At 38.3% G+C, this 72,089-nt stretch overlaps 4 protein-coding genes across 4 annotated transcripts; 2 read left to right on the top strand and 2 right to left on the bottom strand.

The window, feature by feature from the left end:
- Positions 1-22,668: 22,668 nt before the first annotated feature.
- On the top strand, positions 22,669-34,616 carry LOC307269020 (fibrinogen alpha chain-like; the record flags this gene model as incomplete). The annotated part of the gene is made up of 13 exons (XM_080051843.1): positions 22,669-22,725; positions 23,561-23,671; positions 24,529-24,712; positions 26,919-27,064; positions 27,717-27,815; positions 28,346-28,507; positions 28,840-29,452; positions 30,033-30,730; positions 32,559-32,562; positions 32,668-32,792; positions 33,242-33,425; positions 33,616-33,761; positions 34,272-34,616. The coding sequence occupies 13 exons, from the start codon at positions 22,669-22,671 to the stop codon at positions 34,614-34,616; spliced, it is 2,874 nt and encodes a 957-aa protein (XP_079907969.1).
- A 2,299-nt stretch (positions 34,617-36,915) lies between these two features.
- Positions 36,916-43,678, bottom strand: fgb (fibrinogen beta chain; the record flags this gene model as incomplete). The annotated part of the gene is made up of 13 exons (XM_080051842.1): positions 36,916-37,150; positions 37,944-38,134; positions 38,525-38,619; positions 38,973-39,095; positions 39,390-39,509; positions 39,691-39,805; positions 40,244-40,350; positions 40,894-41,008; positions 41,399-41,467; positions 41,805-41,907; positions 42,463-42,554; positions 42,666-42,698; positions 43,601-43,678. 13 exons carry the CDS (start codon positions 43,676-43,678, stop codon positions 36,916-36,918), a joined length of 1,476 nt encoding a protein of 491 aa, XP_079907968.1.
- An 8,696-nt stretch (positions 43,679-52,374) lies between these two features.
- LOC307269018 (toll-like receptor 2 type-2) lies at positions 52,375-59,266 on the bottom strand (the record flags this gene model as incomplete). The annotated part of the gene is made up of 11 exons (XM_080051841.1): positions 52,375-52,780; positions 53,069-53,577; positions 53,950-54,090; positions 54,663-54,842; positions 55,435-55,599; positions 56,072-56,222; positions 56,717-56,839; positions 57,319-57,525; positions 57,841-57,990; positions 58,374-58,530; positions 59,026-59,266. 11 exons carry the CDS (start codon positions 59,264-59,266, stop codon positions 52,375-52,377), a joined length of 2,430 nt encoding a protein of 809 aa, XP_079907967.1.
- A 2,319-nt stretch (positions 59,267-61,585) lies between these two features.
- LOC307269016 (toll-like receptor 2 type-2) lies at positions 61,586-71,859 on the top strand (the record flags this gene model as incomplete). Its single annotated transcript, XM_080051839.1, has 11 exons — positions 61,586-61,826; positions 62,328-62,484; positions 62,889-63,038; positions 66,088-66,294; positions 66,652-66,774; positions 66,869-67,019; positions 68,405-68,569; positions 70,106-70,285; positions 70,403-70,543; positions 70,684-71,192; positions 71,454-71,859. 11 exons carry the CDS (start codon positions 61,586-61,588, stop codon positions 71,857-71,859), a joined length of 2,430 nt encoding a protein of 809 aa, XP_079907965.1.
- Positions 71,860-72,089: the final 230 nt, after the last annotated feature.

The raw sequence follows: 72,089 nt of genomic DNA, 5'->3' as shown, positions 1-72,089 counted from the left end.
ATTTCTTGAATTAGTTGTTTACTATTCAAGACCAGGTTAACAGAGGCCTTAACTCTTTTATTGTTAATCGTTTGCTTATGTTATCTGTCTGTGTCCTGTGGTCTCTCATAGACCTATGACAGAGGCATATCATATGTAAAACTGTTCCTATTTATATTATTATTTAATGATTGTTTAACTTGTTTAATTTGAAAAATAAATACAAGATCACTGCAGGATCTCAATGCCTTTTTTCTTTATATCTGTCCTCACACCACCTTTGCTGTGATACCATTTTACTGATCGGAGCAAATTGGGTCCATCAGGCAAATGAAGAGAGAATTTCCATACAGAACGACCAACCAGACCAGAGCTAAAGGAGTGATCGCAACATGCAAATGACCCACAGTCCTGGACATTTTCCACCACAGAAACACAAAACTCGACAATTAAAAACACACAGTACACAGAATGCAAATAGTAGTCACATAGATGAATGAAAACAACCATTACGAGAAATAATAATACTAGTTATAAACTTTATTCGTAGAGTAATTTTCACACAATAAATGCTGCTCAAAATTCTTTACAAGATCTAAATATATATAGGCAAGGCAAGGCAAGTTTATTTATATAGCACAATTCAGACACATGGCCACTCAAAGTGCTTTACAGGGGTAAAATACATAATACACATTAGAAAAGTGAATGAATAGAAATAAAACATTTATAGTCATACAATATACACATGCACTGAGTCCTTTACAATATAGATATAATTATATAATAAGGAAATAAGATGGAAAGTAAACACTTGATTTTGGAATTTTTTGCTTCATTGGACAGTTTGGAGAAAGAGATATTAAATGGGGCAGAGAGGTGAATGACATGCAGAGAATGACCCGGGCTGGATTCTAAACCTGGTCTCCTGTGAAGAGGACTGAGACTCTATGTGGGGAGGGGCTCTAACCCCTATACAAACTGCTTTACCACTTTACCCACTTCTATAACAGCAACATGTTAGCTTCCCTTCCCTGTGTAGATACAGCAGGGGCAACACCAAACTGCAGGGCAAATTAAACCATAATACAGAAGCATTTAACACACAGCTGACCATGTCGTACCACCCTGCAGACCAAAACAGAGTTACGACAGAAATGACCCCAACCATGTAAAACCACAGCACCAACATTATGGACATAATGGTGCGGAAGGCCCTCTGCTTTGATTGGTCAACTCGCTCCTTGACCCGCCCCCCTTCCCCTTCCCCTGGCCCTGGACGAATCAGAACCCAGAGAACACAAAGGCTGCAACAAGACACAATAATCAAAGACACGGTGAAAAAGAAAAAAAATAGGATATTCATTGAATTAAAATCGATCAGGTAGGACATGCCACTCCATCCAAAACTCACAAGCCAAACACATCCAACACAGACGTTTCTAACCCTGACACCATGCACCGATCTCAGGCCCATGTAGGTGACTGGGTGGACCACAGCCAGGTAGCGCTCCACACATGTCAGCACGTGAAAGAGGATCTCTCCACAATAAGTGACGCCAAAAAAGATGCCCGCAACTTTCCTCAGAAATTGGGGGTCAGTGAGGTAGCTGCAAAGATGGATTGCGGACCCCAAGACCCAGATTAGCTCCATAGCCACGCTGTTGTAGGTGAAGATGTCGGTATGGCTGGTTGTACTAAAGGAGCGCTGCTGCTTCCATCGCTGGTGACCCAGGTAGAGGATGAGGACAGACAGAGGGAGGAGGAGGAAGGCTTTGGTGAAGTAGAAGGTGCTCATGATTCCCATAGTTATAACTACCTCAGAGCAATCAGAGGGCACTGAAGAGTTGTTGACTGACATAACTGCTGTCTGTGGATGGAGGCCTGAGGAACATAAGACAAATTAGAGTTTGTCAACATACACAAAGTACGTCGAACATCTCCCCTCTCAAGTTCCCACACTCCAGAGGGGGTCCTCACACAGGGTCAACCATAGTAGGGGAGAACGGGGTTATATGTCACACGGGTTGGTTGTCTCAATTGTTATATCTCGGAACCAGGAGGCGCTGTGTGAAATTTTGGTATGGAAATATCCAGAATTGGGATCAGAGGTCACCCACATAGTCTTCCTTGGAGTTAGACTGCTGCATTTGAGGTGAGAGGACTGTTTGTGTTTTTCATGTCAAATTGAAAATATTTAGCACTTGCAACACTTGTTACCCTAAAAAAGTGTGAAGGGTAAGCTATAGTTTAGATTATTGTTAGCAAGCTAATTAGTTGTCACATGGTTTTTGGCCTTGATGCTAGCAAGAAATTCAAGTTGGGGTTGCTCGTCACATTTTTTGGGGGGGTTGGTTGTCACATGTTATCCAAAGGCTGCAGCTAGAAAAGGAAACCAATAACGAAATAAATTGTCAAGCTGTATCCTCACTGACACCCCAGAGAAGGAAATAATAGAGAAGGAAAAGGCAGCTAGCGTGCAAAAGAAAAAAGGGCAACAAAATCAAAACAACCCAGTGCATCCCAAACTAGACCAGCTGCCAAGGCTACTGCACCCCAGTGCACTCCACCTCAGCTGGAGAAGAAGAAACAGTAAGTTATGTAGGCCTATTTGTCAACTTGACAATGCAATTAAACTTTCAAATTTAGTTCTGCTGTTCTTCTTTTTTAGATTATTCCCATTAAGATAACATTGTGACAAACAACCCCATAGTGTGTGACAACTGACCGCTCGATGGGGTTGGTTGTCACAATGTGTAAGGGTGTATTTGATGATTAATTTCTTCTTTATTACAATAACTTAGAAAAAGTCCATAAAAATAATTATTACTTTATAACTTTGTATGAAGAGTGTTAAGTGCCTACTGTAATTAACAATACAGATTCATGTGAACAGTTGTAGGTTCAATTATTCTCGACACAAAATAAAAATAAAAAAGTGTGACATGGTTCAAGGTAGAGAAGGGGCCCACAGACTAGTTATTTATGGGGCCCAGACTTGGCTGAGATACCAATAACTATTTCCATCAATGGAAAACTACAAGAATGTAAACAAAAATATGGCTTCTGAAGTAATAGAAAAAGTTATCAAATCACATGCACCTTGGGTTATAGTTAAGGTTGTGTAGCTTGTTGAATGAGAGAAGGACAGGTGCACTGTGGAGTTTTTGCATATTGCAAATCAAACAACAGACTGTGTGACTCTGAACCATTAATCACACACGGCAAATTTGCTTAATGGCATTTTCCCTCCACATGAGCAGGATTGGTTCAAAACTGACACCAATGGTTCGAATTTGTTTGCTCAAGGGCAACAGAGCCCCTAAACACCATATTTCACCCCATTCATTGTATATGACAATCCTAAAAGTATGATTAAAATATAAGAGGCTGTTGCAAACACAGGGATGTAGGGGAATGTATCTGATAGTCATTCTACTTTGAATTTTTCTTTTGTATCAAAGTGAGACCAGGTTTACAGAGGCCTACACTTTTTTATTGTTTATTTTTTGCTTGGAAATCTGTTTCCTGTGGTTTCTTATAAACCTATGACAGAGGCGTATCATATGTAAAACTGTTCCTATTTATATTATTATTTAATGATTGTTTAACTTGTTTAATTTGAAAAATAAATACAAGATCACTGCAGGATCTCAATGCCTTTTTTCTTTATTCCTGTCCTCACACCACCATTTTACTGATCGGAGCAAATTGGGCCGATCAGGCAAATGAAGAGAGCATTTCCATGCAGAACGACCAACCAGACCAGAGCTAAAGGAGTGATCGCAACATGCAAATGACCCACAGTCCTGGACATTTTCCTCCCACACTAACACGAAACTCAACAATTAAAAACACACAGTACACAGAATGCAAATAGTAGTCACATAGATGAATGAAAACAACCATTACGAGACATAATAATACTAGTTAGAAACTTTATTCGTAGAGTAATTTTCACACAATACATGCTGCTCAAAGTGCTTTACAAGATCTAAATATATAGTTATACAATATATACATGCACAGAGTCATTTAAATTAAAGATAGAATTATATAATAAGGAAATAAGATAAACAACGCTTGATTTTGAAATGAGATGTTCTTTTAAATATAATTTCTTGGCATTTTCTGCTTCATTGGACAGTTTGGAGAAAGAGATATTAAATGGGGCAGAGAGGTGAATGACATGCAGAGAATGACCCGGGCTGGATTCTAAACCTGGTCTCCTGTGAAGAGGACTGAGACTCTATGGGGGGAGGGCCTCTAACCCCTACACCAAGTACTTTACCACTTTACCCACTTCTATAACAGCAACATGATAGCTTCCCTTCCCTGTGTAGATACAGCAGGGGCAACACCAAACTGCAGGGCAAATTAAACCATACTACAGAAGCATGTACCACACAGCTGGCCATGTCGTACTGCCCTGAAGACCAAAAAAGAGTTGTAGCAGAAAGGATCCCAACCATGTAAAACCACAGCACCAACATTATGGCCATAATGGTGCGGAAGGCCCTCTGCTTTGATTGGTCAACTCGCTCCTTGACCCGCCCCCCTTCCCCTTCCCCTGGCCCTGGACGAATCAGAACCCAGAGAACACAAAGGCTGCAACAAGACACGATAATCAAAGAGACGGTGAAAAAGAAAAAAAATAGGATATTCTGTGAATTAAAATCGATCAGGTAGGACATGCCACTCCATCCAAAACTCACAAGCCAAACACATCCAACACTGACGTTTCTAACCCTGACACCATGCACCGATCTCAGGCCCATGTAGGCGACTGGGTGGACCACAGCCAGGTAGCGCTCCACACATGTCAGCACGTGAAAGAAGATCTCTCCACCATAAGTGACGTCAAAAACGATGCCCGCAACTTTCCTCAGAAATTGGGGGTCAGTGAGGTAGCTGCAAAGATGGATTGCGGACCCCAAGACCCAGATTAGCTCCATAGCCACGCTGTTGTAGGTGAAGATGTCGGTATGGCTGGTTGTACTAAAGGAGCGCTGCTGCTTCCATCGCTGGTGACCCAGGTAGAGGATGAGGACAGACAGAGGGAGGAGGAGGAAGGCTTTGGTGAAGTAGAAGGTGCTCATGATTCCCATAACTAACTCGGGGCAAAAAGAGGGAACTGAAGAGTTGTTGACTGACATATCTGCTGTCTGTGGATGGAGGCCTGAGGAAAGAAAGAGAAATGTATATAAGTTAAGATAAGTTTATTTTTTTTTGTCTTGCACAAGGATACAATGGTAGTGAATGTGGTCACCGTAAATGTAATAGCAGCCACCACTAGTTTTACTACTAACACCCTCCTGTCCGGTGCCGGGGATCCAACCAGAGACCTCATGGTTACTGGTCATCCCCTCTTTCCTCTAGGCCATCCTACCTCCCATATACTCTAGAAATATCTATTCTCTAAAAATGCGTACTCAAGCACTAGACTAGGCATATTACCAACAGCCTCGTGCAAAAGCATTTTTAGATACTTAAATCACTTAAGAATATGCTTTACAAGTGTAATATTATTAGTTATTACATTATTATGTCTTAGTTTGATTGCCAGACTACTGAACAGTAGGGTGAACAATTACTATGAATGCATAAATCAGTTAATGTTAGACTTAAGAGTCTACATAAATGCTACCGATATAGTCTTGCTTTAAAGCAGGAGTCAGTGATTCTTGACAATGCTTGTTGTCAATTTTTTTCTTTTGTTGTAAAAATCTGTTTATATTTCCAGTACAGACAGGTAGCGGATTGTGAGGAGATTTTCACAGATTAGGACAAAAAAGCATCACCCAGAATCGCTGACTCAGACTTTGAAGAGTTGAGGTACAAGTATCAAGGCAAAAAACAAACAATGCTAACTTGCAGCAGGGTACAACATTTGCTACCATTTTCACATTTGCCAATTAGCATAAAAACAAAATAATCGTAAGGCTGTTGGTGATGTTGACAGATGTTTGGTTACAAACAACAATATTGGACAAATTGAAATTGTGACACTACATTATGATGTAATCAATTAATGGTTCATCAAAACGATTACAAATTATGGCAGCCTTTCCTTGACTATATAGAAGCACTGAAGTCATTTTCATGACACCTCATTGACTTTTAATTTTTTTTTGCTTATTTATCTATAGTTTAAACAATGTCCTTAGACACGTTAAGTAGATTACACCATGCAAGTTGTATATTTGATTTTGTCTTTCGTTTGTGTTCACTTTTTCAGTTGTGTTTGTGTTCTTAAAAAAACATACAAAAATGTTGTATTTAAAAAATATTACAAATTATCCCGAGGGCTGATAGAATTTCTAGGGATTTCAATTAGTTTTAGACATTTCACTTAAAAAAAAATTCTTACTACAGGAAAGTCTGGAGGATTTGTCATTTTGGGATCAAAAATGTGTGTTCCAAATTTCATGGCAATCCGTCAACAACAGTTTTCTAGAGATATTAATTGGTAGGGTTTAGTGTAAAACATGAACCAAAAAGTAATCACGGTAAGTTAAGTTACCCACCTTATTGTAAGTAATCTTTCTTCTCCTGCAAGTTCCCCGACGGCTGTCCTCAGGCTTCTGATCCAAATATACAGTATAATAAACGCTTATGCTTCTGTGGGTTATTTCAATAATGTCCATTAGTGACAGATGGACGCAGGTGGTGTTTTGCATGTTATGAAACAGGCGTACGATGAGTCTCGACTATGAACCACAAAAGGCAAATTTTCTTTTCACATTATTCCACTGGGTGTGATCTAGTATTTGTTTGGGAGGACACTTCCACATGACATGAAGTTTAAAATAGGTCAGCATCTCTATTAAATTAATCTGTATCATAAATAGAACAGGATAATAGTGTAACAATCAGGATACAAAATGTATATATTTATAAATGATAGGTTATCAAAAACCAAGAGGTAACAAATTATTGTGTACTGGGCTAATGTAGGTTCGACTCTTGGAGCTGGTGGATAATTAATGACACAGAATGTTGGTGACCGGTTTTGTATTTCGAAGTTCACTTAAACAATTAACAAGAAACCACTTGAACTTAAATCAAGGAAAATTCCACAAAATAAAGAAAATAGGCCTTCAATTCATATATTTCTTTGGCTGTTCACAGTTTGTCTTAAGGGCTTCTTTTACCCTCCATACGATTAAATAAACATTCCAAGTTCTATTCATATATCAATCAAAATAAACCTAAATCAATGCACCCAACACATATCATGTACTGCAGTTATTTGATGTGTTTTGTGTGCAGAATGTTCAAAGATTTCAAATGTTTGCTTTGGTAGGGGGAAATCCTACCATACCAGACAGCCAGGCTTGAGGCCTTTTGAGGGAATTGTTTCCAGTCTCTTCAAGTTTCTCCTTTAGCTCGCCATCATCTCTGCTCCGGCAATAGGGCCTCACCTGTTTAGGCAAACAGGTAAGAGAATCACAAGTCTGCTCAACTTGGGAGCAGCATTTTGATCAAGTTTGCCATTGTGGAGGTCTCACCATTGTTCAGTATAGAAAGATTCTTCCTCAGCAGCAGCACATCAGCTCCTCAGGGGCTTGCAGTAGTGATGGCAGTCTGACACTGAAGCTTCGATAGTTGCTTCAAACCCTGATCTACAATTCGCAAGAAGCACTGCTTCGAAGCTTGCTTCAGTACGAAAAAAATCACTTGACATATGACGTCCGAAGCAGCAACTGCTTCGTTGCCTGAATCACTTGAATGGTCCGCGGCTCGGAGGAGAAGCTTTGAGCTATAAAAGAAACCGGCTCAATCCATAAGCCGTTGAAAAACTAAGGCAGCCTACCTCAATACAAATCTTTGAGTGTTCCCCATCCCACATAATTACCCTTGCAGAGTTAGGCTACTCAAGCACACCCAACCAACCTTGCCCAAAGCCAGCTGGTCACCGCGGCACAGCCTGATTATTCAATGAAAAAATAATCACACAATCGGCGCTACAACCGTTTTCGGGAGTTGTGACGACTATGTAATAAAACTGTTTGTAATGTCAATTAGATTAGGCTAGGGGATAACACACCAACTATGGTGTTGAGGTCCGGGGTTCGAATCCCGGTTCGAGGCAAATGTCAATATATTGTAGGTTTTTATAAAATGCTGTTTCAATTGTATCCTAGCCTAAATCAGTTAGCCTATTTGGACATAGGCTAGGCCAATCCTTTTAAGAACAATTTAGACATCTGTATTTTGATCAATCTTTATTTGTGAATAGATATTGAGTATTTGGGTTTGTGGGGTGTGTGTGTGCGTCTAATGATTTTCAAAGAAGGGATACTTTTAATCCACTGCAGCCTCGCACTTCGCCAGCAGAGGTCACTGGCACTGAAGCTTCGAGTAATGAACCCATTTTCGAAACAATTGGTTCAACTGGTAGCCTGGAAATCCAGACCCTGATATCTTGAACGATAGAGGGTCTGGCCACGATCAATAGTAATTTCCAACTCAAGGGGCGGCTCCTACTCGTGCATTTCAAATGCCACTGCACGCAGTTGGATAGCGCTACAACCAATCAGAGCGATGCACAAGGTGACGTAAGCCCCGTTCGTTTAGCGAACGGATGTTAAACTGTTAAATTAAACGTTTGCCGTTGTCGGTCAGCAAAACAGAACATTCCACTTACTTGCTAATGAAAGATTTGAGTGCCGTCTTCCAAATCGTTAAGGGTCGAGGCCAAAGCAGTCTCAAACTCACACAACATATCCGCAGCCATCTTTGATGTTTACTATCACGGCTTCGACGTTGCATGCACGTCACTGTCGTCATCCGGTTACGTCCTCCCCAGAGTACCATATAAAGGGCTCTGGCGCGCCCATATTAGATAGAACCAATTGAAACGTGAGCCCAGATTGCTGGTCTTCTTGATAAAGCTTCAACGGAGCGTGTCCAGACCAACAGGTGCCGCAAATTTAATTTGCCAGCGCCTAGTGGCAGGTCTGGGAATGCCAGGCTACTCAACTGGTTCAATGCTTCATAAAAGCTTCATTTGCCCATCACTAGCTTGCAGTCTCTGTAAAGTTAAGTTTGGCTTTGTGTCCAGGGTTGAAGACAGAAGTTTATCTTTCAAAAGTTTTCCTTGACTGGTTTTTGAATGACTGTGTCCTGCTGCCTTTTGCCTGAATCCTTGATTAGGTGATTAGGTTCACCTTGGGAAAGTGGGTAGATGTCTGTTGGCTGCTGATTGCATCCAATTGGCTCAGGGGATTTGATTGACAGATGCTGTCATCCAATTTCAGCAGTGTTACAAAAGCTATAATGTCATGTGGTATTATATCTATGACAATTACCTATCAAAGCCTAAAATCATCAAACACATAGGCCTTATTCAAGCACATTTAACCATAGTTAAGTTATTGTAGGCAACAATATGTTAATGGAGGAGGGTTGATATATGCGTTTTTTTAGGCGTATTGCTGCATTTTTGCGACATTTCAGTTTTTGATCGGAATAAAATGTCACAAAAAAAGTTTTTGGGTCAGTTTTGGGGCACATTTCTTTGGAATATTTCCGCTTTGTTCTTGCCGCTGTTCATGAGGGAGAAGAAACCATAATTTCTTTTTTTTATGTCCATTTGGGGCCTTTTTTTGGGACTCTTTTGTAAAAACTTTGGGGCGATTTGTGGGGACACATGTTCTTGAAGTTATTACCTCTCTAGTGTTGGTCCAGTGTAACCTCTGTCCCCTCTAGTCTACTGTAATTAACAATACAGATTTCATGTGAACAGTTGTCAGAAAAGATTCAATTATTCTTGAGACAAAAAAACAAAGTGTGACATGGATCAAGGTAGAAAAGGGGCCCACAGACTAGTTAAAGAGGACCTATTATACTACTTTTCTGGTCTTAATTTCTTGTTTTACACTGCTATAGAGCAACCTGACACGAATCACATCACAAAAAACTATGTAGATTTTCGGGAAGCTCTTTCTCTTATTTTGGCGATCCAGCACGTCCTGTCAACACTTGAGTGTGTGTGCTTCGGGCATCTCCGCTCCCTCCGGCTGTGCTTCGGCAATCTTTGCTCCCCTCCCCCCCTCCTGCAAACCCCACTCCGTTGTGATTGGTTACCTTCCTTCCGGAACACTTTCAGTGGCGGGAAGCGTGAGCATGGACCTATAAGGGCGCGAGGCAGACGCGAACAGGGAAGTGACAGCATTACCATACATGGAAACATCCGCGTGGTGACTTCACAAAGTTACATGCGACGTCACAAAGTTACGGAAGGGTAGACCGCTTTGAACACGTGACTTCTCGACTGGCTAGAATAGTGTTTAGTGCTCTGCACAGACACCCCAGACGGTCAGCAGGGAATACGTCGAAATGCATGTAAGTCATTATTTGATAATTTAGTATGGTTAAGCATGACTATGAATCATCATAACAACATTTATAGGTCATAAAAGTCAAAAAGCATCATAGGTCCTCTTTAAGAAAGGGGCCCAGACTTGGCTGAGATCCCAATGACCATTTTCCATCAATGGAAAAACTACAAGAATGTAAACAAAAATATGGCTTCTGAAGTAATAGAAAAAGTTATCAAATCACATCCACCTTGGGTTATAGTTAAGGTTGTGTAGCTTGTTGAATGAGAGAAGGACAGGTGGACTGTGGAGTCTTTGCATATTGCAAATCAAACAACAGACTCTGTGTGACTCTGAACCATTAATCACACACGGCACATTTGCTTAATGGCATTTTCCCTCCACATGAGCAGGATGGGTTCAATACTGACACCACTGGTTTGAATTTGTTTGCTCAAAGGCAGTGCAGCAGAGCAGGCAACAGAGTCCCCAAACACCATATTTCCCCCCATTCACTGTATATGACAATCCTAAAAAAATATTCTTAAAATACAAGAGGCTGTTGCAAACACACCAAGGATGTAAGGAAATTATCTAATGATAATTTTTTTTCAAATGTTTTTTTTGTATCATAGTGAAAAAGTCATTGTCGTCTCATGGTTAAGGTGCAATTTGCTTGAAAATCAATAGAATTCAAATGTACTCGTGGTTTGTAACGACACGCTTAGCAACTGTCAAAGGGCTGTGATTTAGGAGCTCCATGATGCAGCGTCTGTCAGGCAAATTATTTGATTTGTTTAGCAACATGCAAAAAAAACCTCATCATCCTACTGCTGTCTGTCTGTCACTGACTGACACATGAGCAACACTCACTCAACGATCAAACTCAAACAGCCCAACAGTCAGGGACTTTCGTGGCAAAGGAAAAAGAAGAAAAGCTGAAAGGTGGGTGACCTTTACAAACCTTATCATTCTAAAATAATATTTTATCATCCTTATGCTTATTGGATACTTTTAGAATTGAATTAAGAGCAACTAACCAGTGTCTTTTTTTGCCAAAGTTTGGGACCAAACCAAAAAACAAAAGCCAGAGATTTAACCAAACATTTTTAGGTTACCAAAAATATCAAATTAATAAAAATGTCTTTCATTGTCCAAAAGTACCTTTTCAGGGAGCAAATAATGGGTTCACAACTTTGAGCTTTTCTGCAGCAATGGAATAAACGAAGCCTTGAAAGTTGATGCAAACAATTTATCCAGGTGTCCCAACTTTAGTTGATGACTTTCAAACCCTCTGTCTGTATAAAAGCAGTGTTGGATCAGACTCACCATCTGAATATACAGGTGAAAGTCGAAAAATTAGAATATCATACAAAAGTTCATTTATTTCAGTAATTCAACTTAAAAGGTGAAAATAATATATTATATAGAATATTTACATGCAAAGTGAGATATCTCAAGCCTGTATTTGTTATAATTTTGATTATTAAGGCTTACAGCTTATGAAAACCCCAAATTCTAAATCTCAGAAAATGTTAATATTACATGATAAAGAAGGGATTTTAAATACAGAAATGTCGGCCCTCTATAAAGCAAAATCATTCTTATGTTACTCAGTGTTACGTCCGGGCCCCCAGGCTCGTTGGCCGGCCAGTAAACATGCAAATAAACCAGATGAAACCAAACAATCAAAGTAGTAACGTGATTTATTAAAATAATCCCACATCACAACTCAACACAGGAGGCTGCAAACAAAAAGGAAAACGGGAGGAAGCCTGGGGCAGCACAGTTGGTCTGCAATATTGCCCAGGTCTTCCTCCAGTTAAACTATAACCCCGGCCCCTCTAAACTACGATTAAACAAACAGAACACAACCTAGCAGCCCCTCATAAGTAAGCCAACCAAACTAAGGCGAAAACCGGCAGCCGCAGCAGGTCAGCCGCACACCGTCCTCCAGTCAGGCAGGGAGAGAGAGTGAAGGAGGCAAGAGGAGGGAGGAAGAGAAAGGTGGGAGCGCGTAACACTCAGTACTTGGTTTGGGCCCCTTTTGAATGAATTTTTGCCTCAATTCCAATTAATTTTCCATGATATTCTAATAATACGAGTACCACCTGTATTAGATATTATTGTAAGTTTAGATAGATGTATTAGATATCTTATTTTAATTTCATGAAAAAAAACCCTCTGTCCCTCTGTTTCTACCACAGCCCACCCCCATCGGAGCAGATATGTCCAACAACTCCTCCGTGTATCAGAATCTCTTTTACTGCTCTGACTTCCAAGCCACTAAGGTCTTACATGCTTTTGTCATCTGCAAATGTCTCCTAATGCTCCCGGTCTGCGTCTTCGTCTTGTACCTGGGCTATCAACAATGGCGTCGGCAGCAAAGCTCCAGCAGAACAACCAACCATTCGGACGTCATAACCTTCCACCAAATGGCCATGGAGATCATCTCTATCACTGCGAGCTTTGTTTACCTTTGCGGCATCCTCGCCAATCTCCCAATGATGATGCAAGTAGCCTACTCTGTTATTAGAGCGCCTTTGATTGGAGAAATTCTTTTTCACCTCTTGACCTGTGTTGAACGCTACCTGGCTGTGGTTCACCCCATCACTTACCTGGGGCTGAAACAGTCGGGTGGGGTCAAGATCAGAAATATAAGCATTGTCTGTGTTTGGCTGCTGTGCTTTGGGTGGATTTGGGTAGAAGATTTCTATGCCCCTCAATTTCCTTTCATCCCATTTTTCAGCATGTTGGTCGCTTCATTACTTGTCATCTCCTACTGCAGCCTTTCCGTTATCTGCGCTCTGATTCGTCCAGGGCCCGGAAAAGTGGGCAGGGCCAAGGAGCAGGTAGACCAATCAAAGCAGAGGGCCTTTCAAACCGTCGTGGCCATACTAGCAGTGCTGTGGTTGTGGTTTTTGGTTCTCATTTTGTGTGCTGCTCTGGATTTGTCACAGTTGCTAAGTGAACGCGACGGGTGTGTGGCGTTGATGTCAGCCCTCTGGTTCAGTCTGCCCAGCAGTTTTGTGTTGCCGCTGCTGTTTCTACACCGGGCCGGAAAACTGCTGTGCGGCCATTACAGCAATGAGTGATGGCAACTTTGGCTGAATGAATTAAAGGTGTAGTCAGTGATTCTGGAGAACGCTTGTTGTCAAAATCACTTTTTGTCCAAATCAGTGAATATCTCCTCACGATCCACTACCTGTCTGTACTGTGTGTGTACTGGAGAAAGAGAACCCTGTGTTAATAACCAGCCTAGGCTCTGTAAACTGGTATGTAAGCAAAGGGTATGTAAACAAAGGGGGGCCACCATAGCTAGCGACATGCCCATTTACAGAGCCTTGCCAGCGCACACACAGTATGTACAGATAGCCGATCGTGAGGAGATATTCACTGATTTTGACAGAGTGATTTTGACACCAAGGGTTCACCAGAATCACTGACTACACCTTTAGAGAGCTATTTTAACTAGATCAGAGCTGCAAATAGGAACTGAGAACAGGTTACACCAGTGGGTTTATACAATTGAATAATATGAGGGAAAGAAATAGGACATATTATTTAGTTTGCTCATTTCACATATATATATTTTTTGTTAAATGTCTTACAATACAATACAGGCTAGTGTAAGTATTTTTAGAAGCAGCAAAGTCAGATTTAGTAACATCAGTAGAGTTAGCAGTGGGGCACTCTCTATGTTTATATTTCCTCACTGGTTTTATGATTCTTTTCAATTGGGAAAATGTATTTAAGTCTTGTAGGAATGCTTAGCATAAAGATTGTGTTTGTGAATCATAACCAAACTGTGTGGTGAAACGTGAAAAATAAATGTCATAATTAATGTTTTAAAATGTTGGTTTGAGTGTGTTTTGGTATTCAAAATCTTTTTTAAATTGTCTTCAAAGTTCCATTAGGGTGTCACGGTTCTCAAGATTAGAATCAATCTTATTTTCCTCTCTTTTCTTTTGGCATAGATGACATATGAATGTGTGTATGATCGTATGTGTGAATGGCAATACTGTAGGTCTCCCTTGAAAAAGAGTCTCCAATGGGATGCACCTGTATAAATAAAGGTTGAAAAAAACAGCCCTATTCTCTATACAGCCCCGGTCTGCACAGGTGACCAACTGATTCAGAGGTGACTGACATTCAAATAGTTATGATGCTGAAGCTACGAGCTGACCTTCCCTTGGCACAGTGAAAACATAGATTTGCCTTCTGTAATTAACCGTAAAAAAGTATCATAAAACATTAAGTACTTTTGCAAATAAGACACAGTCCTGCTCACACCTGTTGTAGATACACCTGTTGTACACACACAAACACACACACACAAACACGCGTCTATTAAAATGTATATATATCAGATATCAGATGCCAGTGAACAGAAGTCTTGAGTTTGGAGACGCAGTGAGAGGACCAACAGAGAATCTCTGCTGAGGTGAGTGTTCTCTAACAATAAACTCTTTGATTCAGTTCAAGATTTAGAGATCTAGATTCAGTTAATAATGAGTATCAAAAGTTCAATAGATCAGTGATATTTAAAGAAAGAAAGGATTTTTTATGGTAACTTTGTTTCTAAGGTGATTTTTTAATTGTAATTGTTGATAACTTGTTTTATACATACCAGTGGAGTGAGCAGAAATTGTATTTTGGGTGGGCCGGTACTCAAGTGGACGGGCTGTCTTTTCCTAGAAGAAAAGGACTTTTAAAAACTAGAAATTAGAAAATGGACACTCTGAAGGAACAAATACAATGTTCAGGCTTAAATTTTTTGGTAACACTTTACAATAAGGGTACATTAATTGACCGTTAATTAATGCTAAGTTAATGCTTGATACGCATTTATTAAGCATTAACTATTCATTGAATAGTACTTTTTAATTTCTAATAAGCATTACCTAACTTATTTACAAGCCATAAAAAATGCTTAACAACCATAAACGTACTGTTACTTACTCAGCTATAACAGTCTGTAAATGCTTAATAAGAACAAACTAAGTATTAACTAACCATTTATAGCATTAATTAACAGTTCATTAATGTACCCTTACTGTAAAGTGTTATAGTATTTTTTAAATGTTTAATTTATTAAATGATAAATCCAATAAGCAGTATAACGCAATCACACTGGAAACCATGAATTCAATGGTTGTATCAGCTCATATTCTGGGGCTTTGTCTGGACATGGTGAATTTTAAACGTCTGATAAAGACCAAAAAAAAAAAGTCTGTCAGCGATATATATTTGTTTTATATATATTATGATTTAGTCATTTATAAGTATTCAAATTTCAATAGACTGATTATTTCTGATGGTGAGTAATTTTATTGTAAGGGTTGATACATTGTGTTTTGTAAAGTCAATACATAATAGTGTTAATCTTCTCACACTTTAGAATGCATATTCACTATTTTTGTATATGTTTTTCCTGTTTTATGGGATCCGGAAATAGATATCCTTTAACCATTCTTGTAAAATGTGTCTGTTGTTGGGGTTTAATTTTGGAGACAGAGGCGTTGATCATACTTGTTGTGATTATATCTTGAAATGGTTTGCACCGACCAAATCCGAAGAGTCTTTTTTTTTTTTTTTTTTTTAACTTTGTCGCAACAGTGCACACTTAAAAATAGCAATTGTTTTGTGAATTCAATAACGTTAGGACGATTGGACTATTAATGGGTTAGGGTACATCACATGAGGTTGTCATTCACTGATTTGCAACACTGCAAAGCCTGTGCAAGAAAGACACCACAGCAATAAAGATAAGGGCTAGTGAACCAGCTCTACACAACATGCTCTGCCGTAGACAATTAAATCTCCATATACACTCGTCTTACTGCTGGAAAGTAGAAATCAAGGAATTCAACAGGCCATCCATGCTTATTGCCTACAAATCCACGTTTCCAATCAGTGTGTTGACACCACTGGAGTTTTTTTGTTTGTCTTAGCATCATAAAAGTACAAGCAAATGCAGAGATGGGCAGAGTAGCCAACAAATTTACTCAAGTAAAAGTAAGTTACTTTAAGATTATAATTACTCAAGTAGAAGTAAAAGTACTCATACAAATAATTACTCAAGTAAGAGTAAAAAAGTATGCAGTGAAAAGACTACTCAAGTACTCAAGAGTACAAGTAGGCCTACTGAATTACTCCGGATTTATTTTTTAAATATACAGAGTAACACAAACGGTACAAAATAGACACGAACAAAATATAAAACAGCAATGTTCAAATAAAGATATTTTGAATAGCATCCTTTAAAATGAAACAATAAATAAGGTTTTTAAAAATAAAATGAATAACCCTTGAACTAAAACAATAATACATTAATTATTTGCCAAATTAAATAGCCTACATCACCCTTTAAATACAATTATAATAAATTAGGTTTATCCAAAATTATATTAATTAAAACCAATATACTTATAACATTGTTTTGCACATACACATTTTTAAACTAATTCCTACAATATGTCACAAGCCCTGAGAAAATGATCTAGGTTGTGTTGTGTCAAAAATATAAAACACACAAAATTAAACTTCGTTACACATCAAAACCTGCTGGCACACTCACTTAACGTATGAAACTACAGAGAGGCTGAAAAAAAGAGACCACTCTCAGACTGTCACACAGCCAGACTGGGGGCCAGTGAGTAAACTACAGGGAGAACAGGACATGTGTCAAAGAAGAACAGTGTCTCTGTAGGCCTAATTGCGAGTGTGTGGGAGTCTGTGTCTATGTGATTGTGAGTGTGTGATTGTTATTTTGTGAGTTTGTGTAATTGAGAGCTTGTGAGTTTGTATGTGAGGCCAGGGGTGTGGTTATTGCTCCTTGGAATCAGCGGTTTCTTACATTTTCTCGACTCACCCAGATAGTCTGTCAAATCTGCATGGAGCCTACATGGCACGGCCACAACATCGGTGCGGAACCGGAGCTGTTAAAAAAGTCCGCGGACATTGTTGAGCCCTATGACAACATGACAACACTTGTCATGTGACTCAAGTGGCTGCATTTGATTGGCAAGCTTTTTTAATGTGGTTTTTATTGGTTAAAATAGTCACGTGATAGAGATGTTGGCTGAAGACGTCCCCGGGGAGAGAAATCATGAGAAAAATGGCTCTCGCATGTAATAAAAAAATATATAAAACAATAAAGTAACGACCGTCACGTAGCCAAATGGAACAGCGTAAAAGTACCGTTCTTTCTTCAAATATTTACTCAAGTAAAAGTAAAAGTATGTTGCATAAAACTACTCCTAAAATTAAAATGTATTCAAAAAGTTACTCAAGTATTTGTAACGGAGTAAATGTAGCGCGTTGAGCAAATGTCATTTGCCCTAAACATTAAAGAGGACCTATGATACTTTTCGACTTTTATGACCTATAAACGTTGTTATAATGATTTATAGTCATGTTTAACCACACTAGAGTATCAAATAATGACGTACATGCATTTCGACGTATTCCCTGCTGACCGTCTGGGGTGGCTGTGCAGAGCACTAAAAACTATGGCAGCCGGTCGAGCCGAACTTGTTCAAATTTCAGGGTAGTTTCTGTCACGCTCAAGTAGTTTCTGTCATGTTTCCATGTATGGTAATGCTGCTCAGGCAAGCTCCGGCTGCATGCCCCCACCTTCCTGAAAATTTCCCGCTGCTGGAAGGAAGGTAACCAATCACAACGGAGTGGGGTTTGCAGCAGGGGGGGGAGGGGCGGAGAAGCTCAAAGCAGTGTGTAGAGAGAGACTGCTGTGCTCGCTAGGGTAAGAGGAAGAGTGTCCCGAAAATCTATATAGTTTTTTGTGATGTGATTCGTGTCAGGTTGCTCTATAGCAGTTTTTAACAAGAAATTAAGACCAGAAAAGTAGTATAATAGTATCTCTTTAAGATTAACAAAAAAATTAAACCAGGGATGATTCTTTACCGGTCCAGTTGCAGCTTTGATTAAGGGCCTCAGGTTATTTCCAGGAGTTCAATTAAAGTTCTCTTTTCATGATTACTGAGAAACCATTGATTAGCAAAGTCATCAATTATCTCTGTCTCCATATGATTTTAAAGCTATAGTGCGTATCTTATATTGCCTCCATGAGGATTTTTTTTTTTTTTTAAAGATAGTTTTTGGGCATTTCTATGCTTTATTTGATAGTGCAGAGAGACAGAGGTGAAATGGGGCAGAGAGGGGAGAGTTTTATTCACTGTGCCTTTACTTCTCCCCTCAGGCCACCATGGATGTAAATACATCAGTCAACTCCACAGCCCTCAACGACTCATCCCTTCTCACTCCATACATCTCCTCACTAGATATCGTCACATGTTTCAAGTCAACAAAGCATGTCACAATCTTCTCTTCCTATGTTGCCACCTGCATCTCCTTCCTCCCAATGCTCATCTTCATCCTCTACCTCGGTTTCCAACAATGGCGGCAACAGCGCTCTGTTCCCACGGCTACCACAAGTCACTCCGATGTCATCACCTACCACTCCATCGCCATGCAGATGTGTGAAATGTTTGGGTCCACTATCTGTTTAGCAGGCAGCTACGTCAATCGCCCAAATATGGTGTTGGCAGGGCTACACACCGGGTCCGGCTCCTACTTGGGACAGAATCTGTTCCACCTCCTGACCTGTGTGGAGCGCTACGTGGCTGTTGTTCACCCGGTCACCTATCTGGGTCTGAGACAAGGTCGCGGGGTCAAGATCAGAAACATCAGCATAGGATGTGTTTGGCTAGTGAGCTTAGGATGGGTCTTTGCATGGTTTATTCCCATCTCTAACTTCCATTTCATCGTGGAACTCTGCTTCATGGTTTCCTTCTTATCTATCATCTCTTTCTGCAGCATTTCTGTTCTCTGCGTTCTGAAGCGCCCAGGGCCGGGGGAAGTGGGTGGGAAGGGGAAGAGGGTTGACCAGACAAAGCAGAGGGCTTTCAACACCATCATGGCGATAATGGGGACGCTACTGTTGAGGTTTGCTGCAGATCTGGTGTACAGTGTGGCTGTCAGTTCAGAATCGTTTAACTCTGAGAGCACATGTTCTGTTTTGCTTGCCGCAATGTGGTTCAGTCTTCCGAGCAGTTTGGTGTTACCTCTGCTCTTTCTACACCGGGCAGGAAAATTACAATGTTGTAAAGGAAACAATGAATCTGGGTGAGGGTAGAGCCTTTGTTGGAATGGGACCATGTCTATAAACATGTGTGTAATCTGCATATGGACGAATAATGTTATTTATGCAAAATGTACGTAGACAAGGATCTAACCTTGAGGACAGTAGCTTGTCATGTAGGATTTTATGACCATATCAAATGCTTTTGAGACGTCAAAGGGTGGCCCCAAACTAGTCATCCAAAGTGAAGACAATGGTAGAACCGTCTTTTATTTTGCTGTGATCGATTCATAAAGCAGACTGCTGTAACTGTAGTAAATTCAGTTTAACAATAAAGGTATGTAATGTGGAATATACAATGTTTTTTTATGGTTGACAATACATTTTTCAATGTTTGAATGACAAGTTATTGACATTTTGTTCAGGGTCCTCATACCGAAGGTTGATCATTGTATCACTGCTTCATGTCTATGAACCAAATTCCAAAGGAAAAAATGCAAAAGAGAAGTAATGTTGTGTGTCCCAAAGCAGCCAGGCCACAGGCAGTAGCTCCTGTCCATTCAAATCAGAGAAGAAAAACACACACATTTTCTGTGGACCTAATGCAAATATGTGTGTTTATGTAATCTGTGATTGGTTCACGACTACGGAGATCATTGAACCTCTGCCTCCTAAAATAACAGAGACCAGCAAAGACATTATGGGACTAATGATAACTTATAAATCACATGTTAGACAGATACTGGGAGCAAACCAAGTGATAAATGCAAATCCCCAAAGTGAGTTATTTCGTATATGGTACTAACATGTGATCTTTAAAGCTTTAAATGCATCAATGTTTTTGAAAAGCACAAACTTCACTCCTGCAGAAGAACATGGATTTTCTGTATCCAACTCACACACACACACACACACACACACACAAATCAGTGATGCGTAAAATAGATATTCAATAATATGATTAGGTTAATAAATACACATCTCGGCTCATAAATCTTCCCCTTGACAAACAAACAGTTTGCAGACTAATCATTATTATTAAGTGTGCATTGTGTTTTTCATGTTTGCTTTCCCCCAAGTTATACAACACAATAGCTTTCATGTAAAGTCCCTCAGAGGAAATTAATTAGGTTGCCTACATACTGTGTGTGAGTCAAGAAGAAGATTTATGAGCAACAATGTTTATTTAAATTAACATTCTGGAATATTTCTTATGCATCACTGATTTCTGTGTGTGTGTGTGTGTGTGTGTGTGTGTGTGTGTGTGTGTGTGTGTGTGTGTGTGTGTGTGTGTGTGTGTGTGTGTGTGTGTGTGTGTGTGTGTGTGTGTGTGTGTGTGTGTGCAGAAGCCAAACATCTATCCACACTTAGCCCTGGTGGACTTCAGTCGTACTCAGTCCCGCCCACACAATAAGCTGGGCCCCTAAAAAGAGGTCCAGTCATGCGACCCCTTTACTCATGCTTTACTGGTATCTGTGTGTGTGTGTGTGTGTGTGTGTGTGTGTGTGTGTGTGTGTGTGTGTGTGTGTGTGCTCATTCCTACATGAACACATACAGTACATGTATTTGGGGTGAGACTAACTCCTTAAGGGGGCCTTTTGACTTCGTATGCAAAGGTTAGGGAAAAAACTACTTATACTTTTGTTTTGATCTTCAAAATGAAATAGGATATATTCGACCAAAGTAACAATAAATCCAATGTTTGTTTTGTTATTTTTGTTATCATAAGTTGGTTGGTTCAAAATAAAGTTTAGTTTAGTCAAGTTCTTGGCCTCCAAAATCCTCTCCTATTTCCACTCAGCTGAAACAAATGGATAAACATGTTATTTCAATTTCATCTTCTGTTTTGTTCTCGAGTTTTTTCAGTTTGCCTAGTGACTCTGGGCCTCCTCATTATACAGAATATATAAAGATGTTTAGCTTTTCAGTTGTTTTGATGTCAATGGGGAGCTTGTTCTAGACATTTTCATAATTATAGTCATAACTTTTTTGTGTTTGCAAAGTCAAGTCAAGTCATTCAGGTCATGGAGTGCCATTAAAACAGTAAAGACATCCCTCATTACTTAATCAAATTACTCACACATTTATTTTGCTTTGCACTGTCCAAGCGTCTTTGAGTGACCTCCAGAAAAGCGTTATATGAAACTTATCAATTATTATTATTATTATTGTAAGAGCCAATTAGCACTCTTGTATAAAATAGGAACCAATCTCTGGTTCCACAGTTGCTACCCGGACATAGAAACAGTTTTTGACCACACTCATGCCACGTTGCGTCAGGGTCTATGTTTGTATGTTGGTTTTAGAGTTTGTAGCTAAATAAAGTGAAAATAAACGAAACAAATGTTTTAAACTGCAAGAAAGACTCGGACTTTCATTCATCAACAAGGACAAAGGTGCGTCAAGAAATATATCCGCGGCAAGCAGCTCGGGGCCTAAAGCTTGGGCTTGGCCTCTACAATTATAAACTGACCCAGATTAATGATGAGTCAAACTTGATCTGTAATTCTACCAGTAGGTGGTGTTGCTGCTAAATAATGTACAAAGTATGAGTGGCCCTAATACGCTGTCATACACAACTCCAAGAACCTAATATTTTTTTTTACATTATCATCATTTAATTTGCAACGTTATTGAGTTCATTTAATTACATTTTTAATCTTAATTTTTTATTCTTTTTATTTTTTTCTGAAGCTGAAGCACACTGTAACCTTTGTCAGGGTTTGCAGATCTTTTTTCTAAAATGACGAACCTTTCTTTAAGTATTTTTTAGTTTACTGAAACAACATACTACATTACGCTCATCAAATTGATGTATTATGATCTAAATAAAGGTGATAATTATTACAAATTATCTACATAAAGACACACACACACACAGACACACACACTCACACAAATACATTAACAAATGCAAGAATAATTGAACAAAAGTACAGGTAATTATTTAAAATTACCTACATAGGGATAAAAAAATGTAATCCCTTATTTTGTTGTCCACTTATTGGTCATTTCTGTCTCATAGTGTTCTTACTGCCTGTGCAGTTTGTCAATGTTTGCTTAGAGGCAGAAATGTCGGTAAGTCCTGTAGAAAGTGAACAGAGTGTGTGTTTGTGTTGAGTGTGTTTCATTGATCAACAGAGGTCACTGAACTCTGACGTGTGACGAGTGGGAGTGAAGCTGGTTTAAATCAACTCGACCGCAGTAGAATCAACGTTAGAACAGATTTCTTCACTCAGACGAACGACGGCAGAAACAAAGATGGAACGGCTAAATATACTTGTCTGTCTCGGCTTGATTTGTGTGGCTACAACTCTGGTAAGTCACATCACAATGACATTTTAAAATTTGTATTATTTATCAATTTTTAAAATATTATATTATTATATATTATATTTAAAAAAAATACATTTTTAAAAACAAAAACACGTGTTGAAACAACAAAATTTTGATAACAATATCATTTAATTCCTTCAACACATATCTATACGGTATTTCTGTAATTCTACTTTTAATGATTGTTTTTTACATCATTACATACATTGTGATAGCCAACTTAATACAATTTATTAAACGTTTTATCTGCAGTTTAGTATAAAGAGAAAAAAAACCTTATAGACAATTCACAGACTGAAAATCATCAAATGTGATATTAAAATTACTGTATATATTGGAACTGTTTTTAATTTATTTTTTGTACTTATTTTCTCTGTTACAGTTGATTTGTTCTAGAAAGGAGCTTATTGTATTACATATGTACGGTACTTTTCATCCTTGGTCTTATCACATTATAATCATTTTTATTTTTTAAATATTATAATTTCTGTCAAGTATGTTGTATTAAACCTGTCTCGCCGACAATGTGTACATTTATATTTGTATTATTACTACTATTATTGTATACTAATCTTTGAATCTGTTGCACATTGTATCTGTTTTATAAAGGAGTTGATTTAATTGAATACGTACGTTCATACAGTACTTTTGATCCTTGGTCTTATTACATTAATTTTTGTAGTTTTTGTGTTATAAGTAAACAAAGATATGTCAATCCCTCTTCCACAAAAGAAAGATAATTTGTTTATTAAGAATTGTATACTGTTACATGCATGCTGATACTTAATTAAATTTGTGTTTTTATTTATTTCTCTAGGCCGCCGACACTGTGTTGGGCCCAAGAGGATCACGACCAGTGGAGCAGGGCACCAGAGGAGATAAATGCGCTCCCGCCAAAGACTGGCCTTTCTGCTCCGATGATGAATGGGTACGGCTCATTCGATTATTGTTAGTTTATTTGGCTCACTTTAATACGCAACATCACATACATTACATGAATAGTACACAATACAAACACAAGAAATCTAGGCGTCTTAATCTAAATTCGTAGTAATAATAATATAAATATACATTTTATTTAAAGGGCGCCTTTAAATGCTCCCAAGGTCCCCTTAGGAGGCAGAGCTAAAACACAACAACAATAATACAATTAATTCATCATTAAATTAGACAAAGTTACAATGTTTAAAATCCTTAATATAATATGATAGTATATACTAGTGTCATTGTTTAAACTCAATACGAAAAAGGTGTAGGTTGAAGCATTTGCCTTTTACATCTACTCTTTCTTCATTCTATTGTTTTTCGTAGGTCCCTCAGAATCTTATTATAAATCTTTTTTAATGTATAATTGTTTATTAATAGTATTATTAATAATGGTATTATTAATTCCTTTATGTTATATATATATGTATATATATATATATATATATATTACACACATCACAGGCAAAGTAAGAAATCAAAACAGAACATATCTCCACAAAAAACATTTTATTTGAGTGGCGTAGTGGGTACAGAGCGCACCATATCGGCTCAGTCATTGTCGCAGTAGTCGCGGAATCCAGTCCGACCCGGGGACCTTTACTGTCATCCCCCCCCCACCTCCCTCTCTCCATTTCAACTCTGTCCCCTCTCTTTTCAACTATCAATACAAGGTTACAAACCTTACATTTTTTTATAAATAAAATAAAATTGTAATGTAATTTGATGATAATTGTGATGCCTCCGTGAGGCATTGAACAAGTATAAAGCTTCTTGTCTTTGTGTCTGTCTTTGCCTCAGGGCCCAAAATGTCCGTCCGGCTGCAGGATCCAGGGTCTGATGGACCAATACGACCACGGCCTGCAGAAGAAGGTTGAGAACATCCGCAGCCTCCTGGACCAGTATGGAGTGAAGCACCGCTCTACCGACCAGGTCTCAAAACTTACCTTCCAAACCGTGAAGGAAAGGCTTACAATCGACGCTGGTAAGAATCAGAATCAGAATCACTTTTAATTCATCTCATTGTACAGTACACAAGAGTGAAATTCTTAGGCTTGGTTCCTCAAAATTCACATGGCAGAAATATTACAATATAAAGTAAATAAAGATAAGATACCATAAAAAAAGTAAAAATATAAAAAAAAAAAAAAAAAAAGAAGGTTGGTGCTACTGTAAAGTGCGGATGGATCAACTTTAACATATTGAATAAAGGGCAGAACATTTAAATTATATTTTAAATATTTGAAAGGGAAGTGTTCAGTGGACCCTTGACAAAATACTTATTTAAAAGAAACGTACATATAGGATTTTCATATTTCATACATCAGGCATTTATGCAAATGTATTTCTAATGTTTCAATGTAGGAATATTATTAATTACATTTGGAACACTTCAATTTAAATTTTTTAGGAAAGGAAACTTTTTTAACTTTCTATTTTGCTTCTTTTTTTTTGTTGGCGGTACATTTAGGGATGCACATCATACAGTGTCGTGTGAAAGTTTGTGAACCCCTTGAGCCTTTTGGAATTTTATTTATTTTAACCATTATTAATTCATTTTTTTCAATACCAGTATTTTTTATATGAAATAACAGATGTTTGTTTATCAATTCAACATTTTTCTTTTCCAGAAATCAATTGTTAAAATAGATAAAACAAATTATTTGACAAATGTTGTATGTGCAAAAGTTTGTGAACCCTTAGCTGCATTGCTTAAATCGAGCAAGGTAAACACAATCAGGTGGGCCAAACTGATTGATGAAATAGAACAATGTAATGAGAGATCTTGAGGGAAGAAATTGGGCGCCGCTAGATAAAACAAAGATAAAACCAGGTCAGTTTAGGCCCACCAAACTGAACCCATACAGGTCAGACATGCTCAAAGGGGAAAAAATCTCAGAGGATCTCAGGAATAGAGTTTTGATGCTGCACATTTGTCTGGGGACAGCTATACATTCGTATAAAAAAGTTTGAGCTCCATCGGCCCACCGTGAGGCAAATCATCTACAAATGGAGAGCTTTAAGAGTGACTTAAGATCTGCCTAGAAGTGGACTTCCTTCAGAAATATACTCAAGCGCCACAAGAAAAGGGATTTTTCAGGTAAAAGCCAACCCACACATTACATCTGGAGATTTGCAGACCATTTGCCACCACCATTCTTCACTTGGGAGAAGGTTCTCTTGGTGGTAGGCAGAGTTGAGTTTCTGCCCAAACATGGCGGTTTTGGTTATGACCAAACAGATCAATTTTGGACTAATTTGTCCACATAATAAGACTTCAGGTATCTCCAGGTGCTCTCTGGCAAAGCTGTGACAAGCAGTTTTGTTATTTTTTGAGAGCAGAGGCTTCTTCAGCAACCCTCCCTTGAAAGCCATGTTGACTGAGTTTTCTTCTTATTGTGGAACCATGCACATCTGTCCCAGATGTTGCAAGAGCGGTCTGCAAATCACTAGATGTAATGTGTGGGTTGGCTTTTAACTAAAAAAATACTTTTCTTGTGGCGCTTGAAGATATTTTTGAAGGAAGTCCACTTCTAGGCAGATGTTTAGTCACTCGTAAAGCTCTCCATTTGTAGATGATTTGCCTCACGGTGGACCGATGGAGCTCAAACTTTTTTTTAATTAATTTATAGCTGTCCCTAGACAAATGTGCAGCATCACAAGTCTATTCCTGAGATCTTCTGAGATTTCTTCCCAAAAGATCTCTCATTACATTGGTCTATTTCATCAATGAATTTGGCCCACCTGATTGTGTTTACCTTGCTCGATTTAAGCAATGCAGCTTAGGGTTCACAAACTTTTGCACATACAACATTAGTCAAATAATTTGTTTTAACTGTTTTAACAATTGATTTCTGGAAAAGAAAAATGTTGAATTGATAAACAAACATCTATTATTTCATATAAAAAATACTGGTATTGAAAAAAATGAATTAATAATGGTTAAAATAAATACAATTCCAAAAGGCTCAAGGGGTTCACAAACTTTCACACGACACTGTATGTACCCTTGAGGTTTAACAAATGTGTCAAAACAAATTGCAATCATAACGTTGTTCCATAGTGTTCAAAGCACTTGCTACATAGCACTTGTCATTTTATACTTTCGACTTGTTTAAACACAAGTGTGAAGATAATTTAGGCTCCACTTTGATTAATTTTTTAAACGTCAACCTCTGTTCTTTCACCAGGGAATGATAACAACTACTACGACTTGGCCACAAATCTGCGTCAGAGAATCACAGACATGAAGATGAATATCGACCGACAGCTCGGGGTCCTGGCTTCCCTGAAGGACCGCGTCAGACACCAGGTGGACGAAATGCAGAGGCTGGAGGTATGTGGAATAATGCACATATACGCTTTCATTAAATTACAACACTAGAAAGGCTACGTTCAGTGAATACAGAATCAGTGAAAAAGGATGTTCATTTGGGGGCTTGCTGCTTCACAGGAAAACATTTGAAATAAATTAATATTCATTTTGTTTCAAGATGTTTTGTTACCATGTGACTTACATAATACCAAAAAAAAGTGGTTTTATTGAAACATTTAAAAATCTCTTATTTCGACATTTGCTTGTTTATTTTAACTTCAGTCCATTATTTTCAGACCATCGATTATAAAAAACATATTTAATGTATGTTGCTTAAATTCACAATATCGTATGATTTTCACTGGAGCTATAGTTAGCCTTTGGAGGACTTTGAGCTGGGGTTTTTTCTGCATCTTTATTGCATATAGCCACTGTGTTATTTCGTCATTTGGATCAACAAACTGAATCGAAAATGTTATTTATTTTCCTCCAATGGGAATGAAACATTGTTTGAAGGAAAATCAATGCATTTATTTAGTTTAATTTAGCTAATTGAGGCTATCTCACCAGCTAGCCTCAACTTTACCCATGTGTGTGTCAAGATTTACAGCAGAATTAGTGCATGCTAACACCACTATTAGCTGAATAGTAATAACTCTGTCTCCTCTGTCAGGTGGATATTGATATTAAGCTCCGTTCCTGCAAAGGATCTTGCTCGAGCTACTCCACATACCAGGTGGACCACGAGAGCTACGTAGCGTTGGAAAAACAGGTAAGGAACTCAAAAACCCATGACCAGATTTAGCATACTTAGAATATTATATACAGCTCCGGACAAGTCTGGGATTTTTCTTAAATCTTTATCTCTACATTACTTAATGAATATGCTCAGTAGAAATATTGTCAGTAGTTTATAGTATGTAAAAATGCGTATTAGTTTTAGTCACATTTTAGTAATTTTTTCTTCATATTTTAGTTCAATTTTAAATTTAAATGTTAAATCAAGCGCACAATTAAGTAAACATGCAAAATACTCAAAATCCAGTTAATAACATACTCAAAACAAAGGAAGAAAGTACATTCTGCGAGAAACATCCTTCATTTTGAATGTCCGACAGCCGACCAACCGACTAATATGTTTGTCCCGTTTCAACATCGACAAAAGAACACACATTTCAGCATAGTTATTATTATCAAATATCTATTTTGAACACGGACATGAAAAAAAAAATAATCCTTGACGAACACTTTTCGACAGTTTTTGTCATGTATATTAACACTGTCTATCTGTCCCTTTCGCAGATGAACCAGCTTGACTCCCGGTCAGGTCAGCATAATATTGGAATGTTGCATGTGATGAAGAGCAGGCCGTTAAGGGGCGATAATCCAGATTCTATCTATAAATCCAAGGACATCGACGGCGGCAAACTGGCAGGACAGGTGAAACAGGACATATTTGAAGAGGTGAGCGAAGGCCCCAAAAATATTCTTTCAGACTTTTACCTTGTGAGAGTTCCCTGATGAAATATACATAATGAAGGTTAGATGTTGGTATTCTTACGTTACTGCAGTCTGCAGTTTTGTTTACAAACATATTATTGTCTTAAGTTTGGTTTCAGGTTCCTCAAAATAATTATTTTTGATTTATGTTGATATAATTATAAAACAGTATGAATTACATTTAAAAAAAATAAAAATCTCTAAACTAACTGCAGGCTCTGCAATTGTTAACACATCCCCATTCCCTGAAACGGCATAGTGCACTTTTAATTTATCCCTGTTTTTTTGTTTCTCAGGTGAAAACGGTCCGATTGGTCCTAGAGCAGGAGGGCTCCAGCTCATCTCCAGCAACCATCTCCAAGGTCCCAGGTACTTCCTCCTATTCTCCGTCCACATCATCCTCCTCTACCTCCTCCTTCACATCCTCCTCCTCCAACCCTTCCAAGTCCCTCACTGAACCCGGACGGCCCGGTAATGGCGATGATTGGTTGGGTGGTGGCGGGTTCGATTCATTTCCCGGCACAAGCCACTTGACCTCCCACACCACATCATGCACCAAGAGCACCAGGAGAGTCACAGTCCACACAAAGGACGGGCCGGAGGAGAGGGTGGAGGAGGTCATTAGTGGTGGGCCCGAGTGTCAGACCATGGACCTCACCAAGGGCGGAATGGGGGCTTTCTTCCCCAGCATAAGCCACACGTCTTCATCTTCTTCTTTGACCACCAAGACCAGCCACAGTGGCACCAAAGGAAGCCTCTTAGGAGACTTTAAAAGTGGGTCTTCGGATCCATTCGGAGCAGATCTCGGCGCATTCATGAGAGGTGATATAGAGGATGACACGCCTGATTTCAAAGCCCGGAGTCTGAACAGCGACCGTGTTGAACGGCAGGCCGATTATGTAGGAAAAGGTACCAAAACATCAGACGTGGAATAAAATCTACAAGGGCCAGATATCGCAGCTAGACGGCATGCTTTATCATCAGCTAGCTTGCAAGCTAGCCTTATGTACCAAAAATATGAAGTGAACACAGTAATTGTAATTGTTTATTGATACATCTTAAGGAATGTCCTTGCTTTTTTGATTTGTAATAAAAAAACAGGGTACATTTTAGCTCTCAGAACAAGATTTGATTTTTGTGTTTATTACCTTATTACCTTTGCCACAAAATTAGTTCTTGTGAGAACAATGTTTTGTACATGTTCCTTCACAAATACATTGAATAAAGTACCAAATACTCCAAACAGAACCCCATCCACCGAAATAAATGTGATTAGCCACCAGATAAAAACTGAGTAAGAATATAAATGATAAACTTTAATCTGAAGTTGGAGCTGATTCACGTAAATAGGTTGGAGAGGTGGGCAAGCGATAGCCATTTAGTAGGGAAAGTGACAAGTTATTTTATCACTGCAGCACATTACAGCTATACGAGCCGAAGCCAGTCCAAGCTAACTCGCGGTCTGCGGTGTGCCCCTCTCTCTTCGCAGATTGTTTCGAAGCCCGCCAGAACCACCTGAAAGGGGAAGCAAACGGCCTGTTTAAGATCAGACCTGGCGGCTCGGACTCCACAGAGGTAGTGGATGTTTACTGCCAGCAAGAGGGGCTAATGGGCGGGTGGTTGTTAGTCCAGCAAAGAGAAAATGGCGCGGTCAGCTTCAATCGCACCTGGGCTCAATACCGCAATGGGTTCGGTTCAGTCGACGCAAAGGGCAAGGGGGAGTTTTGGCTAGGCAACCAGAATCTTCATTTGTTGACTAATCAGGGTGAGACCATGATGAAAGTTGAGCTGGAGGATTGGGAAGGGGGCGTAGCGGGGGCTGAGTACATAATCAGGGTGGGTTCGGAGGAAGAGGGGTACCCTCTCCATGTGTCGGGGTACAGCGGGGATGCAGGGGATGCTCTGGTGATGCCTAAGTCTGATATGGCTTCTTACTTGTCCCATAACGGGATGAAATTCAGCACTTTCGACAAAGACAATGACAAGTGGGAAGAGAATTGCGCAGAGATGTACGGGGGCGGGTGGTGGTACAACAACTGTCAGTCAGCTAACTTGAATGGGATTTATTATAAAGGCACGTACGACCCCGAGAAAAACACGCCGTATGAGATTGAAAATGGAGTTGTGTGGGTGACGTTTAAACCGGCCGTTTACAGCCTGAAAACTGTCAGGATGTTCATCAGACCAGTTGCTTTTTAAGTGGAAAACAGGGGGAAAATGCAATCAAGCTACATAAAAATATACACTTTTATATACATTTATATACGCAATATGCAACAAGAGCATCAAATGAGACGTTAAGATTTTAAAGAGAAGTCCCAACTGAAGCTGTAGATAAATATTTGAGGCCAAAAATCAAAAGGTGGTTTCAGACCTTTAGACTGTTGATCTGCTCGTAAATCATTCTGAGATTTCAAAATCAAGGCAAACAAGTGTCAGTGTGTTGCCGTGGGTTTTTGTGTTGATTCTTCTGTTCTCGTCAGCAGTCTGTGTAAATGTTTTTGACCTGTTTTCACAGCGTTGCTCAACTATGTACCGAGCAACGACTGATCTCTGGACTCTCAATCAATAAAGATCCAGTGTTCACTTCAGCCACTGTGGTTTGTGCTTTTTTCATTCTAGACAACGAAAACTAAAGAATAAATTCTGGATAATGCATTTTGTTATGTTGTATATGTTTGAACTTAAAGGTGCAATATGCAGTTTCAGAGGAGGGGGATTTGGTTACATTTGCAGAACTTGCAGTTAGTTTAGCTTATAAAACATATTTTCGTCCAAAAAATAATTCTTGGTATGGAATAATTGTATCATCACAAATCAAAACCTTATTATGTTGAGGCATCCGGAACCAAACATGAGACTAGAATATGTTTTAAAAGAAAAACTGTGGGCCCTGCTGCTGTAAACAACAATGGTGAACTTTTCAGGAAGCTTTCTAACTTCAAACAGTGTTCCAGGGATCACATTTTCCTGTGAGGAAAGTTTGTTTATTCAGTTGTAAGAACATATCTTTGAAGATTTTCATTTCTCAGACACAACCAAAGTTGCATAATGCACCTTTAAAGACAAAATGTTATTAATTTTCCCTAAATACAAATGAAAACAAATATTATTTAAATTAATGAGCTACTAAAATACAACAAAAGATTATGATTAGCATTGTTTGTGAATGATCTTAAGACCTGTTTTATATGGTACTTATTAGATGTTAAAAGAAACATTGGAGAGATCTCTACAGTGTGATTTATACTCAACTGAAGTCCATCAGTGTGTAGTCTCATTATAGTCAAAATGCACCTCTATCTGGAAGGTCTAAGCTACATGTTTTATAATATTATTTTTTGTTTAGTAATTTGTGATAGTTGCTCTATCAGGGTTATATATATATATGAATTAACTTGTTCGTTTACATATGCAGCTTTTAGGTTTGTAAAAAAACTGCCCAATTGAGGCAAACACATCCTGTGCTCTTTTTTCTTAATAAAAAGGTTAATCTTTGACACTTCACATACTTATTTTTATTTGCTCACATAACTTATCTGGGTATTAACATTTATTTTTACGGCTGTTACACCTGCTGCTTCATTCACATCAACTGAAATCGTCCAGTGGAGATATGCCATGAATTGAAATAACAGGATAATTAAAGAAACATTACAGTGAGGAAAGCATCTGGTGATCATTTGTTGTAAGTGAATGCAACATTTTCATAAAAAAAAAGTACAAAGTCACAGAACTCTCACTTCTGCCCCACTAGAATGTGTGTTGGTGTTTTCGTCTGCACAGCAGGTTTTGTGAGCCAATTATGCTCAGTTGGTAATCCAACTTCTTTCTGTTTTCTTGTTTTTCACTGAAGTACAATTACAATAAGAAAAGTGCCATGAAACAAAAAATATTTTGATAATAGTATCATTATTAATAATAAAAGAATATTTATAGATTAGTAGGTTTTTTTTTAAACAACGTTCTTAAGCTGTGACCATGAACACATGTATTTTTCCTGTGTTAACCTCAGACCAGTGGCACTGTTGCAAAATAACAACAGATCATTGTTATCTCTGCAACACTGTGTTTGTATAATAACCTAATTTTCATGTTGTTGTTTTGTTTTGCTTGTTTGTCAGATGTGTGTATAAGGCTGGGGCAGCAGAATGAACATGGTCCACAGCCCCCCAGTCGCACCCACAGATACAGGAGGCGACAATGTCAAGCAAAATCAGACTTCGGTCTGTGTTCGGATGATGACTGGGTAAGAAATATGCAAACACAAATAGAGTTGCACTTCATATTCAATTATAAATAAAAGCATTTTTCATCATGTTCGCTCATGTTTCGCTGGGACCAACTTATTTCTGACAAAATGACTGCAGATACTGGTCTCCAGACCAAGTGTGCACTCTGTCACCCCTTTTCCACTAATGCAAACCTGGTATTAGTGTGCTTGTTAACCTTTTCAGAACAAGTTTGCTCTTCCACGGGTTAGAAAGCCAAGTTATTATATCACTGTATATGTCTACACATTCTCAGCTAATGCTAGTAGCCTACCAACCCTTAATTTTATTTTATTTACTGTTTTTTTTTACATAGAGACAAGTGTGTAGCATACACAAATGCCACACACCAAATCATGTATAGCCTAGGCTTGCTTCACCAACTAACTAACTAACTAACTAACTTCAACTGTGATCTTCTCCAAAGCTTTCTAAATGCCCCTCTGGCTGTAGACTCCAGGGTCTGATCTCGCAGATGGAGAGAAAGGTGGAGAGAAAAATGAGAAATGTTTGTAAGACAGCGAAGATGTACGAAGACAAGGCAGAGAAGTCCATGATGGCAATAACACACATCTACAACTACAACCGGAGAGGCATAGTCACCAGATACAGTACGTCTGGCTATGTCTCTTAAATGCAATTTCTTATGTCTATCTTCAAGTTGTATTATTCCCCTGTTAAGCACTTTGTATTGTCGTGTGTATGAATTGTGCTTTGTGAATACACTTGCCTTGCCTATGTTTGGGGTTGGTATTTTGGACAAAATGGAGACGGAATAATTACAACTACATTCGCCTTCAGTGTCCGAGCTGAAGTTTGTGGAAAACGCTGAAGAACTGGCCGGGAGGATCGTGTCGCTACAGAAACAATCGTCTGGGTTTTCACAGCGAATCAAGGAGCTTCGCCAAAAAGTCCAGAAACAAATAGAGGACTTGTATCGAACAGAGGTGAGACATTTTGTACAACTTTAGAGTAATGTATGCCATGGAAAGTTATTTAGAACTGCACTGGGAAACCAAACCTAACCCCATCAAATCTTTATAATGGGATTAAAAAAAACATCAACTGTGGTTAATTTTTAGGTTTGAAAAGGCCCTTAGTTTCAAGTATTTCAACTATTTCTCAAACTGGAAACTGCAACTTCTTAGTACCTCCAGTGGTTTTCATGGAAACTGGTCCCATAGCTCCAGTTTAAACAAAGAATTAATGTTTTACACTTCTGTTAATAGTTTTGAGCTATTAAGCAAACATGATTTAAAACCTTAATTGAATAAAAAAAAGTGCTCAATAAATAAATTGTATTATTATCATCATCATCATCATCATCATCATCATCATCATCATCATCATCATCATCATCATTATTATTATTATTATTATTATTATTATTATTATTATTATTATTATTATTATTATTATTATTATTATTATTATTATTATTATTATTATGTCCCTAGGTGGACATTGACATGACACTGCGAGCCTGCCGTGGATCCTGCAAGACAGCGTTACCGTTCAGCGTTGATCATCCCAGCTATCAAACGCTTCAAACTGACATCGAGCACATGGACAGGTCTCTCTACCAGAGACGGAAGGCCACTACATCCCCTCAAGAAATCCCCAAAATCAAGCTGCAGCCTGTAGACTTTGGCCCTGCACCGTCCGCAGAATATAAGACTATCCCGACGGTCCAGAGGGAACTGCTGACCCAATTTGAAGACATTGGACAGAACCATATTGTTCTAGAGGAGCTACTTCAGGTGTCTAGAGACATGGACACTCTCAATCCACAGCTTTTATAAGTTCATTAGGGGATGGTTGATCATTTGAAAATGCTGCTATGTTATAACTAATTCATGTTGTATAAATACCAATAGCAGTATCACTTATCCAATTACTGTGGCTAAATGCAATCTGGATTTGTCATATTTTATTAAACATTTGACCTCTACAACAGAAACATTAGACATTAATTCAAATGAAAAACAGTGAAAACAAGGCACAATACTGTATGAATAATGACAATGTACGATGGTATTACACAAATGGAATCTCCCTAATACATTAGTGAATTTTGATATCTTCTGTCCTTATTGTTCTTGAATTTTTTAACAGTAAAATTGTAGTTATTTTCTGCACCACATATCACCTTTAATTTTTGTGTCAATCATATATGTATGTCTGAAACACACCTTGAACAATATAACCCTCCATTCTTAGATAAGTGTGTATAATATTGGTACGGTATACAGTATATTACAAATCGGCTTTTGAAATTAATGTTTGTGCATGTTGGCAAAAGCTTATTCCCTCTTTTAAATAACAAGAGACATTTCTTTGTAAGCACACTCCTGTTTTCCTCTGGTACATTATTTCATCTTCTTCATGATTTGGCATGGAAACAATTTCTAACTCACTGTACAGTCAATGTGGTGTTTATCTAACTTGCTGCACGTCATTTTGTTAAGTTAATACATTTAATAAAAGACAGTTTTCACAATTATGTTACCTCTGTTCGTCATTGTCCTATTTAATTTTTGTTTTATATCAAATAGATATCATACCACAGTTTATGAATGATTATTTAATCTTTGTTTTCTCCGATATGACTTTTAAATTGATCATTTTAATTGCATTGATCAGCACTTCTGTGGTTCTTGCTTGTCTTCTAACCAAAGTATGCTAAGTTAAGTTACATTATTAGTCAATGGTTACATTGAAATTTTTCTTTAAGAATATCCCCTCTCAAGTTGCCAAACTTCGGAGGGGGTCAGAGCGCAGGGTCAGCCATAGTCTTTTGTCTTGCTCAAGGACACAATGGTAGAGATGGTGGGCACCGTAGATGTAATACCAGCCACTGCTAGTTTTACAACTAACACCCTCCTGTCTGGTGCCGGGGATCAAACCGCCAACCTCGTGGTTAATGGGAGGAGGAACCAGAGACCTCATGGTTACTGGGACAAACCAGAGACCTCATGGTTACTGGGAGGAACCACAGACCTCATAGTAACTGGGAGGAACCAGAGACATCATGGTTACTGGTTCGGCCACCTTTCCTCTAGGCCATCCTACCACCCTAAGCTTCTTTGCACAATATATTTTTAGTTTTTATTTCAACAAGCCCGAAGGGAAAGGGTTTAGTTTCTTGTTTTTTAGGCACATAACAGGATTGCAAAAAAAAAAGTCTTCTAACTGTGTGAAGTGCAGACATAACAACAAGACCAGACAGAAATGATGTTTCTCAATGTGTTTATTGAGTAGTGGAGGACAGTTGGCATCAACTCGTCCTAGTAGTGCACACTGAAGACGTCACATAAAACAGGAACAGACATTCACTCACAACCAGTAGTATTTTCCTCTTTATCTGAGTACATGTTTATCTGACATCAACCCATTAATGTCCACAGTGGAATTTTATGATTTTCTTAACAGCACTTAAAGCACTCTGAGCAAAGAACAATTGCATTTAAATGTTCAGTCAAAGTTACTACAGGTTGTTTTTTCTTAACTTATTATTTTTAGTTGTTAGTCACACGTCTTCATACCCATCAACCCCATTGAAATGTATTGAAACTCATGGTCATTGAGCTACATTTCCCATCACATCTCCCTAAACGTGCATTGGAAAATCATATATATACATTATAGTCATTAATGGGTTAAATCATATGGTTTCCATTTCTGTCTCTTCTGTGACTAAGTTGTGAGTAAATGAGCGTGTCCATCCACATTACGGTAACAGCAAAAAATAAAAGAGACACTTGAATTTTAAGTGAACATTACAAAGAGCGTTGAAGCTATTTTGTTTTGGCATGTTAGTGGAGCGGCTAAGTGCTTATTTTCGTCAGAATCTTTCAGTTGATGATACAAGCGTGACAATTGGCATGAGCATTCTCCATGGGTCACTTGACAAGAAAACTGTCCGAGACATTTAAAATTCTGAATTCTGAATTTTTTTCTCAAAGAAATCTATTGGGTTTTTTTTCAAATTGAAAGATTGTAGCACTTATCCTTTCCACTATGTTGGAACACTTTACTTCTGTTGTCTTTTATTTTGGCTGTTTCCTGAATGTCTTTTATATGTGCGTGAGTGTTTGACACTTATTTACTGGGGGCAAAGTAAGGCCTGATCTTCATGCTGATGGCCTTGAGTGAGTACCAGCTGCCCTTCCAGTTCATCCAGACCACACCGTCGTCTGTGCCGTGCTTGGCCATGTTGCGCGTGTACGGGCCGCCCATGTAGTATCGACCGTTGGGATTGGCTGAGTGGCAGCGGTTGTACCACCATCCACCTCCGTCCTCTCTGGAACACTGTTTGGAGGGATCGCCGGGGGTCCTGGTTTAGATAAATTGGGACAGAGATAGGTGTTGAGATGTATGAAAAATATTTATGTAGACAGTAATATACAAAGAAATACAATATTTCTCATTGTACTAATAAGCATTCTAACATTTTAGTCAGGAGATATACAATATGCAATATTTCCCATTACAAGATGTATGAAAACCGGGGGTCCTGGTTTAGAGAAATTGGGACAGGGATAGGTGTTGAGATACATGAAAAATATTTATATAGACTATAGGAAATTCTGTATGAAAGCAACAGTACATGATAACAACATGACATTTGTAGAAAAAGATTGTTCACAACAGTAGTCGACCAATTGCAAGCTGTCTAGTGGTAGAATGGTAAAATGGAGATATTAAGCTATGTTTTACTTTTAGGTGTTGACATGTATGAAAAATATTTATATAGATTATAAGAAAATTCTGTATGAAAGCACAAGTACATGATAACAATATGACATATTTATAGAAAAGGTTAAAATAAATGGGGACAGAGAAAGGTATTGAGATGTATGAAGAAACAGCATAGACAATCATCTCTTTCGCCCTGTGTGTATATATTTATAAATTATAGGTACCATCATTCAGGAAATATTGATAATCAAATATAGTAACAATATACATTTTATCATTACCATAACTTTTTAAAAATAATGACAAATTTCCCTGCCAAAAAACTCATGTATCAAATATGATACGTTAAGCGTTCATTTCACTGCGTTAGTCCATTAAAGTAAGTGTCTGACCCTTAGCCACAAAATAGTTTTGTGTTCTTAACCTACCAGTTGTCGTTGTCTCGGTCGTAGGTGCTGAACATCATGCCGTTGTGGATGGTCATAGTGCGGTTCTGACCGTAGAGTTCTGTGGATCCTTCCATGAAGCAGTTGCCAGCGGTACCAGTGTAAACATCGACTGCCATCCTGAAGTTGGTCGACTCTGTCTGGATGGTGAACTGCTGATACTGGGCGTGGACCTACAGTTGAAGACAGAATTATTAGCCCTACTAAGTATTTCCCAAGTGCTGTCAAACAGAGCAAGGATTTTTTAACACTGCTTTTCCAAACATCCTTCTTTGATTTTGGATGATTACATTATTTTACTTTGCACACAAAAACCAAAAGTTAAAAGGGTCAAAATGAACAACAACAACTGTAAATGATTGCAAAAACCATTCGAGTTTAATTCAAAACTTTTTAAAAATATTTTTAGTAAAACCAAATGTTTAAATTTGCTTTCTCAAAATGTGTTTCCTAATGATTTTGAGTGATTCAGAGTTGGAATTAAATTCTCCTCAATTGTATGTATCTGTTTTTTTTTGTTTAAATAAATACATTTGCGAAACTTAGAAACCTTGAGGACTCACCTTGGCTCCACTCCAGTCCTCCATCTCAATAAGAAGCTCAGTGGGGCCCAGTTTGGTCACCTGACTAATGCGGTCATTTCCCATCCAGTATTCACCTGTCACCAGACCAAGGAAAAAGGTACATTAAAATGATTTAGATACATATAATGAGTATTTATATTAAGTATTTTCATCTAAGATATTTTATATATCATCAATTGTTTAAGTAGCATTGATCACTATGAGGGGAGTGATTTTGCCCCCACTGAAATAAACGTTTTTTTTAGCAGACACCAAAATATGAAGAGCAAAGGAGTAAATTCACCTCTCGGCAAATTGCACTGTGGAAGTAAATAAAGTGTCTGCGAGAGTAAAGGACATTCTTAAGCGACGTGTGATACATAACTAAAATGTTTCCACTCATCTTACCATAAGCAACGTTCCCTTTTTCATATTTTGAAAGTCTTACCTGCCGTTTCACAGTGACCCTTTCCAACATCAGAGGCGATGTTTCCGAAACCACGTCTGTATTCATCCCAGCGCCGGCCGAAGTCGACGCTGCCATCCATCCTGTTTTGGATGAGAAGCCATCCTGGGAAAACAAAAAAATAAGCTCTCATAATTTTTTTTTTAAAACTCCACCTAAGTCATGGCTTTACCAAGGTATTTACCGTACAACAAACTAAACATTTAAAATAAAATTAACATGTATTTATCTATATTGAAAGAAGCAGGATCACGGCGCAATGTTACGATGAAATAAATAAGTATGTCCCAATTGTTGCATACTGCATACTAACTAGATCCCTTTAATGGTCAGATGTGGAATGTAGAATAGAATAAAGAAAGAGTATGCGATGTGGAACGCAGGGTTACTTATTCTCACCTCCATTCTGTGTGGTCTGGTCGCAGTAGGCCCTGTATGCAGGTTGGTGGCTATCGGGCTTGATCAGGTACATCTGGGAATCCCTTCCTCCGTTACGGTAGATGTCCTCACACTCCTTACCTGAATCACAACAGAGAATGGGTCAACACAGAAAAACCTCGCTACATGCTGTGTGCGTGTGTGTGTGTGTGTTGTATTCTAATACGCAATTTTTTCCCTCATGCTTCACCGTAAATGTATATTGCACATATATCGCTGGAAAGAACAATATGTATTGGGAATAATTGGGCTTTGCACTCACCAGAGACCACTGGTATGGGACATTTGCTCGTGCATGGTTCATTGCACGCATCCCTCTGGGCTGTGATGGCCTTCTCAAGCTTCTGGATTTTCATTCTGACCTTGTCCAAGATGCCCTGCAGCCACGGCACATTAAACATCACATTAGGAGGTCATTCACTTAGTTAATGGTGATTCTATTCCACTTTAACATGAGTTTAAATTCCTTTGAGCTGTGTTCAAGTTAATGTTAAAATAAAATGCCTTTCTCTCATATTCATGCCTTTTCTTACATTGTATTTGATTCTTATTTTAACACTGAAGAGTTGAACTGTCTAATTACATGTCTGTTTTTTGTTTTATATCTGCTGCCTTGTAATGCTCTTCTCTATTTGGATTTCAAAAAGTGGATATGCTACATTCTGGACCCTGCTGAACCCTTTTAATATTATTGATGTAAACCAATGAACAAAAATATTATTATTATTATTATTATTATTATTATTATTATTATTATTATTATTATTATTATTGTTGTTGTTGTTGTTGTTGTTGTTGTTGTTGTTATTATTTACCTGTAGCACTCTGATATTGGAAGGGAGGGTGGTGTCAACCATCTCTTTGATGTACGCGTGTTGCTCCTCGACTGAATCAGTGTAGCGACCGACCACATGGTTGTTGTCTAATAGAAGAGATGGACAGGATTGAGAGAAAAGTCATTAAATAAATCTATTGTACAAAACAATTACAGTACACAACAAGTGTTTTTATTTGCGGATGGCAATGAACATGCCTACATACTTTTCCCCTAACAGATGTTATACAGTAGTTTATAAAACAATAGGCTGAATAATTAAGAGATTAAAAAGTTGAAGTCTGAGCATGAAGTTCTGGTTGTGTGAACAATTAGATGATTAAAGACGCAGTAAAATGTAATTAATTTATGAAAAAATCTAAATTTTTATTTGCAAATTACAAACACACATGAAAAGAAAGTTATATATAATCTGTCACACTTTAACATGTTTTAAGAAACGATATTAATGGAGCAGGGAATTTTTATTTTCAGTTTTGAATGTTTAACTCGACATTGCGGTATTTTGATGAAGCACAAAGCCCTTCATTTGCAAAAAAAAATCAATGGTTGATGTAGCTTCACACTATCACGATTATATTTTTCATGCATACAGTTATTGAAATAAATTGTATAAGGTCTTTGTCTCACCGTTGATAACTAACTGCCTCTCCCTGAGAGAATTGGAAATGGTGTGGACGTAGTTGTAGACTGTGTTGGAGGACTGGGACAAGTCATCCACCTGAGGCTTCAGTTGGTTAATGCTCTGAAAGAAGTGGATGCAGAAAAATCAATTCCAATGTTTTCTCCATAAAAATATGGTTTGTATTAAATTTTTTAAGACATTTCACAGATAATAGTGGTTATATATATATATATGATTTTATTCAGGACACATGAAGATCCATAGTACAATGTATAAAAAATAGACTCAATACATAAATAACAACAAAAAGCACACCAATGCATGCAGATAAAAAAAAACACAAAAACGTATTAGTTAAAACTTATTTCCAGCCTGATGTTGATCCCTACAAATACTCGTGGGACAAGCATTGCTCAGAAGCGGCTTCTGGTTATAAACATATGAAGGAAAAACATAGAAATCATACTAAGCAAAAAGTAATTAGTAAAATAGTAAAACGGTTTAATTTACATTCCTGACGTTCCTCCCTTGCTTCATCAGTGCAGTCTTCAGCTCGCAGCCATTGGGACACAACACACCCTGGTGGACAGGAAACGTTGGTTACTTTTCAGTGTTACAGTGACAAAAATGCATTTTCTTTCGCTTTTTTCACTCTTTTTCTTGGAATAAAAGGGATGCTACTTTTCCTCATATTCACTATAAAAACGAAAAGACCAAAAAGTAAAAGTTTGGCCAAAGGAATGTGCAATGTTCAAAAACCTTCATAAATGCCAGATTTCAAATGTGTTGATTTTTATAGCATCCTGAAAGTACCTGAAACGGTCGTAAAACATATGCTATGCTCTTACAAATCACATCAGAACTGTAACATGATATATAAGCAGTAGGAGTTAAATCATGTTAAATCAGTTTGTACCATCTCCTCTGCAGCGTGTGTGCATCCTCCTTCATCCGGCTGCACCACCTTCTCCTGAGCCACTGGAGCTGCGACTGATGTCGAGGTCGGTCGGCCACGGTACCTTAAAGAAAAGCAAGAGACATTTTATTTATTTATTTATTTATTTATTTATTTATTTATTTATTTATTTATTTATTTATTTATTTATTTATTTATTTATTTATTTATTTATTTATTTATTTATTTATTTATTAAATGTTTTAGAATTCTGATATTTTTCAAAAGTTAAATGTCTTCACGTTCTTTGATTTTTTTTTTAATTAAAATAATATATCTGTTCATCTATCTTCTCAAATTTTTTTTTAAAGAAAAGTCATACATTACATTGTTTTGTTGTTAACGCAGAATATCAAAAGATGGCATGAAAAAAGGTTAAATACTAAGAGGGTGGGGGGTGTGGGGGGCTATTGCACTCAATAGATGTTTTTTTTTGTAGTCTGTGTGTTTTTAACAGTCTCATGGCAGGGGGAAAACTGGATGTGCTACTGTAAATGCTGCGGAACCTCCTGCCAGAGGTCAGCATGGAAAACAAGTTAGTAATTTCAATAAAACTTGAAAAAATGGGGCCGTTCTAAAACCTTGTGTGGCCAGTTGTGTAAATGATTTTCTAAATTACCTGTTGCCACCACTGATTGGAGGCGGGACATAGCGGGCGCTGTATCTGTCTCTCCCGGATGTTACGGGACGATGGCCACGAGCATCTACAGACTGTGAGGAAACAACATGAATTAAGACATTATGAAGGAACTACATGACAAAAATATCAAATTAAAAATATTGTGAATAGATAAATCAATTTTATAAGCATATTCTACTTACAGTCGCATTTTTTGAAGTTGAGGTCCTGCCGTCCTGTGGAAGACAATAAAAAAATATTAGGAATGTATTATGTGGCCATTGTCTCAATTTAATGTTTTTATCAAAAATCTTTAAGTCCATATGTTGTTAATTTTCTTATTCATGATACATTTTGTTATCAAGAACATGCTGTACATAAATGTTCACGACTTATGCATAGTAGTTTCTGATTTATAAAATGAAAAAAAAACGCTGTATCCAAAATCAGTTCTATAAACACTTTGAACTCTTATATGTTGTGAAAATGAATGAGGATTTTAACTCTGGCTTCATCCAACATTTAGTTTTTAGTTTTTAAGGAGGTGCAAATGTACACATAATTAGTTAGAGATTGCTTAATTTGCATATTTATTCAAACATAAAGAAATAAAAAAAAAGTAATCAACTGGCAAAGTTTCCTGATATGTATAAGTTCAAAAATATACTCTATTCACCTGCAGTGTCTCGCCAGAAGAAAATAGTTTACTACTTGACAAGTTTTGTATGTATTTCCTATTTGTACATAATATAGTGTCATTTTAACCTTTTATTTATACAGGCAAATCCCATTGAGACCGGAGACTCTTTTTCAAGGGAGACCTGTTCCCATTCCCACATTACCATTCACACACACATTCATACACCGATAGCAGGCTAACTATCCAGAGCAATTAAGGGTGCACTGTCTTGCTCGGGGGCAGTTCGACATGTGGCGGGGAGACGAGGGATCGAACCACCGACCCTGTAGTTGAGGGTCGACAGCCCTGCACACTTCACCACAGTCGCCATATACAGAATGTTGTGTTTTGTGGTTTATACTGTATTTGCATTTACTTTATTCGCATTCTGAAACACCCTGCATTTCCATCTATAGTTTAGGATCTTGACCATAATTCCATTAAAGTTATCTCACTTACCAAGTCATAGTCGTCATAATCGTCCTGCGCCCAGGCCACGTACGCACACAGGTACAGCAACAGTAGCTTCCTCATCATCCAAGTTACTCTTGTTAAAATCTCAGTTTCCAGTGTGTCTTCGCTCCCCTTTTCTGTCCCTGGAGTCTGAAATTACCCGGTATTTATCCTCTGTCTGTGTGTGAGTCCATTAACCTCCACCCACTCTGTTTGACCGAGTAAAACTGGTTAATAACTCGCTTGGACAGTTTGCACAACCTGAGTCAATGCTCGATGAGGTGATGGTGAAAGGACAAAAGGGCAAAAGGACTGAAGGGGCTCAATGGTGAATCACAATTTGTTTAACAAATGTGTAAGCAGTTTCCTGTTTCATGATTATTGTTTTCCAGACGATTTTGTCAACAAAAAAGAAGAATATTTCTGTAACTTTTAGTCCCAAAACATTGAACTAAGAAAGGAAATCTGGTTTTAAAAGTAATCTTAATATTTCTGTTACTGAGTGACTTCTCCAAAATATTGAACTTTACTGTAAATGATTTAAGTACTGCATTTATCTCAGATTCTTGTAAGTCAGCATCAGTCATCAACAATCTTACACAATGTTCCTTTAGTGATTTGGCTGCAATGTTTGCCGTAAATCTTTTGTTGAGCTTCGATCATTATCCAAACACACAGGGAAAACATTAGTGCTGTGAAATTTGTGGGAAGAGAAAAAAATTCACTGACACACAGACAAAGTTTTACGCGGTACCTTATTAATTGAAAGTCGATGTTGCATCATGATTTTTATGCAAGATACACAATATTTATTTGTGATTTCTTCCTGAAGCAATTAATTCATGTTATGCAATTGTAATTTATCAAATAAAAAACACTGCATTACATTTAGACTTAATTACACATGGTTGCAAAGGAGCTCCAAAATGCCTGTTTTTTGCTCGTTATGTTATCATTAGATTAATACTACAAAATGTAATGATATATTATTTAACATTAACATATAATACAATTACTTATCCCATTACATTTTGTATTGTACTTTTTACATCACTGTGTTTATCTGATAGTTGTAGTCGAGTAGAATGTTTTACATTAAAATATTCATTTATAAATACAATGCATGGTTTAATATAAGTAGTTATTCCTAATGCTTAGGCTTGTGGGCTAATACCTATAGGCTTATGTTTACTACCTATATTTATAACCTGAAAAGTTGTTTGAATATAATTAAAATTTATAAAATTATAATTTATGTATCACAAACTTTATATATTATTAGTTTACCATAAATATATTTCTATTAGGCTGCAATTATATTTTCTCTATAAAGATAAAGGCAATCGTTGATTTGATTGTGAAAATTCACTTGACAGTCAGGAGTGTTGCAGCGAGTCTGTCATAGTCGGGAAATTGGGACGATTGAGCTGATGTTGAAGTCTGTTTGAGTCCAAAAGGGCTCATGGTGCTGTGTTATGAATGAATTGGCCTCAACAAAAAGTTGTACCAGTAAACTATTTTCCAATTGATTTACTTGCTGTAGATTGAATAATATGTGTGCAGGTTATTCTTAGCATAAAACAAATAATCATAACCACTTGTTTTCTTGACAGAACTGTTACCCAAAACGTTGAGAATTGTTTAAATAACTTTGGGCAAGAAATTGAACTTGAAATTCCATCTTGGCAGGTTTTGTCCCCACAATGTGTGTGCGTAAACAGTATGATGTCCCTACAAAGTAGGTTGGTGAACTTCTGTGTTCCTACATTGTTAGTTTGTGAACTGATATTTTTCCTGAAATGTGAGCGTATCAACAGTGTGACGTCCACAAATTGTTGGTTTGTAAACTTATCATTGTCCCCATAATGATTGTATATCAATGGTATGATGTCCCCACTTTGTTTGTTTTTTTACTTCTGTGTCCACATAATATTTGTTAATTGTAAGTTGTCCCCAAATTGTAGTTTTGTAAACTGGTCAGTTCACATATCCAGGTAAAACTTGAATGACTCTCCTAAACGCACTTACTAACTTATATCTGATAATTCCCATTCTCTTCTCATTTGGTTTATTTAAAGTGCTGCCTATACAAGGTTACTCCATTTTTCAATTGTCAAGAACGCTTTTACCCGACAGACTCTGTACCATTATTTGTGTGTGTGTGTGTGTGTGTGTGTGTGTGTGTGTGTGTGTGTGTGTGTGTGTGTGTGTGTGTGTGTAACTTTTCAAATATTTTTGTTAACCGTGTGTAGAAAATGAAAATGCCCGTATTGTATGAAATGAACTTTCACATTTTCACCATTCAGTATTATGCATTTTTTATTGCTTTGATTTTAAAACAGTTTTCATGTTCATCGATTATGTATTTCATTGATATTGGAATTGCAATTCCTGCAGCATGGAAACTGTATTTAGCTATTAAAAAAAGAGGAAAGTCAAGATACATGACCCAAATATTTGTTTGGGCCCTAAAGGGATTTTAGATGGATCAATCAAGCACAGGACTTCGCCAGACTCTAAACATATCTGGGGTTAGATTTATATTTTGGATTTATAGCAAAAGCAGAACAAGGAAACAAATCAATTGGAGGAACTGATGTTGAAGAGGAAGCATAACTGACTGTTGGTTTCAGCTTGTGAGGCCTTGTAGGTCGTCACATGTGCATGTAGTGCATCCACTTGGCACAGACGAAAGGCAGAGCGTCATCGCAGGGACAGCAGTTCCAGTTCCACGCGGCTGTAATGTAGGAGATAGAAAGACTTGAATTTAACACCTCAGTTTACAGACAACACTAAGGCTTTCAGTATTCACTAAGTCAATGTACAGTAGTGTTGTTATGTTCACAATGAATGGCTCTACAAATATTTTCAAAAATACTTTTCTCAGAGAGCCTATCACTATTTGACTTGAGTTTTAATTTCCCCTTTAGCTATATTTTAGATATGTCTGAAATTAATGTATTCAATTCACAGTAATACATATATTTTAATTTAATGTTGGGTATTTTTTCACCGATTTATGTTTTTTGGAAAATTCCAAGTTTTGAAATTTACGTTTTAAGGATCAGTGCAAACCGTGACATTCTTATATAATAGTACAACATATTATGAAACCCAAAATGTTTTATTTTGCAGTGTAGAACTATTGAAAAGTAAGGTGTATGGTTGTGTGTGTGTGTGTGTGTGTGTGTGTGTGTGTGTGTGTGTGTGTGTGGCTTATTACATCCATAATTCATTTTCAGACAGTGCCCAGGTTTCTTCATTGGGTTTTCCATGCACCAATCATGGAAGACAAACCCGGTGCCATCACTCCACAACCAAATAGAGCTCTGGGAATAGAAAGACACCAACTTTTATTCATATATACAAACATTCTATTGTATGGCCGACAATTATCAACTTTTAAAAATAGGCTTATTAGTAGAATAAATGTGCCTATTAATAATAGTAAATAGCTCAATAATTATATAGCAATTATTATATCTATTAGATAGTTAATTTAAGTCACAACTGAAAGCTCAAGTTTGTAAGTTGGCTCACCAGTTTAAAATAAAATAAACAAACCAAGAAGGACTTATGATTTGGCTTTGTTCTCCAGCATGTGCTACTACTAGACTGACTGCAAATTAAACATACGGGATGATACAATCCTGAGTCATGATTGGTTTGTATATTTAACTTTAAACTGAAGAGCCAATAGGAAGGCTCAAAGGCCTCTGTTCCCTCTTCCTCATTAGCATTATTAGTTAACTTGTAGAAATGTATGACAGCACTAGTTAACTAGTAAAGTCCAGAAACAGTCCAACTAATGTAATGTAACTTTATTTTAACAGCGACAATGTACAAAAGAAGCATTAACCTTGTTTAGAGCATTGTACCAGGTTTTAGCTAATTGTTATTTTTCCACCTGTGTAGTCCCTGGGCGGGTAAGAAGAATAAATACTACAAAACTAAACAGGACACAATAATATATAAACATGGGAGTAAACTAGTATGTCACTGAGCTTATTCTAGTTAACTAGCGGAGGAACCTGAGGTCTGATTTCAAGGATATAGAATAATTGCTCCTAAACCTCTTTCCATAGAGCAAACACTTCCATACCTGAACGGCATCTTGGCCTCCGATCCAGGTTTCGGGGAAGTCGTTGCCGCCTCCTCTGGTCAAACCCTGGATGAAGTGCTGCTCCTCATAACTATGGATTGAGGCCAGGTTGGCCTCTTCAAACATACAGTAACCCTGTAGATGACAACAGAAGAAAGAGTTTTCACCAAATATAACTGAAAAATGTTTGTCTAAACCTAATCTTTCAAACCTTTTTTTGATGGGTTAAGTGTATCTACATTAAAAGAGTTAAGCTTTCTCAATAAAATATTGGATTTCACTTTAGTTGCAGCATTTTAGGTTGATATTGTTTTTTACACACAGTTGTTGTGTAGCCCAAAGAAGGATTTAGCTGCAGTAGACTTACGGTATCCCCAATTTTGTTGTACAATTTTATTTTACACTTAACTCAGTTGTTCAATTTGGTTATGGTCTGGACTGTTGGTAGGCCATTAAGGCCATAAAGTGACAAATTGCAAAGATTTATTTTTGTATTCCTTGTTGGTGATAGCAAGTTGGTTGTTTTGTTGAGCAGAGATAATGGCATATTTTGCACATTTTACTTGGGGACCAACAATATAACCAACTGATGCATGCAAATTACAAATGGGACATCATTGCAAAGGGAAATTAACTGGTTTTCCAATTAAATTCAGCATGATATCAATAGGTCACACATTACCAAGATACGACTGACCAAACACAATTATACAAACTTTTTTGATGACTTTAGTTTTATCTACATTAAAATATTATATGCTTGGCTTTGGTGTGAGTGTTTTTTTAGTAATTTTCCCACATTGCAGTTTGTTCTTTAATGTTTTAACAGCTGTCAAATTCACTCATATAATTTGCTCTTTCACAACAATTGTTGATCCTCCTATAAGTTCTCACCTCAGCTTCGATCCAAGGCTTTGGGCTGTCGACGAACATGAAACACCGTTCACCGAACTTAGTCCAGCCGTCAGGGCAGTGGTATTCCATCTCTGCAGAACATAGAACATATTACTGGGAAATACCACCACTGTTTAAGAACTCAGTCTAGCAAAATTAAGCATTATATTTAGACAAAAAAATATTATACAAGAATACACACACACGCACACACACACACACACACACACACACACACACACACACACACTAACACACACACATCATCACTCACCACATTCAACAGGTGGGGTCCCCGGGGGTGTTCTTGTGTTGGGTACTTCCATTCCGGTCATGGCGTCGACACACCAGTACTCGTCGCCATAGCACTGTTGCGGGAGGAAATACCCGTACTGGTCACACTTGAGGTTAGGGTTGTGAGACCTCAGGTACTCACACTTGCCCATGCCCTTGCCCATGGTGGAGTTTCCTTTAGCCGGGGCAGCTTGGCTCAGGTTCAGGAGGGTGCAGAGCATGAGACACACACCGAGAAACTTCATGGTGATGATCATGTTGAAGGTGTTGTCCGGCTGGTCAAAACACAGTAGCAAAAACATTGAGTTAGTTTAACATTTTTGATACAACACTTTTAATCTCCAAAATGTATCCGCAAAATATTTATTATAATTATTATTACTATTATAAATATTGTTATATTACTTACTTGGTGACGTAGGGTCCGTTTACAGCTATAGACTCAAAATTATATTTAGATATAAGGTGTTTAAAAGCTCAACTGATATACAATACTAGTTCAAAGTTTTACAACAACCCAATTCTTCAAGTGTTAATCAAATTGCAGCAGTTCCGTGAATGAGCTGAAATGGACTCACAAACTTGCAAGGTTAAAAAAAAGTAAAACATAAAGTAAATTTCGGAGTTGTCCAAAAGGCCTTATTTTAAGGGAACAAACAATATGTTCAGAACTTGCAGCTTTTCCCAAACAATCTAAAGCAAATCAAGAATTCTTCATTTAAAAGCACCCATGCTGACAGATAGTATTATTTTCGAGATCCTTTAGAATTGACTTAAATTCATCAACAGCTCCTTGATTCCATCTACACATTGTCCCAGGAAAAAAAAACTTAGAATATATATAACAAGTCAGATATGATGCATTAGTATAGATAAAACTATATGGCAGTTTATAAAATAGTTAGGATACATACACGCAACTCACAATATTTTTATATATACTCAAAATAAATAATTATGTGCATGATCAATTCTCTATTGTACATACTAGTTCTATAGTAAATTGTATCAGCTTGAAAAATAATTTTCATCAGACTTGACACAAACATACCTCCGCTAATCACACTAGCAATGAAATAAATAACTAATTCTCATAACAAAAATCCAAAGTAAAGTCACCTGTTTGAGGATCAGCTGGAGTGTTGAAGTCTGTGCTGAGTCTCTGCCTTTTATCCTGCAGTTCACTGACGCATCTCCTGTACTTTTTAGTTTATTTCCCACGACTTCGCCGAGACTTTCAGGTCAAATGTACACAATGACCCCTTTCATTAAGAGGATGACACAGCATATTTTGCTTTGTCTTTACCTTATTATTATTTTAACTGTATATCAGCGGACGAGCCCCTGTGTATACACTCTTTCTTCCCATTGTAGTAAAGAACGGTTTTGGGTTGCATCTTTCTTGCATCGGCCTTTTATTTCATTGTTAACAGTATCTCGTTCCGTTCAGGCTTCCCAGACTATCCCATGTGGTTTTACCTTCTTAAGCTGTTCTTAGTTTACGGCATTGTGTTGTGCAAATCTGACACACAGATTTTTTTTGAGCACTATTATATTATTTGATATCATCCAGCACATACAGTACAACTTAAACTGCAAAATCTAATGCATCTCTTACATTTTTCCGTATCAAATTTACCTAATAAGTAGCCTGTTTTTAACACTTCCAACTAGTTATAATTCACTAGTTATCAATGGCAGAGTGAATAAAATACTTATAATAGTTTAGGATGTTGACCCTTACGTCAGAACACAGGCCTTTGGTTAAACATAAAGATATTAGAGTTTTTTTGTCTAGGGATTTTTTACTTTTTTTGTGTGCTGGGTGATATAATATCCAGCCAGTATCAAGTAGCCAAAAAACAGATTTTTTTTTAACCCAAATGAGGAAAATCAAAGGTCGTGAAATAAGAGCAGCGTTAGATAGAACATTCAGATCAACATTTTGATGTATGATGCTGCGCTTTGTAGATTTCTTTTAGAACTTCAATTACATGTAACCTGAAAACCTCAAGGTACAAGCAAATAAGATACTCTGGGAAGCAGAAATAAACGCTGACATTAAATAATAATGTAACCCAAAACTTGCCATGATTACAATAGAGAAATAATTAGTAGATACACAAGGGCAAAAGGTCTGTTGATTTACAATAAATGAATACGGTTAAAACAAAGCAATATCCATTTCTACAGGTCTAATGTGTCGTACCCTGATGAAAGGAATCATTGTTGGTGTGACATTCAACCTCAAATTCAAAGGAAAAACAGCAATGATGAAGCAAAAATAAGGTAAAAGATATCAATGCTTCCGCTATTGTACTTGAGTGACATTGCAAAAATGCAGTGTTGAATCATTTTGAATCTCATTTAAAATTAGGTAACTTTTGAGTGTTTTTATTGTACTGGCAATGGGGTTTAGTTAAGAGGTAAATCTCTGCAAAATGATAACTTAACTGATAATCATGTATTATCTTTATATACATATTAATCTTTTTAAAGATTATCACACGGGTTTGACTACAGCTGAGCATTTTATTAAATGGAGTTTTGGTGCTGGCTGGTGGTGGATCTGAGGATGACACTGTAATAGACTGAATTTCACATGGACGGTGAACTACTACTGTTTTCTGTGAATAATTTCAAAGACTTGTGAAATTCCAAAACACAAAGGAATGACACACAATAGTGGGTAACACTTCACAATAATTAACTAACCATTAATTAACTGTTATTTAATTCTTAGTTAATGATTATTAACCGTTTAGTTGATGCTTGGATAGGAAATAACTTTTGTTAGTTAACTAATGCTTAGTTGAGCATTTACTAAGCATAATGGTTAGGTCATCCTTAGTTAATGCGTATAAAGCACTAACTTAGCAGTTATTAATGGTTACTTAATGATTGGTTCATGTTTATTAAGAATTATGTAAGCATTAACCAAAAGTGAATTAATGTACCCTCATTGTAAAGTCTTACCTAATATGGAAGATTAACTTGTACTACAGAAAGTGCAAAAGCCATATTCAGTTAATTATTACATTTTCTTTGCAATTTCTGAGCACTAGAGGTCTTTCCATAGTTGCCCATGCTGTCAAACAAAACATCACATTCAGTAGCATTTTGAGTTGCTGTGCAGATAATGTTGTTAATTTTTTATTTGTGTCATATTTCCCTGGAGACAAAGCAGAAATAGGAACTGGAACCACGGATTGGATTACTAAATCTCTCAAAAAAGGTAATAGGTAAAAGAGGAAGTGTTTGTTAGAGCAAGGAAACCAAAGACACAGCGGAAGTTAATTCGATCACGGTCCAAGCAGTTTACATATGATAACAGAAATCACTTACAAGATTATACAAATAACACATAAAACAAATGACTGATTTACCCTCATCTTCTGTCTAAAGTTTTTAAGAAAATTCACAACGATTTACTGGAGCCGTTTCAGTTCCAGTGGGTCTAGAACATTTCTGTTTGGAGGGTCATCTTGCCTCAGTCATCCTCCTCTGGATCTCCTCTCAAAGCTCTGCGGAGACTCCTCCAGAACTCCCCCGTCCTCTCCTCCTCCTGAGGCCACTCCAGGTAGGTGGTGGAGCTCATGAGTTTGCGCAGTTTGCAGAACCGTTTGGGGATGTCGTCTCTGGACAGCGGCTCAAGCAGAATCAAAATGGCCGCGTCTCCTGCGTCTTTCCCGTCGAAAAGCCAGAAGTGAGAGAAGTCCAGTTCATAGCGGCACCAGTCGGACTGGACAAAATTCTCAGAGAGGACGAAGACAGTCCGCCGGCTGTGCTCCATTGCGCCCATGATGTTGTCAACAATCCAGTGTCCAGGAAGGAAGTCTCGCTTGTGGAGGCACAGGGTCAAAGGCCGCTGGTTTCTGAGATTCACATCGTTTTCCCTGTTAGAGAATAAGCCAGATATGAGGTTATGTTTAGGTGGGGTTGAATCGTTGAGAGACAGTTGCAAATCTGCATTGCACTGACAACTTAAATGATTATAATTTTGGTAAGAAATGTTTCTGATTTGTACAACTGAGATTTATCACAAATTTCCAATTGAGGTATTTAGCAAAATAGACAACTATATTCCCATATTAACTGATTTTGAAAAAAAGTGATATTGACAACAAGAGTTCTCCAGAATCGCGATCTTCCCCCTTAAGTAAAGAAAATCATTCTCACGTTACCTTGGCTCCTCCAGCTCAGGTACCAAGAAGTTTTCCACCCAGCTTGCGTCTCTCTCACTGTAGGACACAAAGGCATCAAAGGATAGCAATGCTTCTGATTCACCATCTCTGTGTCTCTGTCTCCTTCGCTGGGAGCTTCTCTTGGCCTTCAGCCATGACCAAGTCATCTTCAGGTACCAGACAGCATGGATGCGCCACAGCAGGACACACACCAGGACGGTAAGACACAGCGCCACACCACAGCTCACTGACACAAACAAAACCCGGTGGCACTCGGCAACAGAGAAGCGGACTTGACCCACCTCTTCCCCCTGCAGGTAGAGAGGAGAGTCGCATACATAGCTCTCCGTCTCTCTGTCTGTCAGAAGCACGTCTATATCTTTAATGCCTATTTGGAAGAATTCCACAAAGTCACAGGAGCACACAAACTTGTTCTGACCCGCTTGGAGGCTCTGGAGTCGTCTGTAGGACTGAAGGTCTGAACGGCCGAACATGTTCAAGGTGTTTGACTGTGGAAGAACGAAAAAACGGTAAAAAAAAATACAAGATAGATTTATCGCGATGGAAATCCAGGTAACATATGTTTTGAGTAGCAAGCGTGACAACATATGAGCTGATCAGTAGTTTAGCCTATATCGATAGCTTTGTTGCTGTCTAGATTAGCCCGTTGAAAGAGCCTAGGCTGTGTTCAACTCCATATTTTTATACAGTGCACACACAGCACGGTCAGGTAGCTGATCATAAGGAGATATTCACTGATTTCGACAGTAAATGATTTTGACAGCAAGGTTTCTCAAGAATCGGTAACTCCAGCTTTGATTAATCAAAAGAAAACCCAAAGAGGACTTGGATAATATGTATGAGATGTGGTTGGTTCTTACCTGTATTGTCAGTGTTTGCAGATTGGGTAATAACAGTCCAGGGGGTAGCTGGAGAAACTTGTTCCCAGACAGGTGGAGCTCTCTCAGGGCAGGCAGGAGCAAGGGGAAGCTTTTCAGATCATTGTTGCTTAGATCCAACACCTGGATATGATAAAGTAGTTTGTTGTCTTTATTCTCCCCCTGAAGAGCAATTAGGTTTGCATACAGCGGTAGAAAACAACGTATCATCCAATAAAAACAATAGACACAAGTAATCTTAAATACATAAAGAGTCATAAAAAGCACAAGGAGTCTATCAGACTTTGTTTAAGTGCTACTGCTCAACATTTGAAGGAACAAATAATTTCCACTATCTGTTTGATAAAACCTCTTGGGAAATGTGTTCCATCTCACTGTGTAGTGGCAGGAGTGGAGGATGTTGACAGTCACACAGGATGATCTTTGCCTTTCTGAGCTCTAACTTGGTAAATGTGGCCAATACCATTCAGTAAAACAACTTTCCAGAGCCTATATTTAATTAATGTGTTGTTTTGTCACTAGTGTTGAGGTTGCCGAACCAAAATGTAATTCCAAATGTTAACATTTACTTAATAAAAGACAAAGTTTAAACCCCTCAATTTATTATGATTAGTTGATGTTCTTAAGCGGTTTTAACATGATAGGGTTATAAAAAAAGACACAAGTAATCTTAAATACATAAACCGTCTCAGTACCTCAAGAGTTATAGGTAAGCAGGTGGTGACTGTTGTGAGTTTAGCCCTGGAGATGTTGAGGTATCGCAGGGTGGATGGCCATGAGCAGCCCTGGGGCATGGAGCTGTATCCGGTCCTACTGATGTCCAGGTGGGTCAGTTTGGAGAGCTTCGCCACCAGCTGGCTCACTGTGGACAAAGACTATAGAGGTAGAGAATGTAGATCTTAATTTTCAATTCTAAAGACCATGCTGAGGGATTTATACTTAAAGGGACACTACAATGACTTTACGGGTGATGATCAAATCAGCTCTACTACTCCTGAATAGTATGGTAAGTATGACTGCAAAGGTATGGATGGATGGATGGATGGATGGATGGATGGATGGATGGATGGATGGATGGATGGATGGATGGATGGATGGATGGATGGATGGATGGATGGATGGATGGATGGATGGATGGATGGATAGATAGATAGATAGATAGATAGATAGATAGATAGATAGATAGATAGATAGATAGATAGATAGATAGATAGATAGATAGATAGATAGATAGATAGATAGATAGATAGATAGATGGCTGGCTGGTTTGGCAGCAATCTAGTCCAATTTGCAGCATATGTAAACAATTGAAATAGAAATAGTCAAAGTCGTTATAATAATTTGCCAACAAACTGTTGTGTACCTGCTGACTGGACTTCTCTGAAGCTTTGATGTAAAATATATCAAAGCTGATGAAACATTAACAGGAATATACACAAATGAGATGTTTAAGTTTACTGAAGGCACCTTGAGCGCGTTTCCGCTGAAGTTTAGAACCCGGAGGTCCTTCAGTGTGCCGTCTCCATAGCACAATGTCTCCTGCAGAGTCAAGTCAGTCAGCAGGTTGTCAGAAAGGTCCATGTAGTGCATGTTCACCAGCAGGCGGGAACTGATGCAGGGCGTCACCATCACCTGAGGAGAATAGCCAGCCTTTGCTTATGGCAAATGGTAAATGGACTCCACTTATTTAACGCTTTTCCCTGTTTTCACAGATCCAAAGACCATTACGGGCGGCTGTGGTGAAGGGGTTAGGGCGACTAAATGACATAAACTGTCTGGATTAATTAATTATATTAACTAAAAACTGAAATGTCATCTCAAGATAGGTTTGGAGTTGAAATCGAGATATTTCCTTTTTTTATGAGACCAGGGACAATTTAATATCCTGCCGCAATGTGAAATAAAAGCTTGTAAAAAGATTCCTATTTGAAAAATAAAGAACTTAACCAATTTAAATATTCAAAATGCAATGAAAAATATATTTGTTTATTTCTAAAATATAAACTGTTGTGACAAATAAACTGCTAAAAATGCCTAATGCATTACATTACAGCTATTCAGCAAATATGAATACCTAACTTTCTTAATTACACCTTGTTGTTACCTTGGCGTTTATGACGGACACCTTCCTGGGGTATCGCAGCAGAAATAACATACTCAGTTGTTTAACAAAGTCAAACACATCGAGCAACTCAACATTCCGTATAAAGAACTCATCGATACTTTTCTGATCAGTCCATCTGGCTGGCTCCCACCTTAAAAAAAAAAACTTGTTCAAACTTGTCATATTTCAAGAATGTAGTGACAGACACAGACTTCTTAGCATTTTCTTTCACCCATGTATCATCAACTTTCACAGGTTCTATCAGAAACATCATTGCATATCCATATTGCATATCCATTAAAATATATGAAATAGTTTAAATAAAATATATTAAACAACTGTTGTCAAGCTAAACTGAGTCTTACTTCATTAACTGACACAATTAACAGCCCCATTCTTCCGCGTTATTAAAATTGAAGCAGTTCTAGTCCAGTGAAAGATATATTAAAAAAATATGTCCTATTGCAACAAAACACCATTGTCCATGACACTTATCCTGAAAAAAACACAACATTATTTGAAGTGCTGTTGTCCCAATTAGTTTTAGTAACATTCATTACTGTATGTGTATTTTTGTGATATACTGTTTGTCAGACTTTTGAGCTGTGGGAATAATGGGCAGTCCTGGAAATGCTGTTCTCATACCTTCCCTCGCCTGTCAATGTGACCCCGTCCACAGAAAAGACACTGAGTGGCACACCATCCATCACCACGAGGAAATCAATGAAGGCCTCGTCAGACATAACAAGGTTACGAAGGGACAAAAACCTGAAACAATTACATCAGAGAAAGTGCAATATATAACTTTGAGTGTGTTAGAGAAGTGAAAATGTTCACGTATATTCTCATAACTGAATATACAAACTTTCCTCTCAGGAAAATTGGATCCCTGGAACACAGTTTGAAGTTAGAAAGCTTCCTGAAAAGTTACTGTTTTACTGTTGTTGTTGTTTACAGCAGCAGGGCCGACAGTTTGGTTTACAAACATATTCTAGTCTTACGTTTGGTTCTAGGTGCCTCAAAATAATTCAGATTAGATTTCTGATGATAAAATTGTTCAATACAGAGAAGGCATATGTTTTGTAAACTTTGTGTTCTGCAAACGTAAAGAAATCCCCCTCATCTGAAACTGCATAGTGCACCTTAAAGTGCTGCAAAGGATATCATAAAATTTAAATTTGGAAATTAATGAGTGAAGGAATTCTGAATGAAAACTAAAACAGAAGAAAAGGAGATGGTGGCCAGACCTGACTCTCCTCTTGGCCATCTCTCTGAAGGGCAGAACAGACTGATTCCCGATCAGATGGAGGTCTTCTAAAGCGATCGGTGTCTCGGGGTAAGACACGTCCGCGAGCACAGCCGAAGCCAAGGCCGAGTTTGTCAAGAATGGACCATGGAGGCTCAGAGTTACACGACCCAGCGGCCAAATGTACGCTAGAGCACCGGACTCGTACCTGCAAAGAAAGAGAGAAAAAGTACAGGAGGGAGAGTTTAAAATGTGAATAATAAGATCTAGGTTCATACTCTTCAGTAGAGTATGCACCAGTACACACCAGAAATGTATGTAGATTGTATTCAGTTACTTTAAGCTTAAGATTAATTTACTTTATTAGTCAATGGCGACATTGACATTTGTCTTTTCGCATATCCCCTCTCAAGATACCACACTTCGGAGTGGGGACTTATGCATGTTAATTTTATTTTCCTTTGTCTTTCATGCTAAAACACCACACACACACACACACACACACACACAAACAGTCCTCCACCTTGTCAGATTGTTGGCATTGACAGTGAGCTCCAGCAGCTGAGTGACTCCAGACAGGTCTCCTCTCTTTAGCTCTTTCAGATCAGGACCTCCAAAGCTCAACTTCCTCAGCCTCACCATCCCCGGAAACACTGCAGAAGAACCCAGGCAGCTGGAGGAGACGATGGGGGGAAAAAGAAGCTTGGTTAAAAGGTACAACATATGTTTTGGGGGCACTTGTGGTGCAGTGGTTAGAGTTTACACTCAATGTAGTAAGTTAAAGCAGCATTCTTGATTAAGTAAGTTAAAGTAGCATTCTTGATTTAAGGATTTTTTTACTGAATATATAAACTGTAGCTTTAAAGCTTTTAAGTACACAAACTTGCATGATAAAATAATTTCAACTTTATTAACTTTTTTATTCACTAAACAAAATGTTTTGCAAATTAAAATAAATGCTTCAAATCCTGCATATAAAACACAACAACACTTTGTTTACAGCACTACCCCAACTAGCAGCATTTAAAAGGGCAGAAAAGCACCTCAGCCCTTTACCTGTACGGGTTGTTGAGCAGGTTGAGGTCCTGCAGAGCTCCTAGCTCCTTGAACCATTTGTGGTTGAGAGCCGTCAAACGATTGTCTGACAGATCCAGTTCCTCTAGACTCCACAGAGAGTCAAACGCTGACCGATGAATCCCTGCTATTCTGTTACCTGGATGACAGTTATATCTACATGTAAAAATACAATACAACACAACAAAACAGAAATAATGTTTTCAGGGGTTTAATAGGGATCAACACCAACCTTTTTAGTTTGGCTTTTAAGCTAATTATTAATTTATTTGATTTGTTTGAAGGTGACATTTTTTCAGGTTAAAATTGTAATTTGCTTTTTTCATGATGTGGTGACCAAAAAAACCTTCATATTTGTCACAGTGCCTCTTGATCATGAATCAACAACTTTTATAAGTTTGATCAGTGTCATCATGGCGTTACCATCAACATGTATGCAAGATTGTAATGAAAGTTGATAATGTTGTGAAGCTGAACTGCGTCTTACTTCCTTTACTTTTATAATTATGCTTCATACTTGAGTACTGTTCCAAACCCCTTCAATAAATGAGACTTCTCTATCTGCTTAGCCATGGCCACAGCGGTGTTGTTAAATTTTTTTTGCCATAAAACAATAAAATTCCATGAATGTTACCATTCAGTTTCAGGGCCCTTAGTCGTCGGTGGCCAGTCAGATCATCTTGGGTCACTATGGTGATGTTGTTAAAGGACAAATCAAGTGTCAGGGCTCGGTCTGTTACCGCGGCAACATGGGTGAATCCACCAAAAGAGCAGTTACAGGAGAAATGCAGGTCACACCGATCGCAGGATGACCTTTGACCCGAGCTCAGAGAGAGGAGTAGGAGGAGGAAGTAAAGAATGGTTGGATGTGTCATACTGTAAAGGAAATAAAGACATTTTAGATTAGATAGATAGATAGATAGATAGATAGATAGATAGATAGATAGATAGATAGATAGATAGATAGATAGATAGATAGATAGATAGATAGATAGATAGATAGATAGATAGATAGATAGATAGATAGATAGATAGATGGGAACAAGGAAGTAAGGAAACATTTGTGATACCTGAGAATACCATGTGACCTTAAACCAAACAAATAAAACTCCAGAACTTGTCAAATAAGGTTAGGGTAGCGTTTTTGTCCACCAGCCGGAAAATGTTCTTATGCTACAAAACAGAAATAGCAGTAAAAAAGACCTGTTCTAGTTGCTCAAGTGCTTCCCTTTATTCTGTGATTTATCTGTTGCACAGCCAGACAAGTTAATAATAAAAAATCTAAACGTTAAAAAAGATTGATAAGATCATGAGGGAAGAAAATTAAAATTTAACTGGGATTTAACAATATGTATGTGTTACCTTACCTTATCTTTTGCAGAGCAAATTCTTGATAATGTTGTTAAAAGGAAAGCGTCTTTATGACTGTAAAGAGAGGAAGTTAAAAATTAGGGTACAGTTCGAGCAAAGTGTGTAAAGAGGTAGCGATTATGGAAATTTACTTTCGGAGGGGGGACCTCTGTGAGTGTGTGTCACATATGAATGCACAACAACTTCTAACTGTAACTGCAGCAAGTCAAAGGTTTAAAGCAATTAATTTAAAAAAATGACATAAGAATCAGATGTTTGCAGAAGCATCTAAAAATCAAATTCAGATCTAAAGCACACAGACCGACAAATAAAGGAGGTTTACACAATAATTTGACACTAAAATGAGACATAAAAAGCAAAGACGAAAAAAAAGATCCGACACAGAACCACTCAAGTGAGAGAGAGAGTTGTAAATGATATGGTTATACTTAAAGTACACCAAACAGCTTGTACAGCTAAAATACAGCACAATGACATGTTTTGCTGTGGGGGATGGAGGGTAATTGTCTGCAATCATCAGCATAAACAGAGAGGAATGCAGTTATGACTGAGGAAAGGCAGTCAGTAGATATAGTACCTAAACTAACTTAAACTTGAACACAAAAAGTGTAGACAACACAGTTTCCCCCATAGCATCTCTACCATTCCAGTCTTAGACAAACCTAGCTCCATCCCAACTATTCCAGCCTTATCTTATAACACCTTAAATGTCTAGCATCTGTGTCGCACACATACACAGGAAGAGGACAAACCCACTCCAGGCCAAACTCCTTTACAATGAGTTCATTTGTATTTAGTTTCTCAACAACATATGAACGTATTACAAATGCATATGATCATGACAATTATAACAGTCATTTCTCTACTAGAACAAATGTGGATCCTTGACAACAACAACAACATTTACAATTTTTCCGGCATATTTGGTATTTTTAAATTGAAACTAACAACATGTTTGTGATCCTTTGTATGTTTGCGAATCCAGTATGAAAGTAGATAAAAGAGGAAGTGTTTGTTAGAGCAAGGAAACCGAAGACACAGCGGAAGTTCATTCAGTCACGGTTCTCTACATTGAGCAGTACATATTATGACAACAGAAACCACTTACAAGATTATACAAATAACACGTATAACAAATGACTGATTTACCTTCATCTTCTTTCTAAAGTTTTAATCTATAAATGAGTTGATTCGATTCAACAAGACAGCAAGTATATCAAATTGTCACCCTATTTGTCAACTAAACATCTGATTCTAATGGAATTTTTTTGTAAATAAATACTTTGAACTTTTGAGTTGCTGCAGTTACATTTAGAAGTTGTTGTGCATTGATATGTGACACACACTCACACAGGTCCTCCCCCCCTTTCCAAAGTAAATTTCCATAATCACTACCTCTTTTCATAATTAGCCAGATCTGTCACTAACTTCCTCTCTATACAGTCCTAAAGACACGTTCCTTTTAACATCATTATCGGGAACTTGCTCTGCAAAAAACAAGGTAAGGTAACACATATTGTTAAATCCTAGAACAAAACATTACATTTCAAAAACAAGGTGTTTATAAGTCAATTCATACAGTGTCATTGTTTATATTCAATACGATACTGACCGAAAAGTTTTTACATTCTATTTTCTCAAAAACTTTACTCTACCTTTGTTTGATAAGTTCTGGAGTGCTATTTTATTTGTGCAAGGCTTTTGTTTAAGTTTGGTTTAAGGTCACATAGTATTATCAGGTATCACAAATGTTTTCCTTGTGTCCTTGTTTACATCTATCCATCCATCCATCTAATCTAAAATGTCTTTATTTCCTTTACAGTATGACACATCCAACCATTATTTACTTCCTCCTCCTACTCGCCTCTCTGAGCTCGGGTCAAAGGTCATCCTGCAATCGCTGTGACCTGCATTTCTCCTGTAACTGCTCTTTCGGCGGATTCACCCATGTTCCCGCGGTGACAGACCGAGCCCTGACACTTGATTTGTCCTTTAACAACATCACCATAGTGACCCAAGACGATCTGACTGGCCACCGACGACTAAGGGCCCTGAAACTGCATGGTAACATTTGTGTACTGTTTTTTTACTGATTCATGGGATTTTATTACTTTATGGCAACAATGATTAACAACACTGCTGTGGCTGTGGCTAAGCAGATAGATAAGTCTCATTTATTGCAGGATGTTTCGATCAGTTGCCTAGTTTGAAGCATTATAAAAGTTAATGAAGGAAGTAAGACTCAGTTTAGCTTGACAACATTTTCAACTTTAATTTCTTGTAATCTTGACTAAATGTTGATGGTAACGCCATGAAAGCACTGATCAAAACTTATAAAAGTTGTTGATTCCTGATAGAGAAGCCATGTGAGAAATATGAAGTTGTTTTTGGTCACTACATCATGAAAAAAGCAGATTACAATTTTAACCTGAAAAAATGTCACCTTCAAACAATTTAAATAAATTAATATTTAGCTTGGAAGCCAAACTAAAAAGGTTGGTGTTGATTCCTGTTGTTTTGTTGTGTTGTATTGTATTTTTACATGTAGATATAACTGTCATCCAGGTAACATAATAGCAGGGATTCATCAGTCAGCATTCAACTCTCTGTGGAGTCTAGAGGAATTGGATCTGTCAGACAATCGTTTGACGGCACTCAACCACAAATGGTTCAAGGAGCTAGGAGCTCTGCAGGACCTCAACCTGCTCAACAACCCGTACAGGTAAAGGGCTGAGGTGCTTTTCTGCCCTTTTAAATGCTGCTAGTTGGAGTAGTGCTGTAAACAAAGTGTTGTTGTGTTTTATTTGCAGGATTTTAAGCATTCATTTTAATTTGCAAAACAATGTGTTTAGTTAACATTGGGTTAGTCAAAAAACTGTGACTAAGTATAAAATAGATGTTACCATGCAAGAGGGTGTACAATGTAATGTAATGTTGTTTTAATGTTTACTCAAAATGTGTGCATTTAGGGATTTGGAGTAAGAGCTTGTTAATAATCGTGAATCCAAGCAATTACTTAATGAAAATATAAATATCCTATGTGAAAGGTAACCACTACAAGAGCACCCCTCCCCCAAAACATATTTTTTTAACCAAGCTTCTTTTTCCCCCCATCGTCTCCTCCAGCTGCCTGGGGTCTTCTATGGTGTTTCAGGGGATGGTGAGGCTGAGGAAGTTGAGTTTTGGAGGTCCTGATCTGAAAGAGCTAAAGAGAGGAGACCTGTCTGGAGTCACTCAGCTGCTGGAGCTCACTGTCAATGCCAACAATCTGACAAGGTGGAGGACTGACACTTTTTGTGTGTCGGTGGTGTTGCACCTCAAAATTAACTTACAAAATGTCCTCAAAACGCTTCTTATGAACTTATCAAATGTATTGCATCCATGTTCACTAGTCACATATTCTATACCAACCACAGAAAGCTAGGCCGAGCTAAGGGTTTAAGGGCAGAGGGTGTCATACTGTGAAGCCCACTGTGGCAAAATTTGCAATATTTGACTATATAAATAAATATTATTTGATTTTATTTGATTTAGAATATCAGTGATTCTTGAGAAGTGGGACAAAACAGGGTGCAATGTTGAACAAATACAAACCCTATGTTTAGGCTAATCAAATTACATGTACAGTATCTCACAAAAGTGAGTACACCCCTCACATTTCTTCAAATATTTTATTATATCTTTCCATGGGACAACACTGAAGAAATGACACTTTGATACAATGTAAAGTAGCGTGTGTACAGCTTATATAACTGTGTAAATTTACTGTCGCCTCAAAATAACTCGACACACAGCCATTAATGTCTAAACTGAAGGCAACAAAAGTGAGTACACCCCTGAGTGAAAATGTCCAAATTGGGCCCAAAGTGTCAATATTTTGTGTGGCCACCATTATTTTCCAGCACTACCTTAACCCTCTTGGGCATGGAGTTCACCAGAGCTTCACAGGTTCCCACTGCAACCCTCTTCCACCTATTCATGATGACATCACAGAGCTGGTCGATATTAGAGACCTCGCGCTCCTCCATCTCCCGTTTTAAGAAGCCCCAAAGATGCTCAATAGGGTTTATGGCTGGAGACATGCTTGGCCAGTCCATAACCTTTACCCTGAGCTTCTTTAGCAAGCCACTGGTCGTCTTGGAGGTGTGTTTGGGGTCGTTATCATGTTGCAATACTGCCCTGCGGCCCAGTTTAAGAAGGTTGAGTGCACGTTTTCAGTGTCATACCGAGAGGTTGGCTTTGGAAAATAGACGTATGAATACTGCCAGCATTGCCGCAGGGCTTGAAGTGGTGGGGGGTCAACCTGTCAGTGCTCAGACCATACGCCGCACTCTGCATCATACTGGTCTGCATGGCTGTCGTCCCAGAAGGAAACCTATTCTAAAGATGATGCACAAGAAACCCCACAAAAAGTTTGCTGAAGACAAGCAGACTAAGGACATGGATCACTGCAACCATGTCCTGTGGTCTGATGAGACCAAGATAAACTTATTTGGTTCAGATGGTGTTAAGAGTATGGGGCAGCAACCAGGTGAGGAGTACAAAGACAAGTGTGTCTTGCCTATAGTCAAGCATGGTGGTTGGAGTGTCATGGTCTGGGGCTGCATGAGTGCTGCCAGCACTGGGGATCTACAGTTCATTGAATCTTAACATGTACTGTGACATACTGAAGCAGAACATGATCCCCTCCCTCCGTAAACTGGGCCGCAGGGCAGTACTGCAAAATGATAACGAACCCAAACACACTTCCAAGACGACCACTGGCTTGCTAAACAAGCTGAGGGTAAAGGTTATGGACTGGCCAAGCATGTCCCCAGACCTAAACCCTATTGAGCATCTTTGGGGCTTCTTAAAACAGGAGATGGAGGAGCGCAAGGTCTCCAGTATCCACCAGCTCCGTGATGTTGTCATGAATGAGGGGAAGAGGATTCCAGTGGCAACCTGTGAAGCTCTGGTGAACTCCATGCCCAAGAGGGTTAAGGTAGTACTGGAAAATAATGGTGACCACACAAAATATTGACACTTTGGGCCCAATTTGGACATTTTAACTCAGGGGTGTACTCACTTTTGTAACCGGCAGTTTAGACATTAATGGCTGTGTGTCGAGTTATTTTGAGGGGACAGTAAATTTACACTGTTATATAAGCTGTACACACGCTACTTTACATTGTATCAAAGTGTAATTTATTCAGTGTTGTCCCATGAAAAGATATAATGAAATATTTGAAGAAATGTGAGGGGTGTACTCACTTTTGTGAGATACTGTATGTATCCAACATATACTAAGCTACTGAGCTAAGGTTTGACACAACCTCCCAGCTTTTGTCCTTTTTATCAAAATTGACTTTTTGCCTTGCTTTTTAACATGGGCTTTTTAGCTTGCCATTCCTTATTTTGTGTCAACTCCGTCAGACACCAAAAAACACAAATAAATGTTCCCCCATGTTATGCTTGACCCATGAGATGTATAGTGATCACAAATATTCACCAAAGCTGATAGAGTCACAAAAGAATATTTTCAAAATGTATATGAATATACATGTTTTTGATATCTGACAGTGTTGACATATTTAACGTTTCTTAAACACAACAAATAGAGTTTTTCTAGTAGTAGTTCGGTTTTTCTGTTGATGATAGGTGCTAGTATGAACTCCTTCAGGAAAATGAAATTATCTAAACATTTCATATAACTTTTTCAGAAATTTTAAATCGGTGTTGACGTATCATACTAATCAGAGCCTGTCTGACTCTAATGTACTCTGCACAGATAGCTTGTGACAATAGGTCCTTCACGGAGAAAGCTGCCCCACATATTGCCTGATTTTATTATAATTTAATGAAATGTCTGACGGTCGTGACAAAAAGTGTCCCCCCACTTAGAAACCTTATAAAACATGATGTGTTGTAGAATTTTTTTTATTGATATGAGAGATTATTTAGTCTTGCCTTTGATGAAAAAATCTCTTTTTAATCATTAAAGTACATTTTTAATTGTTAAGGTTTTATTGCATTTGAAAGATTGAAACCTTCTCTGTGGACACTGTTTTTGACGTCATGAGAAGATAACAACTGTCATAAATTTAACATACTAATAATAAAATTAAATTTAAGGGGATAATTGTGCTCCAGCCATTCTATTCTTAATCCCTAATAACATCTACAATTTTAAATATTTTTATTTTTAAAGATAACAGCAGTTACATTTTGTCCCAGCCTTTTGTCCCGGTTCTCAAGAATCACTGATATACATGTAGAGTTTACATCTAGATTGTAGTATTCCCATCTTTAACTCTCCCTCCTGTACTTTTTCTCTCTCTCGTTGCAGGTACGAGTCCGGTGCTCTCGCGTACATTTGGCCGCTGGGTCGTGTAACTCTGAGCCTCCATGGTCCATTCTTGACAAACTCGGCCTTGGCTTCGGCTGTACTTGCAGACGTGTCTTACCCCGAGACACCGATCGCTTTAGAAGACCTCCATCTGATCGGGAATCAGTCTGTTCAGCCCTTCAGAGAGATGGCCAAGAAGAGAGTCAGGTCTGGCCACCATCTCCTTTTCTCCTGTTTTAACTTTCATTCAGAATTCCTTCACTCATTAATTTATGATATCCTTTACAGTACTGTAAGGTGCACTATTCAAGATTCAAGATGATTTATTTTGTCATTGTACATGTTTCAGAACAACGATAATCTGTTTAGTTATACTATGCAGTTTCAGATGAGGGGAATTTGTATAAATTTACAGAACTATCATAAATCTAACTTGAATTATTTTGAGGAACCTGGAACCAAAAGTAAGACTAGAATATGTTTTAGGGAGCTTTTTAACTTCAAACAGTGTTCCAGGGATCCAATTTTCCACATATTCCACTCTTTCCGATTTAACTTTTTCAGGTTTTTGTCCCTTCGTAACCTTGCTATGTCTGACGAGGCCATGGTTGGTTACCTTGTGGTGATGGATGGTGTGCCACTCACTTTCTTTTCTGTGGACGGGGTCACATTGACAGGCGAGGGAAGGTATGAGAACAGCATTTCCAGGACAGTCTGTGTCTGTCATTACATTCTTGAAATGTGACAAGTTTGAACCAATTTTTTTCTTCTTTTTTTTAAGGTGGGAGTTAGCCGGACGGACTGATCAGAAAAGTATCGATGAGTTCTTCATACGGAACGTTATGGTGCTCGATGTGTTTAACTTTGTCTCATTTCTGAGTCTGGGATTTCTGCTGCACTACCCCAGGAGGGTGTCCGTCATAAACGCCAAGGTAACAACAAGGTGTAATTAAGAACGCTTTTTTATAATTTTTTTCAAATATTTGCTTAATAGCAAAACCTGCAGTTTTCCCAGTTGTGACATCACAACTGGGCAAACTGTAGGGTTAGACAGTGAGACCATAAAACTCTCTTTCTGCCTTTTCTCAGGCTAGGATGAACCGATTTCTAAAATGTTGGCATATTTATACAACATAGGATCTCAGAGTTCAATACACCTTCATATTCCCACTGGTGAAGTAGTCCTTTAAGTTCTTTATTTTTCAAATAGGAATCTTTTTACAAGCTTTTATTTCACATTGCGGCAGTATATTAAATTGTCCCTGGTCTCATAAAAAAAAGGAAATATCTCAATTTCCACTCTAAACATATCTTGAGATGACATTTCAGTTTTTAATCAATCTAATTAATTGATCCAAACAGTCTTTGGCATTTGGTCTATTTTGCATCATGAAACACAATGACAATTTAGGGATTTTCTGATACATTATTCATATACTCAATTCTACTGTTAAAGTAAAATAATACGAGAAATTCATGTATCAAATATGAACAAGAAAGCATTGAAGAAACATGAAACAGTAAGTGAATGACTATGGTACATTATATTCCAACTCTAACAGCTTCATCTAAGGGGTGGGTATGGAGAAGTAAGTAGGGTGGTCAGCAAGACACTGAACCCCAAATTGCTCACGATAGTTAGCTTGCTGCTATCGGTATAAAAACAATGTAGTGGTAAATGAACTCCACTTATATGGCGCTTTTCCCTGGTTTTTCACAAACCCAAAGCGCTTTACATTGTTTTGTAAAAATCCACCCAATCACACACACATTCATACACCGATAGCAGCAGCAGCAGCTACCACGCAGGGTGCAAGCTAACTATCGGGTGACATTTAGGGTTCAGTTTCTCTTTGCCCAGGGAGACATGGGGTTGGACCACCGACCCTGTAAATGGTAAATGGTAAATGGACTTGACTTATATAGCGCCTTCTAGCCGATTTTCTCAGCCCCAAAGCGCTTTACATATCTTACCACATTCACCCATTCATACACACACTCACTCATACACCGATGGCAGTAGCTGCCATGCAAGGCGCTCTCTGAACCATCGGGAGCAATTTGGGGTTCAGTGTCTCTTTGCTCAGGGACACTTGGACATGTGGCGGGGAGAGGGGGGATCGAACCTCCGACCCTGCACTCCAGAGGCGATCTCCCTACCCACTTCGTCCACTGTAACCCAGTGGACGACCGCCCTACACACTTCACCACAGCCGCCCGTAATGCCCTTTGGAACTGTGAAAAAACAGGGAAAAGCGCTAAATAAGTGGAGTCCATTTACCATTTACCATAAGCAAAGGCTGTCTATTCCCCTCAGGTGTTTTTAATGCCCTGCCGCACTTCCCGCCTGCTGGTGAACATACACTACATGGACCTTTCTGACAACCTGCTGACTGACTTGACTCTGCAGGAGACATTGTGCTATGGAGACGGCACGCTGAAGGACCTCCGGGTTCTAAATGTCAGCGGAAACCCTCTGAAGGTGCCTTCATGAAACTTATTTACTTAAAGGGTAACTGCACCCCCTGTTTGAGCGTACTGCACGATTTTGAAAAATACATTCAGACCACGGATTCTGAATTCTGTTTTAGAACCATTGTTTTTAAACATTCCGACATCAGCCGGCCGACAGGGGGCTAGCTGCTGGTAGCTGTCACTCAGGAAGATCTGACTGACATGACTTCCTTGAAAAATGGAGTGACACAAAGTCTAACGGCACTTTTACACAGTGAGCTCATATGCCACACAGATGGGTCATTTGAGGTGGAGGACTTTTCTTATTCTAAATTGTTGGCGGGTGTCTCTATCGTAGTGTTAGGAGACAGAGTAGCGCAAGTGAGTGAGCGGCTGTGTGTGTGTGTGCGTGTGTGTGAGCGAGGAGAGCGAGCGGTAGCGTGTGTCAATCAAGTGAAGCAATGAATGAGTCCGTGTGTGTGTGTGTGTGTGTGTGTAAAGCCAGTGAAATGCTTTTAATGTGAAGCCGCAGCCTAAATGTTCTATTTGTTTAACAGTAACTTAACTGCTGCGAGCTGATCTAAAGATAGTGTTTTTTGTATAGAAAGCCGTGTCTCTGGCATTACCGGTGGTGACATAAGTTTATTTTGCTAAAAAGAAACGGCACATTGTCCCGCACAAACGTAGTCTTTGTCCCACATCTGGTGAATTGGGATCTGGTCACTAGTAGCTCATGGACCAGCCATGGACCTGTAAAGAGCATGACCGGCTTTGCGGCGACGTGATGACGTACATGGGGTCAAAAAAGTCCCACGTACGTCATTTTTCGAACCCGAAGGAAAACGTTTTTTTCAAATCTTAGTAAAGTTCTAAAATAATTTACAATACAAAAAATGTCTCAAATTGCCGATATTTAACATATTGCAATTGTTTTCAATATTAACACCAGCATATATGTGTTCCTTACCAACATAGTGATTTAATTCAGCTTATATCTCAAAAAACAAGTAAAAGGGTGCAGTTACTGGTTTATTTAAAAGTCAAATATATTTCTATAGCAAATGTGTTTATTGTCCCGTTAATTTGTATAAGGTTTGACATATTCACATCACAGTTCCAGAGAAGAAGTCCAGTCAGCAGGTACACAACAGTTTGTTAACAAATTTATAATTCTATTGTTAACATACAACAGTTTGTTAACACATTTATAATTCTATTGTTAACATACATACAGTATGCTGCAAGTTGGACTAGATTGCTATGAAACCATATTTTCTTGTTTAATTATGCAATAAAAATAAAAATCTACCTTCACTACTGGCCCAAAGCTGCCAGTTGTAAACCAATTTTTTGTTACATGAAAAAAGCCATTACATTTTTGGTAATCTTTTGGTTATCTATCTATCTATCTATCTATCTATCTATCTATCTATCTATCTATCTATCTATCTATCTATCTATCTATCTATCTATCTATCTATCTATCTATCTATCTATTTGCCATCATAAATCCAGCATGGTCTTTAGAATAGAAAATTAAGATCTACATTCTCTACCTCTATAGTCTTTGTCCACAGTGAGCCAGCTGGTGGCGAAGCTCTCCAAACTGACCCACCTGGACATCAGTAGGACCGGATACAGCTCCATGCCCCAGGGCTGCTCATGGCCATCCACCCTGCGATACCTCAACATCTCCAGGGCTAAACTCACAACAGTCACCACCTGCTTACCTATAACTCTTGAGGTACTGAGACTGTTTATGTGTTTAAGATTACTTATTTCTGTTGTTTCTACCACTGTATGAAACCTAATTGCTCTTCAGGGGGAGAATAAAGACAACAAACTACTTTATCATATCCAGGTGTTGGATCTAAGCAACAATGATCTGAAAAGCTTCCCCTTGCTCCTGCCTGCCCTGAGAGAGCTCCACCTCTCTGGGAACAAGTTTCTCCGGTTACCCCCTGGACTGTTCTTACCCAATCTACAAACACTGACAATACAGGTAAGAACCAACCACATCTCATACATATTATCCAAGTCCTCTTTGGGTTTTCTTTTGATAACTTAAAGCTGGTGTGACTGATTATTGAGAAACCTTGCTGTCAGAATCATGAATATCTTACGAAGTATGTTCTTCCACAGTCAAACACCTTGAACATGTTCGGCCGTTCAGACCTTCAGTCCTACAAACGACTCCAGAGCCTCCAAGCGGGTCAGAACAAGTTCGTCTGCTCCTGTGACTTTGTGGAATTCTTCCAGATGGGCATTAAAGATGTAGACGTGCTTCTGACAGACAGAGAGACGGAGAGCTATGTATGCGACTCTCCTCTCTACCTGCAGGGGGAAGAGGTGGGTCAAGTCCGCCTCTCTGTTACCGAGTGCCACCGGGTTTTGTTTGTGTCCGTGAGCTGTGGTGTGGCGCTGTGTCTTGCCGTCCTGGTGTGTGTCCTGCTGTGGCGCATCCATGCCGTCTGGTACCTGAAGATGACTTGGTCATGGCTGAAGGCCAAGAGAAGCTCCCAGCGAAGGAGACAGAGACACAGAGATGGTGAAGCAGAAGCATTGCTATCCTTTGATGCCTTTGTCTCCTACAGTGAGAGAGACGCAAGCTGGGTGGAAAACTTCTTGGTACCTGAGCTGGAGGAGCCAAGGTAACGTGAGAATGATTTTCTTTATTTAAAGGTGGAATTCGCGATTCTGGAGAACTCTTGTTGTCAAAATCAGTGAATATGTGAATATATTTGTCTATTTAGCCCAAGGGAATTTGCGATAATTCTCAGTTGTACAAATTGAAAAAAATGTCTTACCAAAATTAGAATCATTTAAGTTGTCAGTGCATGTAGTTCTGCAACTGTCTCTCAACACTTAACCCCACATAAACATAACCTCATATCTGGCTTATTTTCCCACAGGGAAAATGATGTGAATCTCAGAAACCAGCGGCCTTTGACCCTGTGCCTCCACAAGCGAGACTTCCTTCCTGGACACTGGATTGTTGACAACATCATGGGCGCAATGGAGCGCAGCCGGCGGACCGTCTTCGTCCTCTCTGACAACTTTGTCCAGTCCGACTGGTGCCGCTATGAACTGGACTTCTCTCACTTCTGGCTGTTTGACGGGCAAGACGCAGCAGATGCGGCCATTTTGATTCTGCTTGAGCCGCTGTCCAAAGACGACATCCCCAAACGGTTCTGCAAACTGCGCAAACTCATGAGCTCCACCACCTACCTGGAGTGGCCACAGGAGGAGGAGAGGACGGGGGAGTTCTGGAGGAGTCTCCGCAGAGCTTTGAGAGGAGATCAAGAGGAGGATGACTGAGGTCCAAATTCACCCCTTCACCTTAACCCTTGGGCCTAGCCCTCCGAATTGTGTGTTAAGATGCAGGGGTAGGGTGTCATCTATCCCTTAGGCCCAGGGTTAGGCTTATGGGCTTGATGACCCTCCAAACTGTGATTTGCTAGACCTACTGGAACTGCAGCGACTCCGATTAAGCTTTCTGAATCTTCGACAAAAATATGGCAAATACCTTTTGTTTTTTGATAATGATG

The sequence above is a fragment of the Ammodytes marinus genome, assembly GCF_949987685.1.
Source record: "Ammodytes marinus genome assembly, chromosome: 23".
Taxonomy (NCBI): Eukaryota; Metazoa; Chordata; class Actinopteri; order Uranoscopiformes; family Ammodytidae; genus Ammodytes; species Ammodytes marinus.
The sequence above is the reverse complement of the archived record's forward strand: the minus strand, read 5'-3'. Positions and strand labels throughout refer to the sequence as shown.